The sequence below is a fragment of the Podarcis liolepis genome (assembly GCF_965112155.1).
Source record: "Podarcis liolepis genome assembly, chromosome: 9".
Classification (NCBI taxonomy): Eukaryota; Metazoa; Chordata; class Lepidosauria; order Squamata; family Lacertidae; genus Podarcis; species Podarcis liolepis.
Genome location: NC_139564.1, coordinates 70,865,763 through 70,924,411, shown reverse-complemented (window position 1 = coordinate 70,924,411; position 58,649 = coordinate 70,865,763). Strand labels below are relative to the sequence as shown.

Below are 58,649 nucleotides of genomic sequence, written 5' to 3'. Positions count from 1 at the left end.
GCTTTAACTATATGGACCTTAGTCGGCAAGGTGTAATTCTATTAGTATTGTGCTTGTTGCCTTTGCCTGCAACGTATGAACTAGTATACAGTTGGGAATGAACACAAGTGAACGATGATAACCTCTAGGAAGAGCACAGATGAGGGCCTGACCATTAAAACAGCCAACTAAGCTTCCATTTTATTGTGCCTGTTATGCTCCCACGTGGCATCTTGCATATTGTTATCAAATATTGTTTCCACTGAAAATATACAAAATGCAAGTGTGAGGCTGCTGAGTCTTTTAAGGGCAAACTGACATGTGAAACGGAAACGAGATTGGTCGTAGAAATTGCCATAATAAATGCTAGCAGATGTTTTGACGCCATTGTGACGACAATGGTGATATCAAATTGGAGATATTAGAGATGAAAAATGCCGTGCCAGCAGTTTATTGATTGGACTAAAGTAATAAAAAAGATGATAATAAGATAAGCCTTTAACTTAAGTGCCCTGTAAATGAAAGGTGTTCTGCAATGCACAAATTAAGTACATTATTTGTTTCTTCTCACAGTTTGGGTCAGGTATGCACTGATATTCCCGTCGCTACCTTTCCTTCACCAACTTCTTTGGTCATTTCCCCCAACGTTTACTGGCTACTGAGGTGTGCCCCCCATCTCCCACACCCAATTACCTGCTCAATTCTGCCAGAAAGGGCAGGAGAGAGATGCCAGTCTTCCTTGCTCCACTTGCCATAGCTTGCCACTCCTGACACACCTGTTCAATAAGTGAGAAGGATGGGGAGAGGACCAGGGCTTATTGGAGCGAGTTTAATTTCAAATTCAATCGACTTGGAAATAAAATGCTTTTATCTATTTTGGGGGAAATAGCTCAACTTATTTCTGAATGAATCTAATGGCAGCAAATGAAATGCTCACAATTTGAACTCCATACTGGTTCTCTCAAACTTTTACCACGTTGAAATGATTATATATTCTTAATATTTTAATAGATATATCTCCATATCTATTATCCATCTACTATGGATTCCTAGGTAAAGCAGGTCAATTGGTATAAACTATATTTGCTTTCTTGGGCTCCATGATCACTGCAGTTGGTGACAGCAGTCATGAAATTAAAAGACGCCTGCTTTTTGGGAGGAAAGTGATGACAAACCTAGACAGCATCTTAAAAAGCAGAGACATCACCTTCCCAACAAAGGTCCGTATAGTTAAAGCTATGGTAGTAGTGATGTATGGAAGTGAGAGCTGGACCACAAAGAAGGCTGGTCGACAAAGAATTGCTTTTGAATTATGGTGCTGGAGGAGACTCTTGAGAGTCCCATGGACTGCAAGAAAATCAAACCTCTCCATTCTTAAGGAAATCAGCCCTGAGTGCTCACTGGAAGGACAGATCCTGAAGCTGAGGCTCCAACACTTTGGCCACCTCATGAAAAGAGAAGAGAAGAGAAGAGAAGACTCCCTGGAAAAGACCCTGATGTTGGGAAAGATGGAGGGCACAAGGAGAAGGGGACGACAGAGGACGAGATGGTTGGACAGTGTTTTTGAAGCTACTAACGTGAGTTTGACCAAACTGCAGGAGGCAGTGGAAGACAGGAGTGCCTGGCGTGCTCTGGTCCATGGGGCCACGAAGAGTCAGACATGAATAAACAACAACAACATATATATATATAGTTTATACCAATTGACCTGCTTTACCTAGGAATCCCAGGGACTGAAGTCTACAGAGGTTGTTGAGAAGTGTCTTTTTGAGATCTCCACCTCCACCTTTCCCAAGAACGCCTTTCTATGTTCACTGGAGAAAGGGAACTTAAACCAGTTTCCCACCTTTTTATATTCCTTGGGAGGTGCCCCGGGGCCACAGGAGACATTGAACCTCCTCCTCTGAGAAATAGATCTCCAACCTTGAAGATGTCAGGTAGCCCCTTTCTGCCACCACCTCAGAAACCTTTGCACCCTTGATAACTGTGGAACCAATAAGGGGGTAGTTTGGGGGTGTATCAGGGACAACCACAGAAAAGTTTGGGTTTATATGGCTGAAGGCCTTCCTAGTTCTCTGATGTGCCCTCAAATCCAGCAGAAATGTACATTACCCCAGAGCTGGAATTTTTTTGTTTCCAATCAGAGGGAAATGTTTCTTTAAAGACTATTTATTAGGGTTGCCTTGTTATACCTAATCTGTTCTACCAAAGCACTTGTGTTAGCTGCTCCACAAAGTTATGGGCCTGCAATTTCAGAAGTGTACATGTGACCACCCACAAATGCTAATTTCAGAAGAGATTAAGGTCTAGATTTAAGTTCTAAGTCAGCCATACTGTGTTTTTGAAGTGAATCCCCCATTTGATAAGGGGCAGAAAGAAGAGGGCTTCCTTTCTACAGAGTCGTTAAACTGACATCTAATTGGCATTTTGCATACAGGCCTTAATTTAGCAATTTTCGTCTGAGCTTGGGAAGATAACGCCCAACGTACCTGGTCCCAGCGAGATGAGTAGGATGTTCCTTTAAATTTATGCTAGGGTCAGAGTAGGGATCAATATGTACCTTCAAGCGGAGGGAGGGGGGAAGATAAGAGAAATTTAATCACTTTTATGTGAAAGAACAAGCTTAGTTTTCAGCTCAACGAGACCTTCTGGGAAGGAAGATTATATGACATTGTTGTATGTCCTGGCCACGATATTGCCCTAGCTCTGTTTGCTAAGCTAGAAGCACCAAGATTGTTGGGTAAACAGTGGTCTGTGTTGAAATTTGAGCCAGAAATTCAAGAATAATCCCCACCGTGAGTTCAATGAGTACATGGCAAGAGCCACTGAATAAGCAGGTCACACTTAGGAGCAGTCCTTAAGCACACTTACAGGATAAATTCCTGTTGGACGCAATGCAGTCGTGCCAATGACGGCTAGAGTTTATGGCAGAAACTACAGAATGATCAGGAGGGTCTCCTAGCATATCAGCGCTCGCTTTCCACATTTTGAAGTGATACATCCTTCAGAGAAGCAAGAGCATTAAGGACAGAGTCCAGAGTCTAAAGTGACCTAACTTCATCACTGACACAACGGAACAAATGTCTGGGTAAACATGTTTAGGATCACAGCACGCAGCCATATTTCCCAGGTGTTGTAAATGCAGAAAATGTCTCATTTCCAGGAAATCTTTGCTTTCCAGCATTCAGACTCCTAGGACTGGACAGCTACGATTCTTGTCCCATGAGGTGTCAGCGGCCGTGCTTGTTCTGCTTTGCGGATTGTACTTGATTATTAGATATAGATTGCTATAAATACGTACTGAAAGTGACATTGGAAGAGAGGTGATAATATTGCAAAATACTTGTTTACAACCCTACTAATCATAGAATAGATATCTTAAGCTCCTGTGGTTTGGGGTCCATGGATGAGAAACTGAGTACAGTCGTACCTTGGTTGTCGAACGCCCTGGAACTCAGACGTTTTGGCTCCCAAACACCACAAACCCAGAAGAGATTGTTCCGGTTTGCAAGCGTTCTTTTGGAACCCAAACATCCGACAGGGCTTCTGCGGCTTCTGATTGGCTGCAGGAGAACTCCCGTTGCTCAGTCCCTGCTCCTGCCAACCTAGCAGTTCAAAAGCACGTCAAAGTGCAAGTAGATAAATAGGTACCGCTCCAGCGGCAAGGTAAACGGCGTTTCCGTGCGCTGCTCTGGTTCGCCAGAAGCAGCTTAGTCCAGCTGGCCACATGACCCAGAAGCTGTACGCCGGCTCCCTTGGCCAATAAAGCGTGATTTGGTTTACAAACGTTTTGGAAGTGAAATGGACCTTCGGAACGGATTCCATTCGACTTCCAAGGTACAACTGTAATACGCAAATGGTCAGCCACAAGTCTGCTCACCTTATCTGATGGGCAGTGTTGTGGCTGCGCCATGGGCCCTGCAGTGATCCGGCAAGGGCGCCGGGGTTTGGTTGCCTGCTGGCAATTGGCATGAGCAGGCAGGCTTTCCCGGGGGCGGGGGGGGGGAGGTGTGCTTGACTGGTCAACCAGCGCCACCTGGGCCCACTCCTTGGGAGCTAAATTGCAGCCCAGCTTGGCAGTCCCTCCTCTGCCCCCTTTCCCTGCCAGATTCCCCACTGTCCCTCCCTTTAATTTTGCTGCGGTTCATACTACAACCTTGCTATGGATCACATCGGCTGCCATATTTGAGGCAAGGTAGGATTTTTTTGCTAGTGTGGTGTAGTGGTTAAGAGCAGTGGACTCATAATCTGGTGAACTGGGTTCTATTCCCTGCTCCTCCACATGCAGCTGCTGGGTGACCTTGGGCTAGTCACACTTCTCTGAAGTCTCTCAGCCCCATTAACCTCACAGAGTGTTTGTTGTGAGGGAGGAAGGGAAAGGAGATTGTGAGCCACTTTGAGACTCCTTAGGGTAGCGATAAAGCGGGATATCAAATCCAAACTCTTCTTCAAATAGGCACCCGCCATTTTGTTGTTGCCTACCTCCTAGCAATCGTCACAACTTTGTGAGGTTAGGCCTTGGTCTTGGCTGGAGGGGAGGTTGTAGCCTCTGCCTGCCCCTAAGGCACATGTATGCTGCCACTACTGTCTTCTCTGAACCCAGTCACATGCAGACAAGCTATTCAGAGGTGATTTCATGTTGATTAGGTTTAATCTCATTTTCTCAAGTATCTTATCGATGTTCTTCCTTTTACAGACCTGTTGTGGGTAATAATTTTTTAAAAGGGGAACTCCATTTCCAACGAATTTCAGGTCTTCGTAGCAGTGTGGTGAACATAATTCCTAGTAGATTAGCACTTGGTGTCCTACATGTTCTATTTGACTTTGCATAAGGTCATTTTAAAGTGTAGACCGATCAAAGTGATTAACTATTCTTCTATTACTTCTCCTAAAGTCAACAGCATCCAGTTATGTAAAAATACATCGTCCGACCCAAAGCTTAGTTTTCAGTTCACTTGAGACATTCTGGGAAGGAAGATTAAGACAGGGTGTGTATTCTGGCAACACTATTGCTACCAGCTCTATTTGCTAAGCTAGAAGCATCAAGGATGTTAGGCAAACAGGGTCTGTGTTGAAGTCCAAGTCAGAAGTTCAAGAATAACCCCCACAGTGAGGGGAAGTTCAATGGGTGCATGTGCTTTCAGTCCGTAAAAAGCAAGCCCCACTGAATAGAGTGGGTCACACTGCAAGGCTGCAGGGGAATCCTGTTGAACACAATTTACTGGTGCCACTAAGGGCAGGGCTTGAGGGCAGAAGTCCAGGGTCACACTCAGCAGAATGAGAAGGAGGGTCTCCAGGGCTGGTTTAGCACATTTGGAAGTAAGTGAAGTAGTGCAGTTTACCATCACAAAAGCGGAGGGAGAGCGAGAGCATTAAATGACCTACCGTATTTTTCGCTCTATAGGGTGCACTTTTTCCCCACCAAAAATTAAGGGGAAATGTGTGTGCGTCCAATGGAGCGAATGCAGGCTCCTTGGCTTCAGCGATAGCAACGCGAAGCCTCCGAAGCACAGAGGGAGCGCTCCCTCCACGCTCCAGAGGCTTCGCGTTGCTTTCACTGAAGCCTGGAGAGTGAGAGGGGTTGGTGCGCACCGACCCCTCTCACTCTCCAGACTTCAGGGATGACACCTGAAGCCTCCGGAGTGCAGCGGGACATCCCGCTGCGCTCCGCAGGCTTCGGGTTCCTTTTGCTGAAGCCGGGAGAGCAAGACTCTCTTGGCTTCAGCAGAGAGGGAGAGCTGCAGTGCCCCTTCAGCCAAGCGGGAGGAGAAATGGAAGGGGCTCCGTTTCTCCTGCCGCTTCTCTGAAGGGGCGCTGAGCAGAGGGGGAGATTTTTTTTTTCTTGTTCTCCCCCTCTAAAACAAGGTGCGTCCTATGGTCGGGTGTGTCCTATAAAGCGAAAAATACGGTAACTAAAATTGCCTAACTGCAATCACTGACACAATGGAACAAATGAGTAAATGTGTAAATATGCTTCTCGGGTGTTATAAATATAGAAGAAGTTCTATTTCCAGGAAATATTTGCTTTCCAGCATTGAAGCTATTATTGGGAAAGCACACTGTCCACCCACTGATTCCAGTCCTGCCCTCTGAAGCAAGAGAGAACAATTCTGTATATTTGGCAACCGTCTTCATGTCTTCCCTGTCTTCTGCATGCTAAATATACCCAGGCTAAAGTGTGATGCCTGGAACATTGCAGTCCGGTGGTCCAGAAGATTCTCTTCTGCCTTGCCTACACCATGTTGAATGCTCTGCCAGTTTTCAACTTCTTTTCATACCTTCTTAGATCTGCTGCATTGTTTTTCCTGCTTGGGTGTATGGGGCGTTAGGGGAGCGGTGGAACCTCTGGTGGGGGACATGTCGCGTTCCTCCTGTCTGCCTTTGGTCCCTACCCTGCACTAGGCTCTCACCTGTGGCTCCAAGAAGCTGTCAGCATGCAGGCGCCGCCACACCCCTGTCAAAACGGCTTCGATTGGCAGGCTAAACCAGGTGAGGGTAGCTAGTGGGTCTCAAACCCTCAGTGAGTTAAGGGCTTTCCCTGCATGCGAAGACAGGCTCTGGTGGATTGAGCAAACAAGACCGAAAGTGGATCCAATGGTCAAGAAGGTGGTTTTTGAATGTGCTGTCAAAGGAAATGAGGGGCCACTGGTGCTCGTCAAACTGGGAAGATAGCCCATCTAGCAGAAGGACAACTCTGACCCTAAACCTCATCCTCTCATTTGCAAGAAAGGCTTTGGGAGTAAGCCCTGGGTAAAAATCTGTGAGTGTTTGGAGGCGGTTGGAGGATGGATGGCGGCTAACAGATTGAGGTTGAATCCTGACAAGACAGAAGTACTGTTTTTGGGGGACAGGAGGTGGGCGGGTGTGGAGGACTCCCTGGTCCTGAATGGGGTAACTGTGCCCCTGAAGGACCAGGTGTGCAGCCTGGGAGTCATTCTGGACTCACAGCTGTCCATGGAGGTGCAGGTCAACTCTGTGTCCAAAGCAGCTGTTTATCAGCTCCATCTGGTACACAGGCTGAGACCCCACCTGCCCGCAGACGGGCTCGCTAGAGTGGTGCATGCTCTGGTTATCTCTTGCTTGGACTACTGCAATGTGCTCTATGTGGGGCTACCTTTGAAGGTGACCCAGAAACTACAACTAATCCAGAATGCGGCAGCTAGACTGGTGACTGGGAGCGGCCGCCGAGACCATATAACACCAGTCTTGAAAGACCTACACTGGATCCTAGTACGTTTCCGAGCACAATTCAAAGTGTTGGTGCTGATCTTTAAAGCCCTAAATGGCCTCAGCCCAGTATACCTGAAGGAGCGTCTCCACCCCCATCATTCAGCCTGGACACTGAGGTCCAGCACCAAGGGCCTTCTTCCCCCCCCCCCCATGCTTTTTATTGATTTTCACAAACATAAATAAAACTTAAACTTTTACAATCAACATTTTGCGTTATCTTATTTACCTTGCACAATTTCGCGCCCCAACTTCCCTCCTTCCCTGCTACGGTTTTCCTAATTTACATCTTCTCTTACAGATTCTTATTTACCCTCTGTTTACATCACAGGATTTATATTAGCCTGGAAAGCTGTACACCGGCTCCTTCGGCCAGTAAAGCGAGATGAGCGCCGCAACCCCAGAGTCGGTCACGACTGGACGTAATGGTCAGGGGTCCCTTTACCTTTTACCTCAGGAGCAGGATTGTTAAATGGGGTGGGTGACTGAAAGAAAGTATCACCATATAAAGGAACCAAACCTATAATGCACAAAAACATCTGTGGATGAAATAAAGTGAAATCGCACTGTATTTTTGAAGTAACCTGAATTTAATCCATTTGTGTTATATACCATCTTGCCTTAAATAAATAAAGGTCCCCCGCAGGATACTTTTTAAGCTAAGGGTACAATGTAAAATGGGATGCGGGTGGCGCTGTGGGTTAAACCATAGAGCCTAGGACTTGCCGATCAGAAGGTCGGCGGTTCGAATCCCTGCGACAGGGTGAGCTCCCGTTGCTCCGTCCCAGCTCCTGCCAACCTAGCAGTTCGAAAGCACGTCAAAGTGCAAGTAGATAAATAGGTACCACTCTGGCGGGAAGGTAAACGGCATTTCCATGTGCTGCTCTGGTTCGCCAGAAGCGGCTTAGTCATGCTGGCTACATGACCCAGAAGCTGTACGGCAGCTCCCTCGGCCAATAAAGCGAGATGAGCGCCGCAACCCCAGAGTCGGCCATGACTGGACCTAATGGTCAGGGGTCCCTTTACCTTTACAATGTAAAATGTGTTAAGTATATACACCGGAGCTTGCCTCTTGTCCTCTCTGCTGCTTGAGCTACTTGGCTGTTCCCCCAGAGCAAAGCTAACCTGGTGAGGATGGAACTGTTTCTTCCTGTTCTTGATGCTAAATGAGGGAAGCCCGACTCTCACAAGAAAAGTGCTCAGTGGCATTCATAGTACTTCTTCTTTTGTTTACTTGCTGTTGGCAAATAAGATAATTTATATTGCACTTCAGGTTCCAGATAATTTATCGTGCAATTCAGGTTCTTTTACAACCGTTTAATTGCAAGAATGGCCTCTGCCAAAGAAGTTTCAACTTTCCTTCGCTGATATATGAGTCAGTTTATTTACAAGGAAATCATAGTCCCTTGTGTTGAGAGAGCTGTTGGCTTAGAATTTTTTATCGAACTGTCACATTTGTGCAAACATCTCAATATTATTTTAATTTCTAATTTTAGTTTCTCTTTAGTCTGATGGTGAATACATTTTGCTTGCATTTGGGGTTTTAGTTTTCATATGATTCTGTCAGTGCCAATGGATGTTGTTTTATGGGTGATTGGCTGCATTATTTTGATTTTTTTTGGTAAAGTTTATTATTATTATTATTATTATTATTATTATTATTATTATTATTATTATTATTATTATTTCATTTTATAATGTATATAAAACAGAGAGAACAATTCTAAGAGATGAAAATTAAAACATGCAAAACAAAACTCTAAAATAGGCACACAGAATAAGTTGTTGCAACATGAGTTTAAATAACAAAGTCCAAGTAATGACCGCTCCCCACATTAAATGGGGGGCGCCCTTTGCGTGGTCGCACGCAGCCCCCTGGACCCTTAAGTGGCACCATTAGCACAGACTTGGCTTCGCCTTCCCCAGGTTGGATACCTGGAGGTCTCCACCTACCTCAGCCAGCTGCCCAATCTCCTGGGGAGGCGTTGCCAAGGTGATCAGGCCAGGTAGGGGGAGGGACCACCCTGCCCACACAATAGGGGGAGGGTCTTACTTGGGAATCGTCAGTTGTCTCCAGAGCTTCTCCCATCCTACCCACCCTCAGTTAAGACTTATTTTGCAGGTTAACCTTTTCTCCACAGGTACGCGGGCGCTGCTACGTCAAGGACGCTGTTGAAGTGCTGGAAAGGAATTCTCCTGCATTGGCAGGTTTGCCTTTCCCATAGCAAAAAGTCACAACTTTGGTGGTATCGGGCCTTGGGCGGAATCCTTTAGTCTATCTTCCCTAAATGGGGGGGCGTGCAGAGGTGACCCACGCCCCCCTCCTCTTAGCAACAGCGATACAGTGGTGCCTCGCAAGACGAAAAGAATCCGTTCTGTGATTCTCTTCGTCTAGCGGTTTTTTCGTCTTGCAAAGCAAGACCATTGACGGATTAGCGGATTAGCGCTATTAGCGGCTTTTAGCGGCTTTTAGCGGCTTTTAGCGGCTTATCTGCTGACCGGATCAGCTGATAAGCGGCTTAGCGGCTTAGAAAAAGGGGGGGAAGGGAAAGAAACAGCAGGAACTTGCAAGACATTGTCGTCTTGCGAAGCAAGCCGATAGGAGATTCGTTTTGCGAAGCACTTCCAAAATGGAAAATTCTTTCGTCTAGCGAGTTTTCCGTCTTGCGAGGCATTCATCTTGCAGGGGACCACTGTACTAGGGTTCCCCATTAAAGGGGTTGTTTGAGGGGAGGCATTGGCCGTACGCCTAGAGGTCGTCATTGCTCTCCCCTGCGGTGGCGGTGTAACAGGGATGGACTCTCTCCTTGAACACATATTCTCCAGAGCCAGCCCATCCCTCACTCACAATGGATAACCCTGATGTTTCCCAGATCCCCCAGCGAGGGACTGGGAGGGATAAACGGCCAGTGCCTGAGCCAAGGTCTACCCACATCTGAAACATAATAAAGTTGTGGCCAATTTTAATCCCATAGCACGTTGTCTTGAGTCATTATTCCACACGGGGGCCACCCAGGGTTTGGGGGGACTCTGCCTGTCCACGCAAAGACTATCAACGTTATCTGATCATCAAGTATAGTTCTAGATTTGGCAAGTCTTGAAAATGATGGTTCCACTGTATATGCCATAAAGGAATGCCAAATTATATAAAAAACGTGTCTGGGAGTTCTAGACCTTGTCAGAATCTCAAAATATGCAAACTATATTTTAACTGATGACCCCCCCCATTGATTTGCATTGTGTTTTCTTTGCATTGAAATGAATTGTGTGTAATAATACAATCAATTACATAATTAATCGTGCAAAATTCTGCCACAGAATTTTCTGAGGACAGAGAGATGAAGAATGTAGTTTTTGTTGGAAGCCGAACTGCAGTAGAACGGAAACAGCTCTGTATGTCACAAACATGGGTCAGAATAGAAATTGATGCATTCTCACATCCCTAATTTGTGGTGCTGTGAGAGCCTAGCTAACTCCGCTATGCTCCGTTTATAATAATAATAATTTATTATTTATACCCCTCCCATCTGGCTGAATTTCCCCAGCCACTCTGGGCGGCTCTCAATCAAGTGTTAAAAACAGTACAGCATTAAATATTGAAAACTTCCCTGAACAGGGCTGCCTTCAGATGTCTTTTAAAGATAGGATAGCTGCTTATTTCCTTCACATCTGAAGGGAGGGTGTTCCACAGGGTGGGCGCCACTACCGAGAAGGCCCTCTGTCTGGTTCCCTGTAACTTGGCTTCTCACAGCGAGGGAACTGCCCAGAAGGCCCTCGGCGCTGGACCTCAGTGTCCGGGCTGAACGATGGGGGTGGAGACTCTCTTTCAGGTATACAGGACCGAGGCCGTTTAGGGCTTTAAAGGTCAACACCAACACTTTGAATTGTGCTCGGAAACGTACTGGGAGCCAATGCAGATCTCTCAGAACCGGTGTTATGTGGTCCCAGCGGCCACTCCCAGTCACCAGTCTAGCTGCCACATTCTGGATTAATTGCAGTTTCCAGGTCACCTTCAAAGGTAGCCCCATGTAGAGTGCGTTGCAGTAGTCCAAGCGGGAGATAACTAGAGCATGCACCATTCTGGCAAGACAGTCCGCAGGCAGGTAGGGTCTTAGCCTGTGTACCAGGTGGAGCTGGTAGACGTTTGAATGTTTGTACAGAAAATAGATATTCCCTTCTTCCTCACTCCATGAGCAGCATTAACAGCCAACACAACACACACACACACACACACAGAGAGAGAGAGAAACAATATGAGCCAAAGTTTTCTGCAAAAATGTTGACAGCATAAAAATGTAGATTGTGGAATTGTTTTAAAAATCTTTAATTTCTCATTGAATGGCCTGTACTTCCTTTAAAGAACAAAATCAGACTACAAAATCACATCTTTCCCCATTGCTGGTCATACATGCTATCCTCCTAATTTATGAAGAAATCTTAATACAAAAAGAGAAGTTTCATTCACAGCAAAAAAAGGAACAGTCCATAAAAATAGTTAAATATTTGAATACATTGCAGATAGAGTTTCATCTTTTAAGGGTTTTAATTTTGCTTTATCAGCAAATCTCGTTACAACTTAAAATAACATTGCCACCCACACTTTTGGCCACATTCAAACACATCATAAACCAAGCCAGAGTTTTATGACATTGTGGTTTATAGTGCATGTTTCATTACTCCCCTTGCGCAAGTAGGAGGATAATTGAATCATAAAATTGAAGAGTTGGAAGGGACTCCGAGGGTCATCTAGTCCAACCACCCGCAGTGCAGGAATCTTGCCCACAGCCATCCCTGGGTGGTCTCGAACCACCAACTTTGTGCTTAACAGCCAGACGCACGGACCCATTGCGCCACAGCAAACAAACCGGGAAGTGGCAATTAAGCTTGGCTTTCTGTTGCAACAGAATCCAGAATCATGTTTTGTTTCTCCTTGAGAAGCCAGCCTTAATTCTGGTTTGTTGTTGGTTTATGGATTTTCTCGCTTGTGACAGAGCAACAAATCACAATCCTGGGTTGAGATGTAGCGGGAAAGCAAACATTATTATGTTCAGGGGTGGGCGAATCTGTCGTTTTTGCTTTTTTCCTCAGTTTCTAAATTCTCCACATTTCCTCATCAGTTGGTGAATTTTTAAAAAGCAAGTCCTTGTGAACATTCTGCATTTTACTGAAAATTTCCAATATACGCATTTTAGTATGCAATTTGATCCGATATAATGCATTTTGTAAGCTATTTCCACAAATATATACCAGGGTAATACACAGTTTACCCTAGTATATGCATTTTTGTAACACATTTCTTGGCTGGAGAACTGTATTGCAAGGTTGGCTGTGTTTCAGTCCAGGTATGGTTTGTCTATAAAAACTGGATCAAATTTCTTCCTGTCCCTTATTACACCTTTCTGCTTTGCTTCACCCGTTTATGGCTGCAGAGGAGCAAAGCAGGAAGAAAACCGTGGCTTATCATGACATGTGCATGTGAACCAAATGTGCAGACACAAAAAAATACCGTTTCGAAAGCCATTTCTCTTCTTTAAAAACTTTTCTTACCACAGTGCGCCAAATTGGAATGTTCAATATAAAAGTCACATCTCAAGTTGAGGTGCTTCTTACACAACTTATGAAAAGAAAAAAAACAACTATACACTAAAAACAATTATAAATAAAGAGTCTAAAAAGCTAAAAGATATGACAGGAGTCGACGTTTCCATAAGAAGACTCTGAGATTTCCACACAAAGGAGAGGCTACTTCACTCACACCGCAAGACAGGGGCAGCTTAATGTACACAGCACTCGAGAGAATAAAATTTCTTGCATGGCCAGTGTTCAAAATCTAGGAAAGGGACCCCTCTGACACGTTCCCCTCCAATGTGTTGATGATGGCAGTGTGGGGTTCATGAGATGTCACAGAGGGGATAAAATACAGCTGCTGTTTCTAATTTCATGAGGGGTGAGTGGCTAGATCCAGAAGATCTAGACTGTGCACCCACAGAGCTAAAATATTTGAAGCCAGTGGTCTGGCCAGAATGGGGGAATGGGGAAAGCTGGTTTCAGCCTCCTTACTCTCCCTTTCCTGAGAAGCTTTTCCGCAGAAATGTAACCTTTCAAATGGACTCAAAAGCTGCATCTATTTGTAACGCACACAGGTCCCAATCCAGCTCGGACGATACATATGGAAACCAGTGTTATGTATTCAGTGGTCTGGGTTTGCCTGAGCTTGAGTCTGGATTAAGGATTCTGAGCCCGTGTTCTGATTTGATACATGATATCCAATTGCAGAACATTTCAGGATTTGGGCATCTGCCATTGGCCCTGAAACTCTGAGTCATGATTCGCAGCTTGGAAGTTTAGGCAGCCAATCACGTTGGGAGTGGGAGTGGCCCAGGCCTTCAGAAATGTATATAAGCAGTTGTTTTTGCCCCTGTTGTCCAGTTCTGTTAATTCAATAAAGGTTCTTGCTGTTATCACTGTGTCTTGCCTCGTGGGAACCCACCTACACTTTAACTTACTTCCACATGGAACACCTTTTGCTGGGTTGGGGTGAGAGTCAGCAGCAAAACACTCAACAGGCCTTTCCTATTACTGCCTAGGGAAGAGGAAGTTTTTTTCCTAAAGCATGCAACTCATGTGCAAAACAGTAGAACCGAGTGCAAAAGCCTTTCCAGAATTGTATCACTTCGGAGAGCAGGGACTCAGCTACGCAGCTTCAAATAAAACATTTTAGGTGTGTTGTAAAGTGCAATATACACATGTGACACTAGATGGCGAAAGTGAGCTATGCAAAATTCAATGTGTTTGTGGTGGTTGTTTTTTTTTTTTTTAAAAAAAAACATTTTCACAGCATTTTTTTATACGTGTGTAGATTACACCGAGGTGGAGGGTTGAAGGTTTGCAATAGACAAAAGTACCCGTTTAGGACCCAAAAAGTTGTAGCAGTAGCTACAGCAGTAGCAGTAGCAGATCTGTTTGCTTAAACCTGGACCTGTAGAAATCATGTAGATTTAGGAGAAAAATGGAGAATGTACTGATTAGGAGTCCATCCAAGGTTTTAGCTTCTGGCAGCCTCCCTCCTTCCTCCATGACTTCCCCTCAGCAATACTGGAAGTGAACCAAGTGGGAAGAAAACTGGTTTCCAGGGATCTGACCTCTGCATGTTCTTTTTGCTTCTAGCCTTAGACCCATCTACACCACTGTCTATGTCGAGGGCTGGCCGATATCTGGTTTTCAACATTGTAATATATCAGCAGCTAAATATTGCAATATGCTGATATATCATGATGTCTGGCTCTGGAATGGATCTCAAACTGTCTGAAACCGGTATAGCGATCTGAATGCCATAATAGGACAATTTATCACTATATCTCCCTGCTCTATCTATGCCATTTCAAAATAACTGGGTTTCAACAGAGATCTTGATAGCAGACATTCTGCTGCCACATAGCATATTCTCCCTCATGGAGAGCATGGGTTGCGGTTGGGGCTGACGAGACACCTCACTGTTACTAGGCAAATGGTTTGGCCATCCTTTAAGCCGGGGCGGGCTGTTACTGGGGAAATCTAGATGTTGCCCTTTGTTGATTGACAGCCCTATTTGTTAAATACAATGCTCGCAGCGATGAACTTCCTCTTTTCGCTGCTTACTTCGGATCCCCCGCCCTCCCTTCCCTAATGTTAGGCTGTTTGCTTGACCTTGCTATGCCTGTCATGGGGTCGTCTGCTTTGGGGCAGGGGCCCAGTAGGAATTTTATCCATTTGGCTGATTAGTGTGTGCCATTTGGTTTTTGCCTACTGCATAGCAAATTGTCACAACTTGTAAAGTTTGCGGTTAGACATTGGTCTGGAATTGGTTGCTGGAGGGGTATGGATTTGGCTGTGCCTGCCCCTCCAAAATGCTGCTGCTGCTGCTAGGGTTTTCCGTTAATGCTTTCGTCCCAAACCCCCTGGCAAGGGGCTAGGGCCACGCAAGCCCCTGGGAGCATTCTGGGGAGAGGTGAGGCATGGTTCCCAGTCCCGTCTCTCTCCCCAGGTGACTTACCCTTGCTGACTTCGCGGGGGGTGCAAATGTCAGAGCTGTCCCCGTGCGGGGTCAGCTAGTGCTACCAATGCCTAAGCAACCACTCACATTGCTGTAATTTGAATAAAGTTGTGGCCAAAATTATGACAAAAATCTTAAACAAAAATTAAGTGTCAATTGTGTTTTTCTTTGGGGGTGTCTTGGGGACCTCAACGCGCAACTAGCTTGGTCTCTACACTACCTTTCTTCCCCTTATTCTGTTTTCCAGTGTGCAAAGAGGGTTTTCTTTCACGATGAACCATGTGTACCATCCATCCAAAATGAAATGTTACAGTTCAGGAAAAGCTTCACCACTTTATTCTGCCAGTTGTACAAACTGGCCTTAAGTTCGACAAACTGCCCAGAATGAAATTGACTGATCAGGACTCCCATTTAACTCTCAAAGAAAGGAGCTCTGTGTAAATAAAGTACATAAAGAAAAACGCAATACTAGTAATGGTCTTCTCCTTTTCGTAAGTGTAACTCTGTCCAGCCTCCTCTCAGTGTTTTTAAGTTGAGACCCTCATCCAAATCTGTGTACCCTAGCCTCAGAGCATCAGATTTCCCCTCCTAAAAACTCAATATTGGACTAGAGAACATGTCTTTTATAAGCTTTTATGAACACCCCTTCTAAAGGTAGATGATGCTAGAGAGAAGGAGGTAGATGAGGTTCAAATAATATGGTCTGTGACTGAGTTCTCCAGAAACCAGATAAGCTGCTTGCCTCTATCCCAGAGTTATTGCAGAGTAACACAGTTTCACTTAAAAATAAGTTTGTCAACATTCTCTGACAGATATGTTAAATAAACTAGTAATGATTAAGCATAAAGACAACATTTTCCATGAAAAAACAAGCAATTAACAACATGACATAAAAAGAATATAAGTACAATGGGATTATGCCCTATCAAATTCAGTAGGAGGGTGAGGCATACGCTTAACAGTGCAATTCTGCATATTTCTACTCAGAAGTAAGCTCCACTGAGCTCAGTGAAGCTGACTTCCAGGTAAGTGGTAATATGAAAGCAGCCTAAAATTACAATGAGACTGAAAGTGCTTCGTGTTGGATGGACTCTGCCCTTTGTGCCAGGTGCAATCCATTGTATAAAATCTGAATATTTTTCTTATATAAAACAGGTGACTGCTTTAAGTTATATAAAAGCCATATACAACCTCAAATATCAGTGGAACGATAAGATAGAAACCCACTTCTTTAAGAACAACTGCAAGCAAAAATGCTAGTGTCAGAAAGTCTGTGCACAGGACAAAACCCTCTTTTTTTAAAAAAAAAATATGTAATACTGTTTTTCAGTTAAAATTTGCTTATGATTAAGCTTTCCTGAACGTGGTAGGAGTTACTGTCTAAGTAAATGTGCATAGAACTGAGCTGCATGTTTGATTTCTTACTTTCATTATAAATTATAGTGGAGAAAAATATGTAGACAAATTTAAGCACTTTTAAATAGCACTGATTTCAGTGGGAGGCGTTCCATCATAAACAATGGAGTTTAAAGGTGTATAAATCTGGCTGGTTCTGACTTAGAGTTTTAGCTAGCCTATTTCAACATCATTTTATCGTCTCTGATGTGTTAACAAGTGGGAGTGACTTTCTTTTGAACCTTTTTAAAGGTCTGGCCACAAGTGGACACTTCTAAGTCCCTAATGATCCCCACAGGAAAAGGTAAAATATTTCCCATGAGAACAACTGGAGGAGAAGAATCCTTCACTTTTACTTAATCTTGCAGATATAAATGTCCTCTTCATACTTGTTCCATCCCCTGAGATCAAAGCTTAGACAATGCCAGACGTATATGTTAAAATTTCCTGCTCAGTCTTAGCTAACAATTAAAATTCACCTCAAAGTATTTTTTGTCAAATAAATAAATGATGCACATCAGATGCAACTATGTTACATAAATCAACTGATGGTTTGATTTTCCATCCACAGCTGATGACGCAGCAGTATGGTTAGGACATGTTACTCCCAGCCCCATAATATTTTCCAGGGTTTGATTCTCATAAGCCCCTTCCAAAATCCCCTTGGGAAAACGTCAAGTTGTCAAACACTTTGGCCTGGAATTCATTACAAAATTACAAGACCTAAAAATGTGCAGTAATCTCAAAAGTGCTTTTTTGCATATGCTGCAAATTTCATCCATGGGGGGCTTAGTCTCGACCTGAACGCAATATTGCATGATACTACAGTCAAACCTCGGTTCTTGAACAGCTCCATTATTGTACGTTTTGGCTCCAGGATGCCTAAAACCCAGAGGTTTGTGAACGTTTTTCGGAAGGCTTGCAACCAATCAGAAGCCACGTCTCGGATATCGAACAGTTCGGAAGTCGAACAGTCTTCCAGAACGGATTACATTCGACAACCAAGGTTTGACTGTACTTGCAAAAATGTATTGCTTAAATGCTGGCTGCTGCAGCCAGAAATCATAGGACAAGGTGCACTCTGTTATTGGGGTGCTATTTAGAAAGGCCAGTTTTTGCCATGCTCTAAGTTTTGGGCCACAGGAGGTTATTCCTCAGGAGCTCCTATGTCCCTGGCTATAAAAGAAAAATTATCATAGCAAATAGTTTCAAATCACATTCCATTTTTATGCAATTTAATTTTGCCAAGGGCAGACGGGGGCCTCAATGGGAATCTCAATGGGAAACTCCCTTTGTTCTGTCTTCTGAAAAAGTGCTCTGTCTGAAGGAAGCCAGGTCTGTAATGGTGAGATCCTGCAACTGTTCTCTCTTTCTGAATTTGATCCTCAAAAAATTCAGGCACGGGAAAGACAAGTGCCCTAGAAAGTCAGGGCAAATGTCCCTATTTTCCAGGGACATTCCCGGATTTACAGAAGCCGTCCCAGTTTCTGATTTGATCCTGGAATGCCCTGCTTTTCCTGAGGACGACCCTATTTTCATCAGAGAAATGTTGGAGGGTATGGAGTTATGTGATCCCTGAACCAAGGAGATAAGCAACTATACAACTTTTAAAAGACATCTGAAGGCAGCCCTGTATAGGAAAGTTTATTAAATGTTTTATTATGTTTTTATATATGTTGGAAGCCGCCCAGAATGGCTGGGGCAACTCAGTCAAATGGATGGGGTATAAATAATAAAATTATGATTATGATTATGACTATTATTATTAGAGAATAGGACGTCCCTATTTTCATTGGAGAAATGCTGGAGGGTATGTAAATATATCCTGATTTCTAGCTAGAAGACACAAACTACTGGAAGCATCAAGCTAAAAATTATAAATTCCTATTCTTACACGCCCAGCTTCTTTCAGTAATATTTCTTTTTTTAAAAAAAAGTTTGGTACCTTTAAGATTTTCTTACGATGCCCTGTGCCTTAACTTTCGAAACCGCCAGAAAGGAGGTGGTACTATCTCAAAGTTCTTGATGCAACGCTACTAATCACAGACTAGATCCCTTCTGTACCAATGTTGCCTTAAGCCCTGTGTACCTGATTTTGGGTCCACTGATGAGAAGCTGAGCAACCACAGCTGGCAGACGCAGTTTGGGTCTGTAGCAGTACTGGACAGGAGCAGGAAGGCCCAAAGGCCTGGCTATGGCACAGAGTCAGACCTTCACTCCAGCACTGTACTGCTGCCCACTTCCTGGCTCAGCAGACTAGAGGCAAGTTTGTGCACAAGACCCCGGGGGCTGCATGTGTCCTTAAGTGTGCGTGTCTGATATTTTGGACTTGACTTCTCGCCTGCTCGCCCAAATGTTCAGCTACCAACAGAGCAATACACACTTTTCGCCGGGTGCAAGAAGATGGCATACGTTTCCCTCCTTCGCTTCTTTCCTCTCCCTTTACATTTTGCCCCCCACTTTTTTTGTCCCTGAGCCTTGGGCTCTTGAAGTCCTGTCTTCTGCTACAAGGGGGTGGTGGACAAGTTCATTTCAGTCGCCTGCGGTGTCTTTGAAAAGGCATTTTTCTCATCGGCCAGCGAAACTGGGTTTTCATGAACTTCCATCGCTTTCCCCGGCGCCACGCTTGCCATTTGTTCGCCTCCCCGGCGTTTGCAACATTTGCAACAGTATTTTTCACAGGTGGCGCCTGTCGACACCATAACCTCATCCCACGGGTCCAAGGACCGCATCCACAAGGGAAGGTAGTCCCAATTTTGCAGCTTCTCGGGCAGCTTCTCGGGCCGCTTCTTTTGAAGATAGTTGATGATGATCACAGCGAAAAAGAGAACCAGGATAGGAACACCGACACCCACGAGGTACTCCCAGCCGGCCACCGACAGACCAAAGACACCAACAGGAATCACAAGGAAGGCGACGAAAAGGTAAAAAATAGCAAACCACCTGTACTTGGCTGTTATGTTCCCCAAAACCTTGGACAGGTGGATGGGTATGCGCGTGTAAGGGATCGGGTACCACAGGAGAATCCCAGAAACATTGAAAAAGAAGTGGCAGAGAGCAATCTGAAAAGACACGAAATGAAGCAAAAAGAGAACTAATCAGAAGAACGTTAAAACAAGTGTGACTTTTGTACAAATACCCTTGAAAGCACTGTTTTCCTCCCTTCATTGGATCCTCTCCTACTATTCCATCTATTATGACCTTCAAAACTTTTTTAAAAAAAATTAAATAATTATTCAAACACAATCAAAATAAGGGCCAAACTAGACATGGCATTGGAGTTTCAAGGGGAAATAAAACAATTCTTGCCATAGGGAGGATAAGTTGGACTGGTGTCCTGTACTAATTTTCCCAACTGGAGATCTCCCCAAACTGTTATCTGTCCCACGGCAAACATACAGCTATACCTGATATACCAGGTATGTGTGTTTTAAAAAGCAAGCCAACATATTAAAGCCTATATTCATAATTTTATAAAATGAATCATGGTCATCTGTCAAATAGACTGAGTTAAAGAACCATGGGAGGAAATATTCAACACATGAGGTTAGTCACGACATCAGACCATGGTTTGGCATTTCACGAACGAGCCTCGGGTGTGCATGTTCCCATCGTCCCATCCTTCATCCTATTACACACTTACATACTTATTTCCTGTGTAGCACACATTACATCTGAAATGGCAAACCATGGTTTATGTTTGTCCTCCAAAACAAAACTGGGAACGACATTCAAACCATGAGTTCCAACTCTGGTTTGGAGGGGAAGCACAAACCATAATTTGCCATTTGAGACAGGAAGTGAATCGGAGTGTGCAAGGGGGAAAAGGAAAGGGAAACAAAGGAAACAAACAAGCCCAGGGCTTATATAAATGCCAAACCATCACAGGTTCAAGAATCTAAAAGATGTCATTCTGAACATCATCAGAGTCATCCAAAAAGTAAATATGGGCGATCTTCTATTCCTATTTTGTGCCCTCCAATGGGTGCAGTGTGTTCAAATAGCATAAGACATTTATTTTTATCCAACTCGGAAACGTTATTGTATAATGTGGTTTTCAGGAGAAAATAATTTCCTGCACAAAAACAACAAAGTAGCAAGCACCTCCTTTAGCATTTCCTTACTGACCCTTGCAGACATGGAGACTTTAAAATGAAACGTAGCAGAAAATATACACGCAGCCACATGCAACATGTTCCTTCTCCCTTACACCTTCGTATAGCATGTTCAAGACTCTACTGGAGCTCCAGGAAAACAACTACAAGCTTATTGTTAAGTTCATGCTCAAAGGACTTCTCTGGATCAAAAAACCCCAAGTGCTAGAATTGCACTCACAGTTTTTTACTTAAGAGATAAAACAGTCCTGACTGGAGTAAAAGTCATGTTCAAATTCTCCCATTTACTCTCTGTTTGGAAATAATATAAAACAGAAATCACAACTAACCTGCAAGGAAGCCTTTAATTTGTTTCCCGGACTGGCCATAGCAGCAAGAATAGCTGTTGTAGTTGTACCAATGTTGGACCCCAAAGTTAGGGGATAAGCTCGTTCGATGCTTATAACACCAATTCCTAGTTGAGGGGCAAAACAACAGCGTGAATTTATCATTATTCATGTGGCACATTGAAGACTCCGAAGTGTCTCATGTTTACGGCGTCCATTACGACGGCCCTAAAACTATAAGGTTAAGGGATAGCAATTTACCTACCACAACTTAAGACGGTCACAGCTATATTAAAACATTGCTGCATTTTGATATACAATTTTTTTATTTCTTAAATTTATGTACCACCCCTCATCCAAAGACTGCAAGGCGGTTTACAACATAAAAAGACAGAATGGAAACACAAAGCAAAAAACAAAAACCCACCCAATCTCTCTTCTCCCACAAAGACATTTAAAAGGCCATGGATGGTTTAATCAGCCAAAGGGCTGGTTATAGAGTAGGGTTAGCAGACGTCCCCGTTTCCCGGGGACAGTCCCCGGATTTGCAAATAAGTCCCGGGACAAATTCCATCCCCGGAATGTCCCCGGATTTCATCTAATGTCCCCGGAAAACGCAACAGCGGCAGTCTCAGCAGCCCGGAGCAGTTGGCTCTGGCTGGCTTCAGGAGCTGCTTGGAAGTCCCCATATGATGGTGGTGCAGGGGCTCCAAGATGCAGCTTCCAGGCTGCCTCCACCTTCCCTGACCCCAGCAACTAAGCTGTGAAGGGAGGCTTCATGCTGCCTATCAGAGCAGCCTCCCAACTCCTACTTGCGTGCAAGCAGGAGCGGGGCGGGGATCTCTCAGCTGTGAAGGGAGGGTTCACACTGCCTATCAGAGCTTGCTTGCAAGCAGGAGGGGGCAGGGACCTTTCAGTTAGGCAACAGGAAGCCTCCCTTCCCAGCTGAGGGATCCCCGCCCCTCCTGCTTGCACGCAAGTAGGAATGGGATTGGGGCTGCTCCAATGGGAAGGGAGGCATCGTGTTGTCCAAGCCCTGCCACCGTCACCATTCTCGGTCCTCCTTTTCCACCATCCATGACTGACCCACCGCACACCTCTTCCCCCCACACTACCACAGAAAAACCAACAACTCAGGGGCTGCCCAGGCTCATGGAGAAAAGAGATAGAAGCCTTGGAGGAAGGGGAAATGTAGAGGTTGAGGTCAAGGTGGCGGCTGCCCTCTACCACCACCATTGCTGTAGCATCAACAACCCGAATGTGTAGTATTTATTTATTTACTTAAAGTGTCCCTGGAGTCATTGAAAAAAATCTGGTAACCTTATTATAGAGGAACATTTTTCGCCTGACATCTAAAGCTATTTAGCAAAAGCACCAGGCTAGCTTCTCTGGGGAGAGCATTCAAGAAGAAGAAGAAGAAGAAGAGTTTGGATTTGATATCCCGCCTTTCACTCCCCTTCAGGAGTCTCAAAGCGGCTAACATTCTCCTCTCCCTTCCTCCCCCACAACAAACACTCTGTGAGGTGAGTGGGGCTGAGAGACTTCAAAGAAGTGTGACTGGCCCAAGGTCACCCAGCAGCTGCACGTGGAGGAGCAGAGACGCGAACCCGGTTCCCCAGATTACGAGTCCACTGCTCTTAACCACTACACCACACTGGCTCTCGACAAGCAGGGAGCCATTGCAGGAAAAGCTCGTTCTCCTGTTGTCACCCTCCAAACCTCTTGTGGAGGAGGCACACAAAGAAGGACCTCGGATTGCGATTGCAGGGTCCGCGTTGGTTCATATGGGATCCTTGAGGCATTGTGGTCCTGAGCCATTTAATGCTTTATAGGTCAAAACCAGCCCTTTGAATTGGGCCCAAAAACTAATTTGCAGCCAGGACAGTTGGGCCAGAATCGGTGTTCTATGCTGAAAACATCTCGCCGCTGAATTCTGAACCAGCCGAATTTTCTGAACTGTCATCAAAGGCAGTCCCATGCATAGAATAGAATATTTGTATTGTATATTTGTGTCTACAGCAAGACTCCATTTCTTTCAAGCCCCCATTTTGGAAGCATGGCAATGGACTATCAGTCTAAGGCCACGTCATAAGAGATGGGGGGGCAGAGGAGGGGGGGGAATGTTTCCATTTCTATGCCACAGTCTACCACTAGAGATCTAGGCAGGTCTATCGTGTAGATTTGTTTTTGTTTCTTTAAAAGATCTGACAAAAATATACATGGTATTATATAAAAACCTGGAATTACCTCATTTGCTCCTAACTTTAGAAGCTGAAAGTTAGGCTAATTCAACACCCCCACCCCAAAAACTGTTACTTAAAATGCTTCCACACAACACTTACCAACAAGTGGAGTAATAGCAGATGTGAACACGGAACTGCTCTGAACAACAAAAGTCATGAAAGCACCAACTACCATGGCCATGTATCCTGTCAGCCAAGCAAACGGATAAGGAAAATCTGGAAAACAAAAGTAAAGGAGGCACCAGGGTCAGAATATTCTGCTCAAAATTATGTGTGGAACTGTTTAGCTAAACACCAAGGTGCCCTACTTAAACCACTTGCCAGAAAACTTGAAAGTCATTTGATCTTTACCTGAAATAAGAAGCTAAAAGGTGGTGACTTGTCCGCTAGGTATGCTTGCCTCATAGAACACTTTCTGTGTTTGGAAAGTTTAAAGTACATTTGTTGCCTTTTCCTGCTTGGCACCCTACCTTCTGAATCACAGAGCTTGGAGTGCAACCATTATATATTTTTTGAATCAGGTTGAGGGATACTTTACTGGGTGAGGCTGAAATATCCCCTGCCTCATAAATTTACTGCAGAATAAAGTTTCTTTCACAAACATCCCGCCCTATACTTCTGATCTGCTACTTCAGTAAGTGTACAAATGCTGTAAAGGCCAAACAGATGGGTCTCTTCCACCCAATTGGCCCCTCAGGAAAAGAAAAATTGCCAACTGGTTGGGAAAACTCACATATCCAAATGGAAAAGGACCACAGGAAGCAGCTTCCATGCAGTTTCATGAATGTATGATGAGTGTCAAAAAAATTGTAGGGCTTCTAACATTTCCCCCCTCTTTGCAGGCCAGTCCTTTTCATTTGGTGATATATAAAAAGGTAAAGGGACCCCTGACCATTAGGTCCAGTCGTGACTGACTCTGGCGTTGCAGTGATCATCTCGCTATAGTGGCCAAGGGAGCCGGTGTACAGCTTCTGGGTCATGAGGCCAGCATGACTAAGCTGCTTCTGGCAAACCAGAGCAGTGCACAGAAACACTGTTTACCTTCCCGCCAGAGTGGTACCTATTTATCTACTTGTACTTTGACGTGCTTTTGAACTGCTAGGTGGGCAGGAGCAGGGACCAAGCAATATGGGCTCACCCCGTCATGGGGATTCGAACTGCCGACCTTCTGATCGGCAAGTCCTAGGCTCTGTGGTTTAACCCACAGCGCCACCCGCGTCTTGGTGATATATATAGGTACAGGCAAAAGCAGGAATGGGGAAATGTTTCCGTTTGCTCCACAATTTGGAGTGAACCTTCCTGGTCTGTATCCAATGGATCAAGCAGCCATCTTTCTTTCCCCCATACAGTGTCGCTGTAAACTCATCCCCATAGGTACATAGAAGCAACTGGGGTTTTTTGTCCTTACAATTACCAAGGGAGAGATGGTACCTCATAGCATACTGTTGCTTCCAGGGACTTATTGGTCAAAAGTTTTTAACAAGCATGGCAAGCAACAGCAAATGATTTTTAAGAGGGAAAGAGAAAGAGACATGGAAGTCCTCAAACCGCTTTCTAACCGCTTTATAGTTTTTTTAAAAAAAAATTAATTATGCAGGTGTGGTTTTTTGTTTGTTTGTTTTGGATTTTGCCTTAAAAAGTCCAAATATGACATTTGACAGAATGGGCTTGCCTGGCCACTTACGACCCGGGACGAGAGCTGGATAAAAACCGTTCCGTTCCTCCAGAGACAAAAATATATGACCCACTGGGTACATGTTGCACTAGCTTTTATTGATTCCACTGCATTGTGGACAAGAAAAGCCATTATACATTGTGCTTAACGTATTTCTATTTGTTAGGCTATGTAATAAAAAGAAAGAGAGAGATTGTTACCCGTGTTGAATGTCTTCTTGATAATATTTGCTACTTGTCCTTGCAGGACGGAATTCAGTAATTTAACGATGAGTATCAGGCAAACGCACAGACAGAGCAGCGAGGAGGCAAGGAGAATGAGGCCGACGGCAGTTTCCGAGAGACCTGAGTCTACAAAAATGTGATTACCTATAGGAGGAGGAGAGATACAGAACTTTTAGTTACACACACACACAATTAGTCTGCTCTGGGAGCTGTCAAGTTTGCATGTTATTCTCCATGCAAGTGCAACTCCCCTCAGCTCCATGGCGATGCTGCATGTGGAAACAATGATAACAAAAAACCTTTTCCTATATCTATCCATCCAAAATATACCAATGCTATACAGTGGACGCTCGGGTTGTGAACGCATCTGTGCACGCGAAGGTTACAATTCCGCACTTCTGCACATTTGCAAAGCGCGATTTAGCACTTCTGCGCATTCGCGACCGCCGAAACTGTTCCGGTACTTCTGGGTTTCGGTGGTCCGCAACCCGAAAAAAAATGCAACCTGAAGCGGCTGTAACCTGAGGTATGACTGTACAGTGGTACCTCGGGTTACATACGCTTCAGGTTACAGACTCCGCCAACCCAGAAATAATAGTACCTCAGGTTAAGAACTTTGCTTCAGGATTAGACCACAAATCGTGCTCCAGCGGTGCAGCAACAGCGGGAGGCCCCATTAGCTAAAGTGGTTCTTCATGTTAAGAACAGTTTCAGGTTACGAACGGACCTCCGGAATGAATTAAGTACTTAACCTGAGGTACCACTGTATTTCCCAAGGGGTCTACCTATTCTGGCATGCATTGGGGCAGATAGATGCGATACACTGCATGTTTTACGTTGCATTTGAATTTTTGGGGTTTTGACAACATCGATGGCATAGAACAGGAACGTCCAACTTGATGTAGGCTGTGATCTACAATCCAATATGAAAACTGGCAGTGATCTACCACCCAGGGATGGGTGCAGGGGGGGGGGGCAGGTGGGTACTGGCTGCTTCCCCTGAGGGAGCAGGCACACGATCTACGAGCATTCATCCCACGATCAACTGATCGATCGCAATCGACGCATTGAACATCCTGGCATTGAAGAACTACTAGTCTTGGCTGTCTCTGAGTGAAAACCCAGGTCATCAAGTCTGAACTTCCACAGCCGCTGCCCACACTGATCTGCCATGGGCAGACTGGCAGCAATAGCAGCAGATATGTTCTATGCCAGGGATCAGCAATTTTTTTCAGCAGGGGGCTGTCCCTCAGACCTTGTAGGGGAGCGGACTATATTTTTTTTTGGGGGGGGGAATTAATGAATTCCTATGCTCCACAAATATCCCAGAGATGCATTTTAAATAAAAGGACACATTCTACTCATGTAAAAACACCAGGCAGGCCCCACAAATAACCCAGAGATGCATTTTAAATATAAGGGCACGTTCTACTCATGTAAAAACACGCTGATTCCAGATTTAGAAGGCGATTGGGCCGGATCCGGCCTCCGGGCCTTAGTTTGTCTACCCATGTTCTATGCTTAAGGTAATACTTTATTACATTGCATTTTTGTATATATGTATATATTTTCTTATACGCATCCTTTCCCCTCACCTTCCCCTTTTTTTCTCTGTATCACTTTTTTTCTTCATATTTGACATTCTTTCAGTAAAATATTAATATTAGAAAAGATAATACTTTATTTTCTTGCTAATTATGCTGTTTCCAATGTGCATTTTATATCTGATGTCCTTTAGTAATGTTTTATTTCGAAATGTTAAGGTGACTTTTTTGTTAACTTTGCTGCGTTACTTTTGCATTCTGTACGTTCTTTGTAATAATAATAATAATAATAATAATAATAATAATAATAATAATAATAATAATAATAATTTATTTGTACCCCACCCATCTGGCTGGGCTTCCCCAGCCACTCTGGGTGGCTTCCCAAAAAATATTAAAATACTGTAATACATCAAACATTAAAAGCTTCCCTAAACAGGAAAATAAAATAATTTTAGTTTCCTGTTAATTATGTTGCTTTGACTGTATACTTTATATCTGATTTTCTTCTGAAGTGTTTTATTCTGGGTTGTCTTATTTGATGCTTTAAGGTAGGTTTGTAAACCTACATTATTATTCCGGTTCCTTAACAATATAAAGCAGTATAGCTGATGGACATCGCTACGATTCTATGATTCTGGGAAATAAAATGAATGAATAAATAATCAATTATCAATCAATACAAAGACTAACCCTTTAGATAGTATTACCAGGAGCTTTTCGGCAGCGCTTCCATAGTGGGTGGTAATATTTAAACCAGTTCACAGCACTGTTGCGTTTTGCCTCACTTGATGTGTCTCACAAAACAGACTTATTTTAAGGCTGCCTTAGATGAAAGATAGTTGGACAACAATCACAGTCTTCCAGTGCACCACAACCAGTTTGGGTGTATTGCCTCTACAATTTTCCACTGCTGGAAAAATTCCCCAGCCAAGATTATAGCGCCTCCCCTACAACCCTCTCTCACACACTGCACATTTCGTTTTTGTACAGGCATACCTTTGATCAGAATGGCACCACTGCAACGTTTGAATCACACCCATTGAAAGAGAGCCATTGCCATAATATTTTATATTGTGCCGTCTCTGCGAAGAGGTTTTACAATGCAAGGGGCAGAGATGGATTGCTGGACTCGAAAGCCCGAAAAAGCTCTACGTTATGAGATACAGAAAGCGGCGTTTTACTTACATTTTTTAATATATTCTGTGGTGGATATATTTCGTATTGTCCAGGTCAAGTTTCCATCTCTCCAACAGAGGTCTGGGGAGGTGCAATTTTCCCACGGTGGGATAGTAACATTCATTGGATCCTAGAAATCAACAAATAAAGCAGAGCAATGAAATAAACACTCCACATTTATTTATTTATTAAACTTGTAATCTCACCCTTTCCCTGCAAAGGAGCCCAGCATTGCCAAACATGTGATGAAATTATTATTATTATTATTATTATTAACGTATTTAAAACAATTCCAGTACAGATGCAGACTGGGAAAGATCTCAGGGGTTTTTTTTTTGTAATGATCTATTGCACATCTCAAAAGAACTCATTACAGTTGTGAAAGTAGGATAGCTCTAATGGATGAGTCCTCTATTGGCCTCACTCCCACACTCATCATAATGAAAAGTATTCTATTAATGAGGCTAGTAATATTATTATTATTAATCTACCTTGCCAAGCAGAGCTTGGATGTATTTCAACACTCTAAAGCATTATACAAATGCTAAGTAGTATGATTGTGCCAATCCAAACAATGAATCTCAAAGCTAAATCTCCCTTCTTCCTTCCTTCCTTCCTTCCTTCCTTCCTTCCTTCCTTCCTTCCTTCCTTCCTTCCTTCCTCCTTCCTTCCTTCCTTCCTTCCTTCCTTCCTCCTTCCTTCCTTCCTTCCTTCCTTCCTTCCTTCCTTCCTCCTTCCTCCTTCCTTCCTTCCTTCCTTCCTTCCTTCCTTCCTTTCCCTCTCTCTCTCTCAATCCTCGTCTCTCACCCTGGGAGGTCTTCCCTTCCCTATTTTTTATTTCTTAAATTGTTTCATAACAAACAAATTTAATAAAAAGTTTGGTATTAATCAAATTAGAATAAAATTGTGTTTCAAAGATCTAGATTTCAGTAGCTGTAAAGCAGTGATATGATACTCCAACGCAATATTTATAATCTTTGAAAGAAGAATTGTAAAGCCAATTTCAGGATTATTATTTTTTTGAGGCTGGATAAAGCCTCCCCTTCTGGAGGTTCGTAGTCTGCTTATTTAATGACGATACAATATCTAATGTACGTTATGGAACACAGGAACATAATACTTACCACTTCGGTCTTGGTTTCACACCACGTTAGCACTAGGCTTTTGTTCTTTGCTTCCTCGTCGCCTGTAGCAATTGCACTTATCACCGATTTATCAAGCTGTTAAAGCAAATGGAAAATAAGGTTTGGTTTATTGCATCATTTAATAATACATTCCTCCATCTCTTTGTCACACTCTAAAAGGTAAAGGTAAAGGGACCCCTGACTATTAGGTTCAGTCATGGCTGACTCTGGGGTTGCGGCGCTCATCTCGCTTTATTGGCCGAGGGAGCCGGCATACAGCTTCCAGGTCATGTGGCCAGCATGACTAAGCCGCTTCTGGCAAACCAGAGCAGCGCATGGAAACACCATTTACCTTCCCGCCAGAGCGGTGCCTATTTATCTACTTGCACTTTGACGTGCTTTCAAACTCCTAGGTTGGCAGGTCGGCAAGTCCTAGGCTCTGTGGTTTAACCCACAGCGCCACCCGCGTCCCTGTGTTGTCACATTCTACTAGAACCAAATAACACTATCCAGGGCAAGCTAGGCAGGTAGGAATGGTCTCATTTAAAACCTGGCCAGGGGCAAGTGGTTATCTGCACTACTTGCAAGTGTGGCAAAAGAGGCAGCCCTAGTCCTGAAGCTGAGATGATCAGAAAGAGAGAAAATTTAGTTCCCCACCCTCACAAGTACACCTTTTTACATTCTCCCTTAGATATGAATGCCTGAAATTCATTCCTGTGGTAAAAAAATTTAGATGAGCCACTAGAACAGACTTGTAACACTTAGTGGCCTGTATTCTACTGAGAGGAGATCCTGCAAGGATAATAATAATATTAATAAAGAAGAAGAAGAAGAAGAAGAAGAAGAAGAAGAAGAAGAAGAAGAAGAAGAAGAAGAAGAAGAAGATTATTATTATTATTATTATTATTATTATTATTTATACCCCACCCAACTGGCTGGGGTTGTGGCGTTCATCTCGCTTTCAGGCCGAGGGAGCCGGCGTTTACAGCTTTCTGGGTCATGTGGCCAGCATGACTAAACCGCTTCTGGCGCAACGAAACACCATGACGGAAACCAGAGCGCACGGAAACGCCGTTTGCCTTCCCGCCGCAGCGGTACCTATTTATCTACTTGCACTGGTGTTCTTTCGAACTGCTAGGTTGGCAGGAGCTGGGACGGAGCAACAGGAGCTCACTCCTGTTGTGGCGATTCGAACCGCTGACCTTCTGATCGGCAAGCCCAAGAGGCTCAGTGGTTTAGACTTGCAACTCTTAGTGGCTTATATTCCGCTGGGAGGGGATCCTGCAAGGATCAGAATCTCTGACCCACACATAACATGTACTGTAACACTATAACGGCTGCTTATCTGGTCCTGGGGCAGTTGTGACCCTTCACGGACCCCCCTCAATTCCCAGGACTGCCTCAAGGACCAACTGTTGGGGAATCACCCTGTCCAGCTGCTAAGGATGACAGGATATCCCGCCTAAGCAGAGCTTGGATGGCGGACCGAAGCGGAGAAGTCTTCACTCTGGTCCTCTGGCTAGACATTTAAACCACCTGGCTCTGAGTTCGGGACAACACTTAGCCAAAGATCAACACATGGTACGCACTGTAATACCATAATATATGGGGCCTCTCTGTATTTTACCTCCACACAACACTATATTAAACTTTTTTTCCTATCACAGCAGCTGAAAAGGCATCTACAAAAAGGGAGTGGAATCATTATTGGCGCTTTGGTCTTAAGCCAATTGGGCCTGTATTTAAGTAGCATGCCCTTCCCTCTCAGGACTTCCTTCCTGTACCCGTGAGGGCAGTTAGTATGGGAAACAAATCCTAAGAGGGAAAGTAAAAAGGAAAAAGGTATGCTTAGCCTGAAAAAAGAAAGGAAGAGGTCGGAGTGGGGGCCACACCTGATAGCACTCTTCAAACTCTGAAGGGCACAGAAGTCAGAATTAGATTGATCGGGCTTAAGTTCCATGAGGATAAATTTCAGCTGATCATTAGGAGAAATTCCTTAACAGCTGTTCAACATTGGAACCTACAACCAGGGCTGGTGGGGTAGACTCCCTTTGCTGAAAATATTCATCCATTAGTTTGGGATGCTCAAGCACTGAATTTTCTGTGTTTCACAGAGCTTGCTTTAGCTCACCTCCACGACTCCTTCCAACCAATTCTATTTTTTTTTATAGAATTTTTATTGGGTTTTCACAATTTATATAAACACACACAATACACAATACAGACATACAAACACAAAAATAAACATGTATAATTTCAAATCCTTTTTTTCTTGAAACTTATTTCACCGACCTCCCCATACCTCCCCTTTCTGCATTCCAATTCCAAAATTCCTTCCAACCAATTCTAATCTATTTTTATTGTAATGTTGTGAGGCTTTCATGTTTATTATGTCAGGAAACTGAAACACCGTACTTTTCCGTGTATAAGACTCGGGGGGGGGGTTTCTTTAGAATGATGTGTAAAACTGTGGGTTGTCTTATACATGGGGCAATCTCAACCCTATTTTATTAAGTTGGAGTCCCTAAAAATAGGGGGCGTCTTATACATGAAAAAAATACGAGAGAGAGAGAGAAAGAGAGAGAGGGTTTATAATCAGTTCTCAGCTACTGATCCAGTTTTCCCTCTTATACTTTGAAGTCAAGCTATGAAGGCAAAGTGCACATTCTAAGAAGCATATTTTTCAAAAACAAGATTCTAACTCATGGGAATAACAATAACGTCTGCTCAGAAGCCTTCCCTCCATAAGAACGACAATACTATAAGGGAGGGACAAGTCATATCTGAGTACCTAAAGATGCTTCGGCAATTATTAACTAACCGAGGAAAGCGCCTACCTGGATGATAAGTTTTGTAAGTGGATCAGTGATCACTTTCAGCAGCTGAGGGGCATCTTCCCCACTTTCAAGCTGAAATGAGTTCATAATGACATTGGTGAGGTGATAAAGATAGTGTGTGGCCACTTCAATAGGCAATAGGACAGCCACTGACAGCCAGTTGAAGAAATCGTGGATTGTTGCTCCGGCGAAGGCTCTGCAGAAAAAGCAAAGGAAGACAAAAGGGTAAACCCACATGCTGGAAGACACCAAAGAAAGGTAAATTAACATTCTTATTGGAGAAAAGAGCAAGTAATCTACTCTTTATCACGGTAGATTAACATACCCTGCAACACCTCTCTGATGAAACTAGGGAAGTCCTAAGTAAAAGTGGGGCATTCTGGGATCAAATCAGAAACTGGGAAGACTTCTGTAAATCTAGGACTGTCCCTGGAACACAGGGACACTTGGAGGGTCTGGATTAAGAACAAGAGAGGAAATTTGCCACCTCAGTGCTCACGCTTCCTATTGCTGAGCATTCCTGGCTTCCACAGATGGCAGGAAGTCTCAGGGGTGGTGATACTTGGTCCTCGTTCACAACTGAGGAGGTAAAGGTAAAGGGACCCCTGACCATTAAGTCCAGTCGTGGACGACTCTGGGGTTGCAGCACTCATCTCACTTTATTGGCCGAGGGAGCCGGCGTACAACTTCCCGGTCATGTGGCCAGCATGACTAAGCTGCTTCTGGTGAACCAGAGCAGTGCACAGAAACGCTGTTTAGGTACCTATTTATCTACTTGCACTGCGTGCTTTCGAACTGCTAGGTTGGCAGGAGCAGGGACCGAACAACGGGAACTCACCCCGTCACAGGGATTCGAACCGCCAACCATCCGATCGGCAAGCCCTAGGCTCTGTGGTTTAACCTACAGCACCATCCGCGTCCCTCAAAGGTAAAGGGACCCCTGACCATTAGGTCCAGTCGCGGACAACTCTGGGGTTGCAACGCTCATCTCGCTTTACTGGCTGAGGGAGCCGGTGTACAACTTCCGGGTCATGTGGCCAGCACTTGCTTAGCACTCGCTTAGTCCTGGGTTCACAACTGAGGAGAGAGCGCTGGAAACCTATGCTGCCTTCAAAACAGAGGCACCAAGTTGCGCCCAAGATTGAGGGGGCCTGCCGCACAATGCACGCTTGTGACATCACGTGTCTGGCATGTGGTGCGTGTGTCATGTCACATTTTGGGGGGTGGCCAGCGGCTCCTCCTCTCTCACGCTCAGGTGGGGCTGGGCACTGAAACCATACTGTGCTTGGCTTGGCCTCTTTGCCCCCTCATCACTGAGGGGGCCCGGCCTCCCTCCCATCGGATATTGTGGGGGCCAAAGACAACTCGTCCCTACAGAGTCGGCAGCCCTGCCTCAAAATGTCTGCTTCGTTTGCAAGTATGCAGAGAGAAAAGCACAACGATGTTTGCTATGTGGTGCAGATAGCCTGGGACAACTTCAACAGGCAATGGCACCAATGCTCAAAGTCAGTTAAAGAAACTGTGCGGCATCTGATAAAACCCCATCAGGCAAATTATTAATTCTTGGACTCAGTAATAAAAGATTAATAACGACCAATCTCACAACGCTGTTTTATGACAAGGACTGTATGAAAAGGTTACTGTACAAATGTAGGGTAGATATGATTTGGCTTAAGAAGATTTATTTGTGACGTCAATCTCACAATCCCAGGGCACAATACACAAACAAGCAGCACTGATGTGTAGATAATGAAAGGAGCACATGCTCCACAACACAAGGTGTGGCAGTCATATGGACACAGGAACAACACAAAGTTCATTCATCTAAATAAGACCACAAACTCTTCCCCCGCACAATTAGCTGTGCTACCGCTCAGTGGCGCTGTGGGTTAAACCACAGAGCCTAGGACTTGCCAATCAGAAGGTCGGCAGTTTGAATCCCCATGATGGGGTGAGCTCCCGTTGCTCAGTCCCTGCTCCTGCCAACCTAGCAGTTTGAAAGCACATCAAAGTGCAAGTAGATAAATAGGTACCACTCCGGCGGGAAGGTAAACGGCATTTCTGTGCGCTGCTCTGGTTCACCAGAAGCGGCTTAGTCATGCTGGCCACATGACCCCGAAGCTGTATGCTGGCTTCCTCGGCCAATAAAGCGAGATGAGCGCCGCAACCCCAGAGTCGGTCACAACAGGACCTAATGGTCAGGGGTCCCTTTACTGCTCAGTTCAGATGCACCCTGTACAAGAAGATGCTTTCACTAGTCATGTTAGTTGCTTGTAAGTATTGTAGGATGTTATACTATTAACATTTTTTTTTAAAAAAAGGCAACTAGTGAAATAGTAATGCTCGTGTTTTTCTTTGACCACAGAGAACTGCCCTACTGGGCAACAACCATTTTAGTTTCAATGGGTCAAGGAGGGGGACATGGTATGAGGAGAAATGGAATGGCTGAGGGACTCACTGCTATCCTGTGCTCAAGGGCCCCCAGACTATAAAGGCCCATATTTCGGTGAATACTTCACCCCTGCATATTAGTACTGTTGCAAGGCTTCAACCAATATTCATCTAGCCCGATCATTGCACATTTTGCAGATGCACAATGTATTCTTGTGTGCTAAGAGGAGTTGTCTTAAGCATGTAGCCACTGAGGGTAGGGTGAGAAAGGCGGAAAACAGAGTGACGTACTTTAATTTATTTGTTTACTATTTTAATTTTATAGATAATATAGGAAACAATCAGTGTTTTTCTCAACTGCCCAGTAAAAGAAACTGTTTAATCAAATTTATATACCGTGCTTCATCAAAAGATCTCAGGGGTTCACAGAATATCATGCAATACTGTAATGCAGTATAAATAAAAATGTCATTGCATACATTTTGGGAATTTCTACAGTTAAATATCACAACCTGCTCCTATAATCGATTGTAGCTTAAGTTTAAAACACTGGTACCTTCTAAACTGGTTCCTGTCTCCAGCCTGCATGAGCGCCACAACGGTGTTTGTGACGGAAGTACCAATATTGGCTCCCATCATGATCGGAATTGCGTGCCGAACACTGAGTACTGCAAGATATTGGAAGCAACAGATGAAAAATGGAAGGGATGGGCAGTGTTGGCATCTACAGTACATTGAACCAACTTAGGACCTTCCTTTGTTCTTGAGACACAAAAGTAACTAACTTGAGGACCAGAAAGCTTTTTTTGCACTAATCAGAATATGGAGAAAGCACCAACTGTTGCCTTTAGAACATGGCTAAATGAGATCACAGTGGGGTTCGGGTCTAAGTCATCTGCCAAAACATTACAACCCAATTTCCAACAGGAAAATATTTTTCTACGTCTTATATTTTAGACTCCGTCTTATATTTTAAACTTGCAGGGTTGCCTTTTCCCCTGTCATTTCCCCCCTCCCCCTGGATCAAATGATTGAAATAAATGCTCTGCAACCACAGACTGACCTTGGCTCTTCCCACAACATTGCTCCTAAGAGTCCTTTCCTACCCAGGGTTACAAAATCCAGACCAAGTCTCACACAACTTAAAAGAGTTACTCAGAAAGGCAGTGTTCTATCAGGTGTACTTCCTCCTATCTTTACAACAGAAAAGGCACACCAAACACATTGTCTGTTCCTGTTTCCAATATGATATTCCCATAGTAGTTTTTTATGAAAATGTTTTTCCAATATCCCCTTTGCTCTCTATATTTGTGCGTGCACAACTTTCAGGATGACCTGTACAAATCTATAATCATAGAATTTTTTTAAAATATTTTTTTTATTTTCTTGGTTTACCAAAGTATGTGTAATGTCTCTCGTATTTTTTCCATGTAACATTTTTACAAATCCGTTTCATTTGTAGAGACATTAGGGGGAGAAAAATAGGGGTGGAGGGGGGGAAGATGGGTGGGGTGGTGATGTTTCTATTATGCTTAATGTATGTAGAGTTTGGTGTCAGCATTGCTCATGTAGGTTTTCTGCTGTTCACTTGTGTTCCTTTGGTGGTGAGAGAGGTTGGGGTTGGCCTTGGGTGTGGTTGTTTGTTTGTGATTGGCTGTGGTGATCTTTGTTTTCGTGTGTGAGTGGGGTGGGTGGGTGTTTTGGATCAGGTTAGCCATATTGATTTGTATGCTGTTGGTGGATTATTGCCATTGTCTTGTTGGGCTGTGTATGTGATAAAGGGGAGCCATACCAGGGTAAAGGCGTCTTCTTCTGTTTGTCCCCGTGTCAGTTTCAGTTTATTGGTTAATTTTTCTAGTAGGGCTGTTTCCCATACTATTTGGTACCATTGGTCCATGCTTACTCCTGACAGGTCTCTCCAGTGTCTGGTTATGGTGTTTCTGGCTGCTGAGAGTAGGTGGGTTATGAGTTCTTTGTGGTGTAAATGAACATTGTTGTCTTGGAAGATGTTTAGTAGGGCCAATTCTGGAGTGATGTCTAATACTTGCTTAGTTATTTTAAATATTTCTCATATGGCTGTTATAATCATAGAATTGTAGAGTTGGAAGAGACCCCAAGGGATGACCCCCTGCAATGCAAGAATTTCAACTAAAACATCCATTAACTACCAATCCTTTGTACCATTAACCTACTTGAAGAGGACACCATGCTGACGATGATGGATGAGGACGTGCTTGAGCTCTGCACCATGACTGTCACCAGAAGGCCAATCACTACGCCTGCAAGAGGATTTGCTAACACGGAGCCTTCTTTGAAGATGTCCCCTGCTGCTTTGCCTACAAAAAAAAGATAGATTGTGTCTTTGAATAACATAATTGCTACCTATATGCAGACAACCCAGTTTCCAACTTCTAAATGGTTCCAACATCTAAAAAAATGTAGTATAAACACCGACAACTGGGAAACACTGGCCTGCGGTCGCTCCAATTGGAGAACAACCTTGACCAAAGGTGACATGGCCTTTGAAGACGCTCGAACTCAGGGCGAAAGGGAGAAACGTGCTAAGAGGAAGGCACACTTGGCAAACCCTCACCACCCAGAAACATATGTCCCCAGTGTGGAAGGATGTGTGGATCCAGAATTGGCCTCCAATAGTCACTTACGGACTCACTGTTAAAACCGTGTTTATGGAAGACAATCGGGCTTTAGTGTGAGCAGGATGTTGAAGCCAGGGGGCAGCTCTGCGTATTGTGGCAGGGGTGATTATTGACTCACCAAAGGTATTTCCTATGCCATTAAATAGAGATTACCCCCACCCCCCAAAGAACCCAACTCTTATGCCTCCTGTATAAAATATTTTGGCTGCCATTCATTCATGTATGGAAGAGTAAATAACTGCTTGCTCTGATGCAAAGGCAAAACCACCCCAAGACCTAGGGCAGGCTTCCTCAACCTCGGCCCTCCAGATGTTTTGAGACTACAATTCCCATCATCCCTGACTACTGGTCCTGCTAGCTAGGGATCATGGGAGTTGTAGGCCAAAAACATCTGAAGGGCCAAGTTTGAGGACTCCTGACTTCGGGCTTATATCGACACTTCCTCTTGTCCCATTCCTTCCCCCCAATTAAAACCACTCTTTGGTGCTCAATCGAAGCAAACAGCCATTTGGGTTTCCCCCGGATTGCTGTTTGTTCCTATCTATTGCTAAAGAGCAGGTTTTCCCTTAGAAAGGAGAGAGGCAAGGGGGAAACTGCTTGGAGCCATACTTTCTAGGCATGGGACAAGCAGATGTGTGGGAGATCCCTTGTCCAGATACTACTGACAGCAACGAACAGTAGACATTCTTCTTCTTCCCCTTTCTCACAGCAGCTGCAGGGTTTGGGGAAAGGTATCACTATATAGAACCATAGTGTGTGTGTGTGTGTGTGTGTGTGTGTGTGTGTGTGTTCACTGCCTTTGTCATGAATCTGTAAAGTGGTGGTGGTAGTAGTAGTAGTAGTAGTAGTAGTAATAAATAATAATAATAATAATAATAATAATAATAATAATTTATTTTTTATACCCCACCCATCTGGCTGGGTTTCCCTAGCCCCTCTTTTACCCACAAAATCTCACACTACATAATACCGTCGTAAAAACTTTAAGGTTCCATAGAACAGTCTGGCTTGACTTGTAATTCATCCCAACGACTGACACCATCTATACCATCCGAGACTAATACCTGAAGCTAAAATAAAGCAATGTCAACACCCCCTTGGAATGCTGAAAACAAAAGGTGCCTTTGCAAATAAAGGGGCGTCAGCATTCATTTACTGACACTTTCTTTTTCTGTTCATCTGTTTGAAGTGGGCTCTTCTGGAGGGGTGAGGCTTAACTCAACAAGATCCTTTTTACAGAAACAGAGACTTAGGTAACCATGATGAGAGCGTTTTCCTACCTCCTACTAACTGGAAGCCTGAGCTGAGCACGTCCAAGGCACAGACAAAAAAGTAGAGCAGGACAAGCAAGAGGACAAATTTTCCAAATCCTTTTGTCACACGGAGTATTTTGCCTTTCGCATCCAGCTCTGCAAAACACAAAGCAAGTTTGCGTATACAAAACAGCAAAGAATCTAATACTTGATTTTCAACACTCAATCAGTTTCATGCAAGTCTGTGGAGTCAAGGCTGATGCTGTGAGTTTGGTGGATGATAAACCAGAAGGAATGTTCTCATTATTAAAATTTAACTATAGGTAAAAGATTCTTATGAAGCTATAAAAACCCAATAATTTTTTTTTAAAACAAACCAAAACCAATTACCCCTTTTCGCCCTACTTAAAGCAAAATGTGAGCATGATAAATTTTATTTTTTTATGTTTTTACTCAAATTTCATAATATTATTAGGAAAACAGCATCATTAATTTGAAACAAAAAGGGGCAGAAGATTATTACAGCAGAGTTCCCATGCACTTTTAAGCGTTGGAAGATAGTGCTGAATTTGCCTGTTGTGGTACACATCAGCACAGGTCGATGTGTATTTAAATAATTCACTATATGTCCCTAATAGGTGGTGTCTTCGCCTGATGGAATTGCCTGGTTGGCTCCTCCATCTTGTTTCTACCCCTGGCAATACAGAAGGTAAAGTGTTTCCATGGGTAGAGAGGGTTCTACAGAACCAGTCCACAACTCTAAACTTCCACTTGTCACCAAAACATAAGCAGCTCCGATGGGGATCTTCCTACCACAGGAAGAGGAGAACCACCTTAGACTTTACCAAAGGACTACAGGGCTCCGGAAAATGAAACTTTGGGGCCAAATAATGGTTTGGAGACACAAGCCACTGCGAAAACAAAGGATTTCTGAGCTTGTTAAGATTCCTGAATGGAGTCTGCCTGGGAATCCATGTGGAAGCCATTCTGAGCTCTTTGGACAACAAGGCATTACATCTTGCCACTGAGTTCAGCAGGAAGAATAAAGGTAAAGGGAACCCTGACCATTAGTTCCAGTCGTGGCCGACTCTGGGGTTGCGGTGCTCATCTCGCTTTATTGGCCGAGGGAGCTGGCATACAGCTTCCGGGTCATGTGGGCAGCATGACTAACAGCTTCTGGCAAACCAGAGCAGCGCACGGAAACGCCATTTACCTTCCCGCCAAAGCAGTACCTATTTATCTACTTGCACTTGACATGCTTTCGAACTGCTAGGTTGGCAGGAGCAGGGACCGAGCAACGGGAGCTCACCCCGTCGCGGGGATTCGAACTGCCAACCTTCTGATCGGCAAGTCCTAGGCTCAGTGGTTTAACCCACAGCGCCACCCGCGTCCCCGTAGCAGGAAGAATATAATAACAAAATAATAAAATAACAGTCATAGAAAGCTTTTAAAAAGAATGAGTGGTGTACAATATATTCCGTAGTGGAAGACAAGATTCACAGTTGTACCAAGCATATCAAATGATCATGAATGTTGCCAAATAAACACATATTTAGTGGGAATGTGTCAGCCATAAGATAGTTTGGTCATGTAAATCACAAATGACTGCCCAAGCAGAAGCAAAGTTGGAGAGCGGTGGCAGCTTTTCAGAAACAGCAATGAACATGCCTTTTTAAAACCATGGTTCCCTAGAATAACAAGACGCATCGTTCCACCTTTGAGAGATTACTAGACCAGTAGAAGCCAACAGATACGGAATTAATTGTTGAGAAGTAAGGTCAGCATTGACACCATCAACAATGGACACAGCGTAGAGTCCAAGGTGATCTGTTTGCCAACAGCAATACCAATTTTGTTTACAACCTGGTTGGAGAACCCAACAGTGTTTGAACACCCTAAATACATAAATGGAAAAGAAGGCTGCAACATGAGAGATTTCCCCTGCTTCCATAACATGAGAAACGCAACATGTTCAATGGGAGACCTTTCATTAGCCGATGCACTGATTTGTTGTTTTGCCTACTCAGCTGTCCACTTTTAAAACAAAGCATGTCAAATCAGAGAATACAGATAGTTTGGTATTAAAGGTAAAGGGACCCCTGACCATTAGGTCCAGTCGTGGCCGACTCTGGGGTTGCGGTGCTCATCTTGCTTTATTGGCCGAGAGAGCCGGCATACAGCTTCCGGGTCATGTGGGCAGCATGACTAAGCCGCTTCTGGAGAACCAGAGCAGCGCACCTAAACGCTGTTTACCTTCCCGCCGGAGCGGTACCTATTTATCTACTTGCACTGCGTGCTTTCGAACTGCTAGGTTGGCAGGAGCAGGGACCGAGCAACGGGAGCTCACCCCGTCACGGGGATTCGAACCACCAACCTTCTGATCGGCAAGTCCTAGGCTCTGTGGTTTAACCCACAGCGCCACCCGTGTACTGATAGGTAAATAAAGGCACAAAGATTCAGAGCCAATGATTAAAACAACTTCCACCTGGGCTTTGCTGCCCCCTTTTCTAGAAAGCGTATGTTTGAAAATCATAGCGTTAGAAGGGTCCCGGAGGATCCCAGGCACGTCCAACAGGTAGATTGTGATCTACCAGTAGATCATTGGACATCTGGGGTAGATCACTGGCAGATCACTGACTCCCCCCAAAGAAGCTCAGCAAGTTTGTCTCCCCTAAAAAAAGCTGAGCATCTTTGCCCTGAACCCCAGAAAACAGGGCTTTCCTTCCTAAAAAAAAGCTCAGAAACTTTGACCCAAATTAAAAACTTTGACTCAAAAACTCCAAAAAAGGGAGTAGATCACTGTCAGTCTTTAACTCTGCGAGTAGATCGCAGTCTCTTGGGAGTTGGCTACCCCATTCCAGTCTAACCCCCTGCAATGCAGAAAACACAAATTAAAGGTGGAAAAGTATAAATATCCACGACAGGTTCTTACCTGACCACTTTACTCCTGTGTTCTGGAGCTCTGGCAAACTCCATGGGTCAAATTCTGGCGCTGGTTCTGCTGCCAAGGCAATGGTGGAGTAAGCAGGCAAAAGTTCCAGCTGATTTCCTACAGGAACCGCTTCACCTGAGAGAACCAGCAAGCAAGTCAATAACTGTTTCCTACCTATCCTTGAGTTTAGAACTCGCAAGCTTCTAAACAGAATGTTAATATAGGATATATAGGAATAGGGATGGTAACTATTTATGTACCTTTTGAATTGTTCATCGCTCTGTCAGACATGACTTGATTTTCTTGGGCTTTGCTTGCGTCTGTTCCTGCTAGTTCAGGCCTTGGAGCCATCGCCTGCAAAGAGATGATCCACCAACGAAAGGTCAGAGCCAAAGCATTTCCATGCAAAAGGGTTAATTATATGAATCTGAGGCAATCAACTCTGAATACTAACCTGTATGAACCAATGCCATTTCCTCAAGGGAATGCCATCAACAGCATATTTCCTAACCCCTTTATTTTAACTAAGGTAGCTCACATTCCACATTACAAATAAATATCTGAACAAACCCAAAGAGCTACCCGTTTATCGATCTAGCAAATACGCAAACATAAACAAACAATTGTCTCTCACTTTCGATTCTTTCATCTCTTACTACTCTAAAGAGGAAAATACATAGTTCTAAGCATTTTAAATGTCACCTAAACGGGGACGCGGGTGGCGCTGTGGGTTAAACCACAGAGCCTAGGACATGCCGATCAGAAGGTCGGCAGTTCGAATCCCTGCAATGGGGTGAGCTCCTGTTGCTCAGTCCCTGCTCCTGCCAACCTAGTAGTTCGAAAGCACATCAAAGTGCAAGTAGATAAATAGGTACTGCTCCGGCGGGAAGGTAAACGGCATTTCCGTGCGCTGCTGTGGTTCGCCAGAAGCGGCTTAGTCATGCTGGCCACATGACCCAGAAGCTGTACGCCGGCTCCCTCGGCCAATAAAGCCACGACTGGACCTAATGGTCAGGGGTCCCTTTACCTTTAAACGGGGACAGTTTTAGGCTGAACTGTGCATCTTTACTGAACAAAGGCAGCACTGAACAGAGGAAATATGTGCAGGATTATGCTCTCAATGTTAATTCATTTATTTCATCTTTGGTAGAAAATGACAGTGCTAATGGCTGTCTCCCCCCCCCCCCTTTCTTTTTCTTCTTCTTCTTTTGGTTCCTAAGTATTCCATTGACTTCCTGGAGTGATACTAGCTCATTTTTGTGAACATTAAATTGTTGTTAGCCTTTTTTTATTTATCCCTCCTTTCCTTTAAATTTTTCAATTCCATCTGGCAGTAACAAGAACCCTCTAATCAAGAACTAGTGTCTGGGTTTGTTTTTTTCTTTCTCCCTCCCAATCTCTTTTCCTTTTATGTTGTAACCCTGAGGTTGCATTAATTTGAAGAGGTACAAAGCCTCTTCTTTAGTACGTGACCTGTCCAAAAAACGGTCTTCATGTCCCCCGACTTGCTACTACGCTGCTGACCACAGTGATCACAAACCAGCACAAATAAACACAGTTAACGTGATAGTAATCGTGTTATAATAGAATGAAAGGTGTACATTTATTCTAAAGGTGTCCAGTTAACAAGCTACTGTGCTTTCGACTTAGCTCACAAGTACCAAAGTGAGATCTCAGCCCTTCTTACCACCATCGCTTTCAGCACAGTGATTCTTCTCTAGTCATGCGCTGCGGAAAAGCACATCTCTTCCTTGTCGGAGGAAGAGAAGGCAGATACATGATCCTGAGGTTTGCCCAGCCTTGTAATTCTAAACTGTAGTTTAGTGTTATGTCCGAATGAGGACAATATGTAACTGGGACTAGAGTTTCACAGGCAGATTTGTTGCAGATTTTGAATTCTAGTCCTTCTCTACAACTTTTCCACCAGTCTTTCTCGTTCCACCCCTGAGCCAGGATGCAACTAGAACAGGGGTCAGCAAACATTTTTAGCAGGGGGCTAGTCCACTGTCCTACAGACCTTGTGGGGGGCCGGACTAGATTGGGGGGGGCGGGAATGAATGAATTCCTATGCCCCACAAATTACCCAGAGATGCGTTTTAAATAAAAGCACACATTCTACTCATGTAAAAACACCAGGCAAGCCCCACAAATAACCCAGAGATGCATTTTAAATAAAAGACACATTCTACTAATATAAAAACAAGCTGATTCCTGGACCGTCTGCGGGCCGGATTTAGAAGGCGATTGGGCCGGATCCGGCCCCCGGGCCTTAGTTTGCCTACCCATGGACTAGAGAGTGTACTTTCAAAAACTGAAGCATAAGTGCCCCACCTAAAAATTATCAAAACCCAGGGTTTTTAATTTGTTGTATTTAATTTTAATTTGTTACAGGACTGATTGAAGGCCATTTAAAGTACACCATACATTTAAAGCACACACCCATCAGAAGAAAAAGAAAAATCCCGAGACCTGTAGTTTATCCACACAGAGCTACAATTCCCAGCACCCATAACAAACTACAGTTCCGAGGATTTTTTCCATTTTTAGAGAGGTATGCTTTAAATGTATGGTGTGTATGCAGCTTAAAGAACAATAGGTTATTTTTAGAATTGGAAAGTTTCAGATTAAAAAATAGTGGTGACTGACAGCCCCCCAACCAACTCACACAAAGCAGCCCAAACTCTTTGAATCGTCTACATTTAAAAATTATTATTCTTACTCCGCATAACACCATGCCCTCCAACATTTCTCTGATGGAAATAGTGACGTCCCATTCCATAATGATAATTTTACTATTTATACCCCACGCATGTTATTGCATTGCCCCAGGGCTCTGGGCAGCTTCCAACATGCATAAAAACATAATAAAACATTAAACATTTAAAAAAAAACAAAAACCAAACCACTTCCCTATACAGGATGCCTTCAGACAGTTCAGGGGTCAGATAACTCCATACCCTCCAACATTTCTCCAATGAAAATACAGTGGTACCTCGGGTTAAGTACTTAATTCGTTCCGGAGGTCCGTACTTAACCTGAAACTGTTCTTAACCTGAAGCACCACTTTAGCTAATGGGGCCTCCTGCTTCTGCCGTGCCGCTGGAGCACGATTTCTTAACCCGAGGTACTATTTCTGGGTTAGCGGAGTCTGTAACCTGAAATGTATGCAACCTGAAGCGTATGTAACCCGAGGTACCACTGTAGGGACATCCTAAGGAAAAGTGGGACATTCCAGGATCAAATCAGAAACAGGGTCTGCTTTTCTAAATCAGGAAAGTCCCTGGAAAATAAGGACACTTAGAGGGTCTGTAACACTAACAACATCATTGGCAAACCCTCGTTCAGCCACCTTGCTCCTCATTTTTCATGGAAGTTCACTCTGTTTTATGTATAACAGCGAATATTTCCTACTGAACAATGTCAAGCATATGAAAGTGCTTCTAGCGGGAGAATAAACTATGGGGTGAAACTCTGTCCTGTTGAACTCAACTACCTGACAGGATCATACCCAAGCTTTAATAGCCTTAATATGACTTATTGGCTCTCATGGAGTATCACTGTCAGCGTTCTTTGGCTAGATTCCTCACGGTGTTTTTTTCCCTCCCATAGAAGAGGTTGTTTGTACTCCCCTGGGTATAACACAAAGAGGTATAAAACCAGTGACTTGTATGTGACTACAAAGCATTGTTTGCGGCTTGCCATCCATGACAACCCAATGAAAGGACAAGTTGTACTTCAAGTGAATACAGTAAAGAAACCCAATTTAGGAAACTCAAAATTACAGGGGAGCAGACGAAGAGAAACTGAAGCAAAACCAGGAGTGGTGATTTCTGAGGGAAAGTAGAATCAATCATAACCACTTATTAACTCAGCAAGCAGTTAGATTTTCATATGTGAATAGTACTCTCTTCAGATATTGAAGGATACAAGAAAGTAGAGGAAAACAAAACCTTGTATCTTTGGCCTGAAGCATCATTTGGAGAGACATTTTAACACTTGCTAACTTTCCATGGTCAAGGTTGAAGAAACAGAAGCGTTGAACATTTTCTTTGTGTATTCCCTCCAAGCCAACTGTCTATGCAGACAGGGCCTTCCAGTTAATGAACAACATTAATGTTTCCATAACCTCCAGACTGGACTGCCGTAATTGAGTTCCGCTTGAAAAACAACTAATTGTTCCAAAATGCCTACTGGACTGTCACCTGGGATTGGCCACTTGGGTCCTTCTTCACTGTCATTGCTTACGATTTGTTTATGGATTATCTACACCTGCTGTCAGACTGGTTTCACAAGCAATATTTAAATCTTTGTTACTGTTTTTTTGCATTTCAAAAGCGATGTTTGCCAGGAATACATTCCATGGTAAAAGCTCGCACGGTATGGACGCTTGTGAAAACGTACTTGGCTGCAGAAATCTATTTGCACCTGCAGGTTTCATTACTCTGCCAATTATCCTGTCTTTTGTCAATTATCCTCATGCAAAGTTTCCTCCACCAGTTCCGGGAGGCGTACATGGGGTTCTCCCAATTTCACCCAGTGAGGTACATAAAGATGAAAGACAGTGACTTGCCCAAGGTTACTCAGCAAGTTTAATGGCTGAGTAAGCATTTGATTATAGCTTTCCTGAAACCGATCCCAAAACTCTGTTCCCTTCACTATTCTGCCTCTTATTCGAATTTGTGTCTATGAGGTTGTGTTTTTTGTCGTGTCACACAGGAATTCTCCTGCCACACAAAACAGCTAATAAGAACTACTGACATCCAGCAGGAACCTCATCCTACTCAGGCTTTAAAGACCTATATTAAAGTCCTACAGTTTCCAGAAGCTCATTTTGTGGGCTTGGACAAATTACTCTCTTTAGCCGCAAGGTTTTTGTGAGGAGGATTAACAAGTTATTCTCCCAGCCCTTCTTCCGTGAGGCTTAAAATAGCATATACTGTGTGTCTCCATTTCCCTTTAATCCTCACAATAACCTTCTAAAGTAGGTTAGACTGAGAGATAAGGACTGTGTCATGGTCCTCCACTGAACTTCACGGCTGGGCAGAGATTTTAGCTTGGGTCTCCATCATCTAAAGACAACTTGCTATCCACTCCACCCTAGGATCTCAAAACAGAAATAGCATCGCTTGGGAAATAAAACCTTGGTGTACACACACACACACACACACAGAGAGAGAGAGAGAGAGAGAGAGAGAGAGAGAGAGAGAGCAATAAAAAAATATTCAATAAGAATAACAATAAGCACATTAATGTTGTTCAAATGCTGCTCAAATGATGCGGTGTTGCCAAACTCACATTAAAAAAAAAAAGTTCGTGCAAGTCAGCCTGTATCAACAAATGGCTCCAGGAGGAGGCAACTTTATACCAAACGAGAATCTAGCTCAGCTGTCTCAATTTTGTAATATTAGACTAAAAGATTCAGCTTTTTAAAAAGTGTTTTGTTTCTTCATTACTTAAAAGGTGTTGACTTATTTTTCCTACCCAGCTCAGCGCTCCTAGTGATGTCACTGAAGAGAGAGAGAGCGCTGCACATGATACAACAAGTCATAATTTTAATAAGCATGTGTGCACACCAGTTTAAATTGGCTGGGACAAGTTCTTCTTGCTCCAGTGACCGATCGGCATTTAAATTTGTTCCTCTCGGTGCAGGCAAGGGGAAGTGCAATGCCCAAAATTTAAATACGGATCTTGAGGTCTCTGATTGCATCACTGAGGAAGATGTCTGTGAAGTTCAAAAGCCTGCCTACTCTCACGGTAGATAAAGATCCGGTTAAAAGTATCATGTTAGCTGCTTTCCTCTTTTATCCTTTGGGGCCATAAGAGCACTCTGAATAAAACATACAGTACATTCAAACCCAAGTAAAGAATCCCAAGGAAGAAAACATAATGACCACTTCCAGAAAGTACCCAGATCTAATAGAAAAACCATTACCCTGATCTCAGTGGATGTCTGCCTAATGTTATATTCACCTGACAGTGTTAGCACAGTGTAACCTCTTTATCTCAGTGCATCAAAGCAAATTCGCCACAGAAAAAGCATCTTTTTGCAAATACCCTGAAAATGCAACGAGACGTATATTGTGGTAGGTATTCAGCAAAGTTTTGCTCACGGTAGACCTATTGAAAACATTGGCCATAACATGTTCATTCATTTTAGAGAATCTACTCTGAGTAAAACTTAAGTTTTGAAATATATTTTTAAAATGGTTTCAAAAAAATGAGGGGGGGAGGGTTCTGTACAAACAATAAAAAATAAACCCAACATTTGATATGAACTTCCCGTACTTTGAATATGTTTGATCTTTAGAAATCAAACATTCTTAACCCAACAGCTATTTTATGGTTAATAAATGTGGGCTGCCTCTATGGGTTACAATATCTCAGTGGACGTACAATTAAGAAAAGACTTCAAAACAGAATTCCATATAATTTTCAGATTTCCTGCACTGGAACAACAGGCTGCTATATCTGGTAGGTAGTTAAGAGGAGCATCTGGGAGGCAAACATCAATGAAAGCATAAAGGCAATGGAAAGTTTGAGCTCAGATTTCCTTTTACTCACCTGCTCCTTCCTTCACAGACAATGAAGGATTTACAAAGGTATCTCTGTGGGGAGCTACAATATATAGACTGCTTTCATCACCAGGTTAAATTCCAATTGCACCTTCTGGACTGCCAAGCCTACCTGTTGAAGTTTTTCAGGCAGCACAAAGTTCCTTTACAATACCCCATCAGCAATAAAGGAGGAACTTTAATAGTCCTGTGCTTCAAAGTTTAAAGGTGATTACATCCATCCTTCTAAATTGCCAGCCACTGCATCCTTTGTTATTCTTTTTCATTTAAGATAAAAACTTGTCCTGGCTGGTAAAACACTGTTAGTGTTATGGTTTTATCTTGCTGCAGATCTTTTTTCTCTTTTTAAAAAAAGATCAGATAAAAAGCAAGTCTAATTCTATCCAAACTCGTTCAGAACCCCTTTCCAAACGAAATGATGTCATAATTCGCTCTCCTGAGGTAGAAAAACTTCAGCTTTTGTTTCAGCTGCCGCTGCGGCTGTCCTAGTGCCTTTCTTTAGAAAAGATTTTAAAAATTTATATGCGCTCCGGGTAACCGTACCCCGGCAAAGCCAGAAATCAAATGACATCAAAGAATCGCAAGGTAAGTAAGCAAATTAGAAAGTTCACAATGCTGATTCGTATTGGGAAAAGAACCAGTCTTTCACAAGCAAGTCACTTGCAAAGTACTGGGACTGCTCTATTTTATTGTTCTGAATTTCAGTTGGTGTACATACCTAGTCAGTCACCGCTGAGACACATCTCTGCTCAGTAAAATTCCTACATCCAAAACCATCTTCAGTGTTTCAAAAACTCCCAGTGTCTCTCCAAATAAGCAAGTGCACCTCCCACCTTTATCTCTATTAGCTTGCTGAGTGGATCACACCTAGAGTAGGTGGAAACAGAACTGTCTACCTTTGCATGCATCACAGACAGTTTTTTTTGTTGCTGCTGCACCTCAGCTAGCCAATGAGTGCTGGGGATCTCTGGATTAAGGGTGTTCAATTTGCATGGTCAACAATATAATTAACGTTCTCCTCCACCCTAGCTGAAGGCTTCCAGGCAAACTAGAATATGCCTTTGCCTCATTTTGCCATCACAACAGTACATAAGAGCTCGTCCACTTTGTTTTCGTTCCCACTTAATTTGCATGGTCCACATGATGTTACGCTCAAACACCAATATTGATGCCTTCTCCCTGTAAATTTAGGTTCACCCAATACATAGATAGTCAGATAAATTGGGGGGAATTGGGCTCTGAACTGCTCTCCTCAGGGTTACAGGCAATTTATTTTGGCGGTGGATCAACTGTAACTTCCTGCGACTCCTCTTTCCATGGCCACTACTCATGTTTTCATTTCTTTTCCAGCTGGGCTAGTAATTATTTCCGGCAGAGCTTTGCCTTTTGGTCCCTCAGCCTTGCACGAAACCGAGAAAACTGCGCAAGCAAACCGCATTAAAAACTGTGTGCTGAGAATTTACAATTGCCTGACGATAGGCATTTGCACACTTCCCGGGTGGGGAAATGATTTTTTAAAAAAACAAGGTCCTTAAGCAGCATGACAGGATAAGCAAATTAGAAGGCAGAGACAAGCACATAAGGAAATGCCTATTGATATGAGGGGAAAGACCTAAATTGTTCCTCATATGCAAATGGAGATTTGTGCAAGTGTGGATTAATTTGAAGGGGAAACAGTGGATTAACAGCTAAACAATGCTCAGTTGGGAACAAGCCTTCAAGTAGTCTGAGAGGTAGTGACTTGGTCGTTCCATTGAACTTCAGGGCTGAGCAGGCATTTATATCCAAACCTTCCAAATCCAATCCCAATATCTGGCAATGAAATAACAAAGTGATGAGGACAAAGTAATTCTGCGGCTAGTTGGGTTATTGTGATTTGGAGCACAACTTGGAAGCACTAACGGTGATATAAGTGTCCGAGTAGAACAATGTTTGCATGGTATTACTCAAAGTAAGTGGGGACATGGGTGGCGCTGTGGGTTAAACCACAGAGCCTAGGGCTTGCCAATCAGAAGGTCGGCAGTTCGAATCCCCACGATGGGGTGAGCTCCCGTTGCTCGGTCCTGCTCCTGCCAACGTAGCAGTTCAGAAGCACACACTGCAAGTAGATCAATAGGTACCACTCCAGCAGGAAGGTAAATGGCGTTTACGTGCACTGTTCTGGTTCACCACAAGCAGCTTAGTCATGGTGGCCACATGACCCAGAAGCTGTACACCGGCTCCCTCGGCCAGTAAAGTGAGATGAGCGCCGCAACCCCAGAGTCATCTGCAATTGGACCTAACGGTCAGGGGTCCCTTTTACCCCCCCCCCCTTTACTCAAATAAGTGTTGTTGTTGTTTAGTCGTGTCTGACTCTTCGTGACCCCATGGACCAGAGCACGCCAGGCACTCCTGTCTTCCACTGCTGGTAGCTTCGAGAACACTGTCCAACCATTTCGTCCTCTGTCGTCCCTTCTCCTTGTGCCCTCAATCTTTCCCAACATCAGGGTCTTTTCCAGGGAGTCTTCTCTTCTCATGAGGTGGCCAAAGTATTGGAGCCTCAGCTTCCGGATCTGTCCTTCCAGTGAGCACTCAGGGCTGATTTCCTTAAGAATGGATAGGTTTGATCATACTGCCAGTAAATAATTTGTAAATAGGAGTCACACAAGAGCTTAAACTGACAGACCAAAGGAAGCTTCAAATTCCCTGTAAATTTTAGCAACATCTACTGCCATTTCCTTTGGCAAGAACACCCATCTTCCTTCTGTGTGTCGGAACACACAACAGCTTAGTTATTGTCCTCCTTATATCGTGCATGTGGACTGCTTATGCTACAGAATTTGGCAAAATTTACCCAGTACTGGTTCACATGTAATGGTGATGTCATCATGCTGCAGCCATGGGTGTCGCAGAAATAATTAAGGCCTATGACTTGTTTTGCAGCCTTTATCTGGCTGAATCCCACACATCATTACATGTACAGTATCACCGATTGGAGATTGAGGCGGCATGCAGCAATAGCATATTTTAGGTGTCAAAAGATTCCAGAGTCACTATCACAGCAAAGCAGGACTTGGGGACAGAAGTCCAACGTCCCACTCAGCAGAACAAGCAAAAGAGGCAGAGAGATTAGTGCACTGCGTGGCTGGGTACCACATCTTCAACAGAAAAACGCATTGCCATCGATAGATCCCCCTAAGACAGTTCAGTCCAGAGTCTAAAATTACCTATGACACAATTGCCCATTAATACCTGCTACAATACTGAAATCCTGCCAACCTAGTACAGTGGTACCTTGGGTTACATACTCTTCAGGTTACATACGCTTCAGGTCACAGACTCCGAGATATAGTACCTCGGGTTAAGAACTTTGCTTCAGGATGAGAACAGAAATTGTGCTCCTGCGGTGCAGCAGCAGCCGAAGGCCCCATTAGCTAAAGTGGTGCTTCAGGTTAAGAACAGTTTCAGGTTAAGAACAGACCTCCGGAATGAATTAAGTACTTAACCTGAGGTACCACTGTAGTTTGAAAGCACGTCAAAGTGCAAGTAGATAAATAGGTACCACTCCAGCAGGAAGGTAAACGGCGTTTCCATGCGCTGCTCTGGTTCGCCAGAACTGGCCACATGACCCGGAAGCTGTACACCGGCTCCCTCGGTCAATAAAGCGAGATGAGTGCCACAACCCCGGAGTCGTCCGCGACTGGACCTAATGGTCAGGGGTCCCTTTACCTTTACAATATTGAAAGGCAAACTATGCCAACACCGTCATTTTGCTGATGTAGGGAGGTCAAGGTTGAGAGACCAAAGTGAGTAGGTTCTTGGGTGAAAAAAATATTTGAATCTGAGACTTCTTAGTTTGTGGATCATACTTTTAGCCACTGTGTGAAAATAGCTTGCAAGGTTAAACTGAGTTGATATTGTGATAGTGAACAAACTATATGCAACTGTTTGTTACTTAAACTTCATTTATTCTCGCAACCCTTCTAAATGTGGTAAACTTGGTTATTATTTATGTTTGGCAGGTTTCTGGTTCTATTTGCTTTACTTTGCACCTACTTCTAAATTTATTTGCTACTTTGGAAAAAAAGTTTATAAATGTTCTAAAAATAATAGATCTAATGACATAAAATAATTATTCAAAATATCCATTTCTCTTCCCCCACCCCCAAGAAAGTACACTTCCAAGCACAGGGGTAAATAAATTGATATAGTTCCATTGTCATGCAAAATTGTTCTCCAAATACTGAAGTTATCAGAATTTTGAAAGTTCAATGTAGTGAAAAATGGTCAGATTCTGTTCTCTAGACAGGGCAAAACAGGTTTTTGTGATTCAAAATACCTCATACAGATTTTGGAGTGTTGGAAAGAATGGAAATACACATTTACACATTATAGAAATAAACAGAATTAGATGAAAATTCGAGAAAACCAGATGCCTGCATAGGAGAATAAGAGAACTTAATGGGTCAAACAGATGTAAAAGAAAATGAAATTCTGGCAAGTGCAGCCCTTTTTATCAAAGCAATATGAGGTGTTTTTTTAAAAAAAAAAAAAAACCCACACTTGCTAAAACTCCTCCTTCTGCATGGGAATTCTGGAATTTACTATATTTGGTCACCACCCAAACCAATCCCCAATTCCTATTAGAGTTTAGGAGGTTGAGATGACACTATCCGTTGCTAAGGCAACCTTGATTTTATGCCAGAATTTTAGTCAGATGTGAAGAAAGGAGGAACAAGGTAAAAGATCCGTAAATGACCAGAGAAGTTTAGGGGCAAACCCCTCTGACTCATAACTGTGAAAAATAATCCTTTGGGATTTGTCTTTTAATGTTGAGGTGACCTCCCCAATGTTACAGCGCAAAAGTTAAGTAATACAGACGGATATTGAGCAAACAAAAAAAAGTGTCCCAAGGAGCTTCATCTGCTTGTTTTGAGAAGTCAATCTCAAAACAATGCTTTATTCATAAAGTGCCAAGTATGTGAAAATCTGAAGGAAAACTTTGTCAAATCATTCTCTTCTTTGCAACCTTGCGGGACTGCAAGCTGGAGAGGGAAGAACCAGAGAAAATAGTTGGCAGAGCAATGGATGTGCCCAGAGGTGCTGAGTTCAAGGAAACGTGCCAGCCAGGCAAAACCTCTCCAGGAAGGTCCAAAAGCTGGGTTGGTGAAGGGTGTGTCCTGGGGACAGAGGGTGAATATGGTCATTGTTGTTGTTTAATCGTTTAGTCGTGTCTGACTCTTCGTGACCCCATGGACCAGAGCACGCCAGGCACTCCTGTCTTCCACTGCCTCCCGCAGTTTGGTCAAACTCATGCTGGTAGCTTCAAGAACACTGTCCAACCATCTCGTCCTCTGCTGTCCCCTTCTCCTTGTGCCCTCCATCTTTCCCAACAGCAGGGTCTTTTCCAGGGAGTCTTCTCTTCTCATGAGGTGGCCAAAGTATTGGAGCCTCAGCTTCAGGATCTGTCCTTCCAGTGAGCACTCAGGGCTGATTTCCTTCAGAATGGAGAGGTTTGATCTTCTTGCAGTCCATGGGACTCTCAAGAGTCTCCTCCAGCACCATAATTCAAAAGCATCAATTCTTCGGCAATCAGCCTTCTTTATGGTCCAGCTCTCACTTCCATACATCACTACTGGGAAAACCATAGCTTTTACTATACGGACCTTTGTTGGCAAGATGATGTCTCTGCTTTTTAAGATGCCGTCATAGAATCATAGAATTGGAGCGTTGAAAGGGATGCCAAGGGTCTGAAACATCCATGGCACATTTCCATCCAACCTCTGCTTGAAAACCTCCAAGGAAGTCCACCACTTCTCGCAAGAATCCATTCCACAGTCAAACAGCTCTCACTGTCAGAGAGTTTTCCCTGATGAGAATGGTCACTTACCCAATTCTGGTGTGTTGCCTCCAGAGCGTTGCCATGTTGTAGCGGCTGTTTTCGCTTCCCCCTTGCCGCCGTTGAGCATCGTGGGCATCGCCAGACCCTCAGTTCAAATTTGGCCATTCCGCGGCAGCCTGGGGCTTAGTGAGCGGACCTAAGGTTTGCAGTTTTCACTTAGGTCCACTCCCCGGGCATAAAAGCCGTCTGACACTGCTCTCAGCCGCTCAGTCGGCCAGGAGCATAACCCACCCAGCCCTCCCTCTAGGAATCACTGTTGCTCTTGTTATTTTCTTTTAACCTTTTCCTTTTCAGATTTGCGGACTTTGCTGTGGTTTCTCAGCGGTTGCTGTATTCGGAGCCGGGAAGGAATTTTTCCTGCACTGCAACTTTGGCAATTTAGGCCTTGGTCAGAATCCTTTAGTCTATCTTCTGACCTGGGGGGGGGGGTGTGAAGGGGTGACTCACCTTCGCTTCTGCAGCAGTGACGCCCGGTTATGTGCAAATAAACCATATATCCTAAAGACACCACAGTCTCCGCTGTCCCTCATTCTAAGAAAACCGAATCCTGGGTATGTGCCTGGCTGGAACTGTTAGGGTGTGAAACCTAAGACGCTGGCAAGTTAGCAATGTCATGTGACTTTAAGTAGTCAAGCTCGTTAAGTTGTTAAGTTGCTCAGTATATAAAGAGTGTTTGTTTTCTCTGCCTGTGGGGCGTGAAGCAAAAATGTCTGAAAGCTCTGGAGGTGTTTCTGTTATCTTTCTGCAATAAACCTGTCTTTGGAAAGACAGGCTTCCCTGTGTCGTTATTTCTTTGCTGCTGAGACTCTGAAGCTTGTACTGCAACAAGAATCTCTGCACTGGACTTAATTAATGCTCTGCAAAGAGAGCTGTTGCTGGTGGCGCAGCGGAAGCATTTACTGGACCAGTACACAAACTCTCTTAGGTTATGGATGGATCCTTCTACGTTTCTACAGCTGTATTGTGTGCAGAGAAAGTGAAAGCAGCTTTCGGATGAGAGAAGACCGGCTTGGTCGTAAATCCAGCTCTTAAAGGAGGCTGGAGGCGTCTGAAAAGTGAGTAAGAAAAATCCCAAGGGGAGAAGCAAGGGCACACAGAGGGAGTAGCAGCAGACCCCAAGAATGGCAGTGGAAAATTTCCAGGTTCCCTTTACAAAGTTGAACTCTGCTAATTACGTGCAGTGGTCTAAGAGGGCTCAAGTCTGGTTGGAAGCCAAAGAAGTGTGGGCTGACTATGTCCAGAGGCGAAAGCCGTTTGTGGCTGTTGCAGCAGATGCCACAGCAGAGCAACAGGCTGCTGCACATGCTCAGAACAGGGAACATGATAAAATGGACACTAAAGCTAGATGCATGTTGATGGTATCGATAGACGATTCCCAATTACCTCATGTGGAAAATTTAAGGACTGCATTTGAAATTTGGGAAGCTCTTAGGCGAATTCACCATAGAGCCACGCCCGGAGAGAAGGTGAACATTATACGTGCTTTGTATGAGTTGAAACTGAAGCCAGGGGATAGTGTGGTTGAACACACGTCACAGATGACTGAGTATTTCAACCGACTGTCATCTTTAGGTGTGAATTTTCCTGAAAATATTAAAGTTTATACTCTGCTTAGCAGCCTGCATGCAGGGTTTGAAAACTTAGTATTAACTTTACAAGTTTTGCCAGAGGACCAGCTGAATATGAATTATGTGACTGGTAGATTGTGTGAGCAAGAATATCAACATCATCGAAAACGTATTGATAATTCAAATACCCCAAGGGTTGGATGTTCAGATAATTCCCAGCGTGGGGAAACTAGCAGGCAGAGCTGTAAGGAAGCCTCACAAGTGTCTGCTATGGCCAGCAAGTCATGTTTTCGATGTGGCAGCAGGTTTCATTTGATAGCAAAGTGTCCAGAGAAGCAACAGGAATTTCAACAGTCCAAGGCCAGTTTCCGGAGTTACAGGGGAAGACGACATGAGAACTACAAGAATCAACGATCCAGAGGGGGAGCAGGTGCTGATAAGGGACTATCTGCAATGGCAGCACAACAGAGTTCTAAAAGGAGCCAACAAACCTTGAAGTGGATAATTGACAGTGGAGCAAGTCACAGTTTAGTTCCAGTGACATCTAGTGGCCGCTTGATGAACTGCAAGACATTGCCAGTTGCAAAAACCGTGACTATAGCAGACAATAGTAAACGAGAAATGAACCTTAAAGGCACAATTTATGTTAACTGTTTGCAAACTAACCTTCCTGTTTTTGTTCTTCCAGGAATGAAGAATGGACTTTTGAGTGTGTCATGCCTGGTAAAAAGTGGTTTTAAGGTTGAGTTTGAAAATGATGTGTGCACCATTTCGAAACAGGGAAAGGAGCTAGTTAAAATTCCCTGTGAGGATGGGCTTTTTGTTTTGGATGAAGAGCAGTTAGCAGCAGGTAGATGTTCAACAGGTGAAGCGCAAGCTAAGTGTGTAAATAAGGCTCCTCATACAGGTTGTGCACATCTACTACACAGAAGGTTAGCTCATATATGCTTTAAGTATGTAAGCAAGATGCCAGATTTAGCTGAGGAGTGTAACATTAAACCCTGTCCAAATTTTCTGGATTGTTGTGCTTGTAAACATGCTAAGGTTAAGACATGTAACTATCCTAGATCTGATAGAGTAAGCAAGAAACCCTTTGAACTTGTGCACACAGACGTGTGTGGCCCTATGCCAGTCAAATCGCTTGGAGGTGCGAGATTTATGCAAATTTTGGTGGATGACTTTTCAAGGGCTAGTTGGGTTTTCTTTCTGAAAGAAAAATCACAAGCAGCTTCCATCCTGATGGATTGGATTGAAGAAGTCGAATGTAAATTTGACACCAGGGTACGTAAAATACAATCAGATCGTGGTGGGGAATATGTGAACCACACGCTGGAGACATGGTTAAAAAGGAAAGGTATAGTTCATAGACTTACCAATCCCTATTCACCACAGGAGAATGCAGTTGCCGAAAGAAAATTTCGAACATTACAGGAAGCCATTGCTGCTTTGCTGTTTGATTCTGGACTTCCACAGCGTTTTTGGGCTGAGGCTGCACTGTATGCAAATTATACTTTTAACAGAGTGTACAATAGCACAGTAGGCAACACTCCTTACTTCATGCTATTTGGGAAAAAACCAAAAATTGATCATCTAAGAGTTTTTGGATGTCGTGCTTATGTGCTAGTGCCTAGGGCACAACGTAGGAAAGGCGATCCTAGGTCTAAAGAAATGTTTTTCGTTGGTTATCAAGCAAACACAAAAGGTTGGAGATTTGTGAATGTAGAAGGCAATCAAACAAAAATCACAATCAGCAGAAGTGCAGAATTTTGTGAACAGGATGGTTGGAATAAAATTCATGGAAATCCTGACATACTATTTGATGTGGTGAACAGTAACAATGAAACTCAGGCCCCAGGGCAGGTATTAGTTCCAGAACAGACTGAGGAATTTGAGTCTGAGGACAAGGGTGAGAAATCGCCTAGTTCACCTAAGTCTGTAAAGTCAGAATCTTCTAGCTCTAAAGGTTCACCTGTACAGCAAGAGAGACGTGTAAAGTCAGAATCAGAAAGTTCTTCAACTACTAGTGACAAACAGGTGACGACTAGTGATTCTGGGTCAGAGGGGGAAACTGAAGGAACATCACAGGAACTGTTAAGGCGTTCTAAGCGTACCAACAAAGGTATACCTCCTGAAAGGTACCAAGCTATTAGTGTTTGGGCTGGTTTGGCAAATTGCGAACCTGAAAGTTTTGAGGAGGTTGAACAATTACCCCAGGAGGAGGCCAGTAGGTGGCGTGAGGCCATGCAAAAGGAGTTGAATTCTATGAAAGAACTGGGTGTGTTTTCCATCACCAAACTGCCAGAAGGTACCAAGGCAGTAAGTTGTAGGTGGGTGTACAGGATAAAGACAACAGCGATGGGGAAACCAGAGTACAAAGCAAGGCTTGTAGCTCGAGGTTTTACGCAAAGAAAGGGGTTACATTATTCCGAAGTCTATGCACCCACTTCAAGGAGTGAGACCCTACGGGCACTATTAGCGGTTGCTGCTCAGAAAGGGTTCAAAGTGAATCAATTTGATGTCTCTACAGCTTATCTTCATTCAGACTTGGCTGAAGAGCTCTATATGGAGCTACCGCCAGGATTGAAAGTTGGTAAATCAAATCAAGTATGGAAACTACATAAATCTATTTATGGACTCAAGCAATCTGCTCATAATTGGAATGAGTGTTTGAATGACGTTTTGGTAGGCATTGGTTTTAGCAGGAGCAAGGCTGACAATTGCTTATATTTCAGAAGTTCAGGAGATGCTCAAGAATCTTTGCTTGTTTATGTAGATGACCTGATTTATACTTCAAAGACACAAGAACAAGTAAAAAAACTAGCCAAAGAGTTAAATAAACACTTCAAAGTTAAGAATCTTGGTGATGTGAAGGTCTATCTTGGTGTTCAGATAGATAGGACCAAAAATGGCAGTTTTCTACTGAATCAAAAAGGCAAGATCTTGCAAATGTTGAAAAAGTTTAACATGACGGAGTGTGCAGGTGTTAGAACACCAATGGAAATGGGTTTTGTAAAAGACAATGAGTTCAAGGATAGTGCTGAATTCAAGCGTGCTGAGATCTTTCAGTCAGCACTGGGAAGCTTACTTCATCTTTCGCAATGGAGTAGACCAGATATTGCTTACGCTGTTAACTTACTCAGCAGAGAAGCTTCGAAACCTAGTGTAAATGCATGGAAAGGAATTCAAAGAGTGTTAAGATATTTACAATACACCAAAGATTTTTGCCTTGAATTATCTTCGGAAGGACAAGCACAGATTACTTGTTGGGCAGATAGTGATTGGGCAAATTTAAAGGATAGAAAATCAGTGTCTGGCTGTGTAATAAAATTTGGTAACTCTCTGATTGGGTGGAGATCCAAGAAACAGAACCTAATTGCTTTGTCGTCAACAGAAGCTGAGTTCTGTGCCTTATCTGAGTTATGTAGAGATCTAGAATTTTACAAATGCTTGGCACAAGAGATGTATGAAAAGGCCATCACTCCAATCACTGTATGG

General features: G+C 43.7%; 1 protein-coding gene and 1 long non-coding RNA gene across 3 annotated transcripts; both read right to left on the bottom strand.

Annotated features, from left to right (window-relative positions):
• Positions 1-11,512: 11,512 nt before the first annotated feature.
• Positions 11,513-12,551, bottom strand: LOC310686672. The gene is made up of 2 exons (XR_014516034.1): positions 12,041-12,551; positions 11,513-11,997 (listed from the first exon to the last, which is right to left on the bottom strand). It is a non-coding gene; the product is annotated as an uncharacterized lncRNA (long non-coding RNA).
• A 3,000-nt stretch (positions 12,552-15,551) lies between these two features.
• Positions 15,552-48,594, bottom strand: SLC34A2 (solute carrier family 34 member 2). Of its 2 annotated transcripts, none has more exons than XM_083460489.1 (13): positions 48,424-48,594; positions 41,394-41,487; positions 41,134-41,268; positions 38,229-38,357; positions 36,484-36,627; positions 34,848-34,959; positions 31,901-32,096; positions 29,064-29,159; positions 27,949-28,069; positions 25,193-25,360; positions 23,417-23,533; positions 21,078-21,202; positions 15,552-19,695 (listed from the first exon to the last, which is right to left on the bottom strand). In XM_083460489.1, the coding sequence occupies exons 2-13, from the start codon at positions 41,482-41,484 to the stop codon at positions 19,138-19,140; spliced, it is 1,992 nt and encodes a 663-aa protein (XP_083316615.1). In that variant the 5' UTR covers positions 41,485-41,487; positions 48,424-48,594; the 3' UTR covers positions 15,552-19,137. The 2 variants fall into 2 exon arrangements, with proteins under 2 accessions (XP_083316615.1, XP_083316616.1); XM_083460490.1 differs by lacking the exon at positions 48,424-48,594 and adding an exon at positions 47,695-47,834.
• Positions 48,595-58,649: the final 10,055 nt, after the last annotated feature.

What these genes read in the sequence shown, in the direction of transcription:
- SLC34A2 (XM_083460489.1), bottom strand. Translation starts at nt 41,484, where the DNA reads ATGGCTCCAAGGCCTGAACTAGCAGGAACAGACGCAAGCAAAGCCCAA. An exon ending in GACAGGAACCAGTTTAGAAG is followed by an intron (nt 32,097 to 34,847) that starts GTACCAGTGTTT and finishes CTTTTTCTGCAG; the next exon opens with AGCCTTCGCCGGAGCAACAA. An exon ending in CACAGAATATATTAAAAAAT is followed by an intron (nt 25,361 to 27,948) that starts GTAAGTAAAACG and finishes CTCCTCCTATAG; the next exon opens with GTAATCACATTTTTGTAGAC.